Source organism: Notamacropus eugenii, chromosome 3, assembly GCF_028372415.1.
Source record: "Notamacropus eugenii isolate mMacEug1 chromosome 3, mMacEug1.pri_v2, whole genome shotgun sequence".
In the NCBI taxonomy this organism is placed as follows: Eukaryota; Metazoa; Chordata; class Mammalia; order Diprotodontia; family Macropodidae; genus Notamacropus; species Notamacropus eugenii.
The window spans coordinates 29793720-29865808 of record NC_092874.1 but is presented as its reverse complement, the minus strand read 5'-3'; the positions used below and the strand labels follow the sequence as shown (position 1 = coordinate 29865808).

The 72089-nt window shown below is 39.6% G+C and overlaps 1 long non-coding RNA gene across 2 annotated transcripts; it reads left to right on the top strand.

The window, feature by feature from the left end:
- Positions 1-30534: 30534 nt before the first annotated feature.
- On the top strand, positions 30535-58707 carry LOC140531104 (uncharacterized). 2 transcript variants are annotated; one of them, XR_011976279.1, is made up of 5 exons: positions 30535-30698; positions 48068-48181; positions 49036-49086; positions 52749-52847; positions 58573-58707. It is a non-coding gene; the product is annotated as an uncharacterized lncRNA (long non-coding RNA). The 2 variants fall into 2 exon arrangements; XR_011976278.1 differs by having other exon boundaries at positions 30653-30746.
- The last annotated feature ends 13382 nt before the right edge of the window (positions 58708-72089 follow it).

Below are 72089 nucleotides of genomic sequence, written 5' to 3'. Positions count from 1 at the left end.
CGTATATGTATGTATATATATATATATATATATATGTATACCTATGAACTTATGGATGAGGAAGCTCTTTGATGGGTCAAAGGGCCCCCTCACTGGATTTTTGCTAGTTTAGAATCTATAGACCAAGAGTAGCTATTGTAGATGGGGCATCCCCTTTCCCCCATTCCCTTGGGGGAGAACAAGCACATACACACATATGTAACACACATATATACACACATTACACACCCAAAGAGAGGGAGAGGGAAGGAGAGAGAGAGAGAGAGAGAGAGAGAGAGACAGACAGACAGACAGACAGACAGAGAGACAGAGACAGAGACAGAGAGACAGAGAAAGAGTCTGAAACAGCTCTGCCCTGAGAGCTAGAACCTGGTTCTAGATACTGCTCTAATATGAATTCTGAGTCTATCTCAGTGACTCTGTAAAATAATGGAATGGGACAAGGCCCTTCTAGCTCCAAAAGTCAAGATGGATACAACTAGACTCTAGTTTAAGTCAATATCAATTTCAGTAATGGTTGAGTCATTCTTCTGTGACTTTGGACAAATAATTTCTCTGGTGTCTTAATTTCTTCCTCTATAAAATCAAGTATCCAGTCCCTTCCATCTCTAATACGACACTTTAAAGACTGAGAAAATGTTAGCTTCCAGCCCTTTTCCAGTTCTCTCATCTATACATTGTTACCTATAAGGATTAACACTTCAGGGTCTAGTAATTAGGTTTCTAGAATGTCTATATTGAAGAACACTTAGTTCCTAAGAATCATTAGCTTGAATAGGAAGTTACCAAGGATACAACATTATAAATTACCCATGTCAACTCTCTCATTCTATTCACTAAAGGCTTGTGATGGAGATACCCTCTCTATTTCCTTAGCACATCATATATTGAGAAAAAGAGTATAAAAATGGTGGTTCCACTCTCATTGATGACAATATAGTAGATCATTATAGACTTGCTGGAAAATCTGTTCCATTGTCCATCTATTTGTTGTTCTCCTTCCCTATTTATCTATAAATGTTCTGGGGATGTTGAGTTAATTGGATTCAAGTAAAATGTGCAACAGACTAGTTTTCTTTTCTACTCATTTTTACCATTCTAAAAAAGTGACATTGCTAGTAATTGTGTGTTACCATTGCAGATACTGGGTAGGTGGATTTTTCTCAAAAGCCAGTGTTACCCTCTATAATATTAATGGGATATAAGATCTTTTTGGCCCATTAATAGGCCTCAGTGGAGTCCACTGAAGGAAGCTTGTTTAGGAGAGGTTTGTTTGTAGGAAGGCTTTCACATCCTTTGCTAATTTCTAATTAGGCACTGAGTCACGCGGGTGTGGCACCTTCTGGCTCTGAGAAGTGTATATATACTCTGAATTGGTATTTTACTTTGGGGGTCCACTTATGAGAAGGACCTTGTGATTCCCTGGTCAAAACTCTGAGTAGTTGTATATTCAGAACCCCTGATTGCTCAGATGTAAAGGCTCTCTCCATCCAGGGATGTATGTAAAGTGTGTAGCAATATTGCTTTGATTCAAGCAGTAAAGACCTATCTGTTGGTCTTTATTTCTTAGCTTATATTTTCTCTGAAGTTCAGGGAGCTGACTTTTCCCCTGAACTAGTGAATGCAATTAAAAAAGATTGTTGACCCCTTAAACAGCTATCTTTGCTAGTAAATCAGATCTAAGAATCTGTGCTAGCAGGTGATCCTGGGTGTGCTAGGGTGCTTGCTATTATACCCTCAGATGTTCTTTCTTGACCAGAAGAATGAGTGTTTGTTGGCCAAAGCTTTTATATGGTTCTTGGCCGTTTCACCTTGCTCTTTTTTTTACATAGCTATTACACTTCTGTAGGGAATTGTGATCATCAGCCAATTCAATTCAAACTTTAAAAAAATTATATAGTCTCTAAAATATGTAAAGAGCTTTATATACATCATCATGATTACAGAGGCAGAGACATTAAGATATCTTTTCTAGGGGCATGCAACTAATAAATGGGAAAAGTAGGATTTGAATCCAGGTATTTTTAGAGTCAAGAAGCTAGATGAGCTACCTCAAGGAAGCAGGAAGGATCTAGTTTTAGAAAGTATGACGATCTTTCATGGACAGAAAGGCAGGTCAAGGGATACTGATTGCCTGTGTTCACCCTATGATGTCAGTTTCTGGATGTGTCCTGGACTATATGAAAGAACGTTGGATCCTAACACTGAGATCTGGTTTCCATTCCTGGTTCTGATACTCTGATGGTTATATGATACTTTCTGATTTTCAGTTTGCTGATCTATACAATGGAAATTTAACCTACCCCTCACTACTGTGGTCAGGAAAGGATTTGGTGGATGGAATACTAAGGCTTAAAGTATTAGAAATATGAGTTAACTATTGCTAGCTGATATGATATTTTGCTGGTACCCATTAGGTGACCAAAGCTTTCCCACAGGAAAGACTGGCAGACCTGTCTAAGTCAGCCTTAGAGTAGAGAGAGGGCAAAGGATGTGATGTCAATGATCGGAGAACTAGCCTTGCTGAGGGCAGAGAGATTCATTGTGGGTTTGGCTATAGGGTGATGAGTGTTTTAACTACAGCAACTCTTAAAGATCACAGAGAGGTGGCAATCTGCATCATTAGTGGAATGACCCACACTAACAAAATCAAAGCTATATCAACCAATGAAGTATAAGTATCATAGGGGTTGGGTATGGAGTAGATTGCAAAAATGACCAGTCTTGGCTCTAACATTAATATTTGTTGTTGTTCAGTCATGACTAATTCTTTGTGACTCCATTTGAAATTTTCTGGGCAGAGATAGTAGAGTGGTTTGCTATTTCCTTCTCTAGTTCATTTTATAGATGAGGAATCTGAAGTAAACAGGTTTAAGTGACTTGCCCACGATCACACAGCTAGTAAGTATCTGAGGCTGGATTTGAACTCAGGAAGATGAGTGTTCTGATTCTAGCGCAGCACTTCATGCACTATAGCACCATCTAGCTGTCTGTCAATATTCCTACCTTATTGTAATATAGAAACTCCTAACCATTTTTGTGTCATGGATTTCTTCTGCCATCTGGTGAAGCCTATGGACCCCTGCTCAGAAGAACGTTTTTTTTTTTTTTTTAAATGCATAAAATTAAATATAGCATTTTAAGTCTTGGTGCAGTTGTAAGAGTTAATAGCTTACAACTGCACTAAGACTTCTGGGACAACCTGTACACAGAATTACAAAGGAAAACAATTATATTGAAATAGCAAAATAATTAATAATAATAATTAATGGATTCCAGGGTAAGAACCCTTATTACAGGGAGAAAAAGGATTTGGTTATGCCTACAGATATAGAACAAATGTCACCTGTTCTATCCATTCTTTATATTCTTATGAAGTGAAGCTTCAGGGTAATTTGCACAGACCTGTCACTACCAGGCAGAGTCATCACAGAAACTGGAAGGGATGGACTCACCCCCACCCCAAAATCAGGGTAGCCCAAGGGAATTGCTCCTAAGAAATGAAGGCAGTTCCAAAGGGAAGGGGTGGGGAGGGAGGGAGGTAAAGAAGTTGGAACTCAAAGTGTTAGGATCAACTGTCGAGTAATGTTCTTGCCACTAGGAAATAAGAAATACAGGTAAAGGGGTATAGAAAGTTATCTGGCCCTACAGGACAAAAGAGAAGATGGAGACAAGGGCAGAGAGGGATGATAGAAGAGAGAGCAGATTGGTCATAGGGGCAATTAGAATGCTTGGGGTTTGGGGGGGAGGGGATAAAAGGGAGAAAATTTGGAACCCAAAATTTTGTTAAAATGAATGTCAAATAAATAAATAAATAAATGTTTGTAAAAAAAAAAAAAAGAAAGAAAGAAAGAAAGAAAAGAAAGGAAAAAAAAGAATGAAGGCAGTTAAGAATGCAGACTTGATCCAGAGCTTTTGCTCTGCAGGCTAGGCATAGCTTGGGATTTAACAAAGACCCACCGGGGCTCTAAGTTAACCCACAAGAGAGCTGAAGTCACTTCCCTGGGGGGAAGAGGCCTCATGGTAGCTATCATATCCCAGGAAGAAGAGGCAGCTCAGTGGAGAACTTTCAGGGAGCTGTACATTACAGAAAGAAACTCATCCAACGACATCAGTCATTTTGTAGGTAAGTTAGAAGCAATGGCTTCCCAGGTAGGAGGGATTGCCAGTTGGGATGCAACCCAAGTCTATAAATTGTCCAGGCCATGCTTTTTCCTTCTCCCTCTGGTGTTGTGATGATCAAACTCGTGAGAAAGTTCAAATTCCCCCCACTGCCCATACCCCCAACACATGCATGTAGGTGGAATATTTTCCTTTTTATTTACTTACCTCATACGTTTAACCAAACATCTTTGTGTGAATGTTTCTTCTGATTTGGTTATCAAAGAATAAAGACATTTCACTGGTGGGGGCTTGTGAGCAATGATCTTGAATAGTTGTTAACCTAAAGTATGCCTTTGGACTAGGTGATATTTTCCAGGTCCCAAATTTGGACTGGACTTTGGTTATATTACATGAATATACCTATTTTTGTTACACGAATATACCTATTAACACATCTATCTTCAAGATGTTTTTGTCCACATGATCTTATTTGATTGACTAACAAAGTGGGTAGGGCAGGTATTTCTTGCAGATGAGGAAACTGATTCTGAGAAAGGTTAATTGACCTGCCCAAGACTGCATAATTAATGACGACAATAGGATCAAAATCTCTTAACCACAATCAAGCTCTCCAGTATATAATGTGGACCCGGTAAAATGAGTTGAGTTGTTGTTTAGTCATTTTCAATTGTATCTAACTCTTTGTGATCCCATTTCAGGTTTTCTTGGCAGAGATGCTGGTGTGGTTTGCCATTTCCTTCTCCAGCTCATTTTACAGATGAGGAAACTGAGGCAAATAGGATTAAATGACTTTCCCAGAGTCACACTGAGTAAGTCTCTGAGGCCAGATCTGACATCACGAAGATGAGACTCCAGGCCTGTACCCGCTGAGTCACCTAGATGCCCCTAAATGGCTAAACAGGAAGTCGATCAGTTGTTCAGCTATTGGGCACTGAGACAGTCCAAAGGTACGTATAAATGTCTTTTTCATACATTTGGTAGAGGATAGTTAAGATTCTGCCTTTCTTTAAGGGGAGTATTTTTAGTTCCTGTCCTTTCTGAAGGATATAAACTGATCTATTTTACTTTTTCCTAAATCTGCAGCTAGACTTGAAAAAAAAGTACTGGGAGGTATGAACTTTATTCATTTACATTAATGGAGTGTGAATTCTGAAGCTTAATTATCAGTAACACTGTCCCTTTGCATTTAAAGAATCCAATCAGAAATAAGGAACCCAATTAGTAGGATGTAATTTTCATTCTATGCTTCTGTGAATATGGACTGTATGCCTAGGGGAGGGAAAACAGAACTGAGGACTACTTCTGAGGTTCTTCAGCTTCCTTAGGTGAGTAAGCGTGTTGTCTGATGCCTCCTCAAACCTAAGAGCTAATTAATGATCAATTCATTGTCCTCTGCCCTTCCTGTCTTCTAGACATGTAAGAGTAATATTCAAGTCTCTTGACAGCAGGCTCTTAAGATTTAGGAATTAGTTTCTCTTCAATATAAATTATGGAATTTATTACCATTTGCAGTAGCCTCTGAATTGTCCTCCCTGCTTCCCTTCTCTGCCCTCTTCAATCTATCCTTCATCCAGCTGCCAAAGTGATAGTCTGTTTCTAAAACACACCACCATGCTCAATCCTAGCCAGCATCTAGGTTTAGAGAATGGTGAGGGGGAAGGGAAATGGAGGGGTGGGGTGAATGTATCTCTAAAGAGCCCTGTGAAATACCCACCTTCAAAGGGGAGCACAGACTTGGGGGAGAGGGTAGTTCAGTCTCAGACTCACCGAGGCAGGAGCAGTCCAGTGCCTGCTTCACTGGTTTTCTTAAGTTTCAGTGGTTTTTTGTTTCTTTTTTAAGATTGGACTAAAAGGTTCTGGCTCTCCAGATTAAAGGACAAACTCTCTGCCAGAAACCAGAGCAAATACTGACTTGTACAAATCAGAATACACCTGGTGCTCACAAATGGAAGAGGCACCACTCAACCAAAATGGGGCCGCCTAAAAGCATCTAACTGCAAGGCTCTATTTTTATCATTTGTCTGTTAGGCTGAAATGGAGAGTGTCCACTTTGTCAGAGTTTTATTTCTGCCACAAAAGGAATAAATGGCAAAGAGGGATATTTTAGTGACATAGCCTGGTAATAATTAGATAATTTAACTAGTTTCTATCACTTTGGGTATATATATATATAACATATGTCATGTAATATAATAGACATTCTACATAATGTTTTATAGAAATGCATATTTCTAAGTAACATTTTATATAAATACGTTACTTAAATATATTTTATGTAAGTATATATTATATAAATAAATTTACCTCATAATTCTATAAATATAATTATATGACCATAAATGAATTATATGAATATATATTTATATAAAGTATATTTGTATAAATATATTCATATCAATATATCCCTAGAATGTAAGATTCTTGAAGGCAAAGGCTGCTACACATGCCTGGCACATGGTACATATTTCATAAATGGTTATCAGTCAACATAGGATTGATCTGAACATGAATTTGCTTTTACTAACTTGAGAATCTGTGGATTCTAGTAATTGGGACCCTAGAAACCATGAAGCCCAATCCACATCCTCATTATCCCCTTTGCTAATATACAGGACAAGTGGTCCTCAAGTGCAGCCAACCTCACCACCCTCAGGGCAGGACACCTCCACTTTTGGACAGCTCCTGGGGTTAAGAACTCATTCTTTAGGACAAGCTTAAATTTGCCCTTTTCACAACTTTCATCCTTTGCTCCTAGTGCTGCTCTCTTGGATCAAACAGAATGTGTAACATTTCTTCAAGGTGACTGTCATTCAGTTACTGAAGAATGTTATGAGAATCCCCCTACATCTTCTTTTCTATCTTAACTGATTCTCATGTGACATTATAGAAGTGTCCTTTACCATCTTGGATGCCCGCCTTTGGACACTCTCTAGTTCATCAATATCTGTCTGTAAATTTGACACCTAGAATGGAATCTGATCAAGACAGAGTATAGTGGCTCCATCATGGGAATTATTTGCCTTTCTTAGACCTCAGTTTTCTTAGGAACCATATCACTGTTGTCTCACAATGTTCTTGCAGTCCATGGAATCACTCAAATCTCTCTCTCCTCTCTCTCCCTCCTCTCTTTCCTCTCACTCCCCTCTCACTCTCCGTTTTCTCTCTTCCTCTCTCTCTCTTTCTCTCTCTCTCTCTCACACACACACATCTCACACACACACACACACACACACACACACATTTTTCAGTAACCTACTGTTTAGCCATGGTTGTTTTATTTTGAACTTGTGAAGTGGGTTTGTTTAAAAATAAAAGTATAAGATCTGATGTTGATCCCTACCCTGAGTTCCATTTCATCTTCTTCTTGGCTGGGCCATCTCCAGTCATCCTGGTCTATATCTTACTACTGGACCCATATGGCTCCAGAGGAGAAAGTGAGGCTGGTGCCCTTGCACACCCCTCTCTCACTTAAATCCAATTCACTTGAAAGTCATGGCATCATCTTCCTGATGTCAGGATCCTCTTTGAGAATGAAGGACAAACAACAATTCTTCTTGGACCAATGTTTTGATTTGTATTTTTTTTAATCTTCCAAGATCTTTTTGAATTCTGATTATTCCAATGAAATTCCTGTCTTCTTTGGGTCACCCTTAAATTTAACATGCATATATACTCTCTCTACCTCTAATATTTCAACCAGTGATTTGGATGACGATAGTAATAGCTAGCATTTATATAGCACTGTAGCATTTGCAAGGCAGATAGGACAAGGATAAACAGCACAGAAACAAACTTAGATCCCTGAGGCACTCTACTGGAGACTTTCATACTGCCGTAAACATATTGACCTTTTGGGTCTGGCCATTCAACCACTTCCAAATCCACCTAACTATACTATTGTCCAGTCTCAAAATTTTCCAAAAGAATTTCATTATAGACTTTGTCAATTACTTGGCTAAAAATCTAAATAAATGATATCTATGCCATTCTCCTGATTGACCATTTTAATAGCCCCATCAGAAAGGAAATGAACTTAGCCTGACATGACCTATTCACAAGAAGCCAATGGCATTTCATCAAGACCATTGCTTTTTTTCCCCTAGAAGACAATTCACCAATTCTTTCATTATCTGTTCCAGAAAATACCAGGAACTTAAATCAAACTCATTGGCCATAGATTTCAGGTTCTGACATCTTTCCTATTTTTATAAATCAGAGAAATATTTGTACCTTTCCCAACCTTCGTAATATCTCTCCTGTTCTCCACACTATTTTGAAAATTAGAGACAATGATTCAGCTACCATATCTGCAAATTCTTTTAACACCCAAGGGAATACCTCATTTCTTATAGATATTATTATCCTCTGACCTGTCTACTACATGCATTGGTGATGTCTCTTCTTGTCTATTCCAATGTGAAGTCTGGTTAAGATTCTTAATTCTCTCATTAGGAAAGATACAAATGAATAGAGATAATTTAGGAGTAAGAAATAGAATGTTGCCAGTCACCAGCATGGAGAACAGAATGGAGTTTCTGAGCAAGGATCCAGAGATATTAGAAGGCTTTTCAGTTATTCTCCAATTAGGTCTTGCCAGTATGGTTCTACTATTTTGTGGGAAGTGTTATGGATTTCCAGGATTTCAGAAATCATTTACTGTAACATGTTCATCTATATTCTGAAGGTAAGTACAAATGAATAAATGAAAAAGCATTTGTTAAGTGCCTAATAACATTTTTTCCTGTTTCTGCTCATTTTCTTTCTAGCTTATCCACATCATTGGATCATAGATCCAGGAATGGAACCTAAGAGATTTGCCTTCAAGTTCAAACCCCTTATTTTACAAATGAGGAAACTGAGACCCAGATTAGTAAAATGACACACAGTTAGTAAGTGACAGTGGCAAGATTTGAACTCAGGCAAATCTGATTCAAACTCCAGGATTTTTTTCTGTACTTATATTGTTTCTCATATCCCTCATTTAAAGCAATCATCAAGGATTGCCTTCCATCAGCAACCCCCTGCAAGAAACCGAACCATCTTCTAACAGTGGCCAGGCTAAAGTGATCCAATGGTCTGTTATTTCTCAGAAACTCAAAGAAATCACTTTAGTAACAGCTTGTTTGAGCAGTGTAGCATAGTAGAGAGAAGGCTGGCCTTGAAGCCAGGAAGTTCTCCATCTAACACGTTAGCTCTGTGAGTCTGGGCAGGTCATCTGATATCTCCATGCTCTAGTCAACTCTCAAAGGCAAAGGTCATTAAACTGGGGTCTATTAACATCTGTTTCTTTTTTTAAAAAATAACTGTAGAATTAGTTTGCTTTGTAATCCTAGTATTTTGTTTTGTGCATCTAAAAATATTATTGTAAAAAGGGGTTTTGACAGATTACCAAAGGGGCCCAAGACACACAGAAAAAAATAGGAACCCTTGCCCTTGAACCCATTTGTCACAGAGATGAAGATGTCTTGCATTAGTAGAGAAGGTTTCCTTCTTCTTAACCCTGTATAAAGAAAACTACAAGTCCAGTGACGAACTTTTGCTTGGGACCTACATCTTTATGTATATCATTTTTCGAAGAAAAATCAATAGGTTTTGTAAACAATTGCTTTTTAAGAAAAAAATAAAGTTGTGAGATAAGAATGATATGTTATTTAAATCTTTAGTTGCTGCAAGAATAAGCAAAAAACCCTGTAGTAGCCTTCCTGCCTGAACTTTGCTTTCTTATAAATCCCTGGTTCTAGATCAGGGATGACCCTTCAAGGATGAAACTGCCTCATTCGCCCTTTGGCATTTCCAAGTTGCTGCTTTGGACCAAGTCATCTCACACGTTTCCATGGATACTCACCTCCCAGGCCAGGGCATCTCCTCTCTTGTCTACCTGCTGTTGCTCATTGGGTCAAACTCACGCTGACCCAAGTTATTTCCCTGAAGGCGAGAAGCCTGGTTTGCTATTTATCAAGGCTGCAGCTTCGCTCTTCCTCCCATTCTCTCCTTTTTGTGAGAGTTGTCAGTTCTGGATACAACAGGGTGGCCAGAGGCAGATGTCCAACACTTCATCTCCCCTTTCCTGGGTCCTCTGTATCCTCAGGCCTTGCTGCCAAATATACTCTGGCCTTGTGCTCTCAGGAGCCTCAGACATGAATGTGTGTTTGTTTCCTCACCTCCACCTGCCAATCAGGAAGGGCAAAAGAGCATGCTTGATTAGCTAGCTCGCTGCTGAAGCTGGCTTTTGCAGCTAGGCATAAACAAACACATTCCTTTTTGCAGACTGAGCCTACCCCCCTCCTAGTCTGCACCCTGACTGACATAAGAAAATCCCCTCGTGGCTAATAGGTTTAGATGGATGTCAAAGACATTATGGGTGTTACACGTATAGCTATAAAGCAGTTTGCGCAGACCCTAGTGTATTGGGGGTGGGGGGTCTCTCACTTGCCACATTTTCCCTAGCTTATTGTATCCATCTGAATGCTCATGGGGCTAACTGATTATGTAAAATAAAATGACATCTTCATGGGTGAGTCTAATTTTCCCAGTTTACTGACAGCAGAAGTCAGCTTTTGCATGGTCATAAGCTTCAGTGGATACTCTTCTAAAAATTGGCTGGTATAGAATAAACTCAAGAGATTACAGTTTAGTGAAATCATATGAGAATACTCAGGATTTGGCATTTAGGATGAAATTGGACCCAGACCAGAAAATAGATTGTCACATCTCTGTACCATGAAGCGTATGACTTGTATTTTTCACTTCAAGAACTGTTGCGTAGCCTTGGGTGCTATAAAAAAAATCTTTATGGTTTTTGCTTATTAGGGGCATAGAATTTAGGGCTAGAACAGATCTTAATGAATTCTCTTTTCTTACACAGAAGGAAGCAGACCTAGACAGGGTGAGAATGGCCTTTTCCAAGATCATCACATATCACTCTTGGAATTTCAACCCAAATCCTCTAACCGAAGTCCAGTGATTATGATACTACATTATAATGGATTCCTGGTTTACTGGTTTTTCTGGATTATAATAGTATATTACCTTGTCATTAAAAGACACTAATTAATCTAGCATGATATCATATTGCTTAGAACATGAACCACACCCATAAAATGAAATATTTTTGAGAGAATAGCCTTTATAGATCTATACTCAAGGATAACATTGAGTGCAGGTCATACATTCGGAAGATAAGTGTGACATTCAGATCAATATGACATTTTTGCTTGGCTACCCTACTGAGACCAGACCTGTCTATTGGGTGATAATTGAATCTTAATTCCTAAATGCAGGTAAACTAGATTCTAGAACTTCTTTAAAAACTGAACCAAGATTATAGGCAATGGTGCCATTGTGAGTTCATTCTTTTGCACTCAAGTGTCTGCACTGAGAAAATGAAAAATCTTAAGAGAACTTTATGAGGAACACATCTGGACTCCTTTCTACCACCGTCATTTAAAGTCCATGAGTCTATCACAAATAACTCTAAATGATTGCTGTTGTCTTCTACTGCTTTGTCCTTTCCACTCTGATCCATTTCCATCTTCCTAATGGCTTCAGCATCTCAATTTCTTCCTTATCCTCAATGATTTCTCCTTGCTTAGTACTAAGTTACCTTTCAGTTGTTCATTCTCCTTGACTTCATCCACTTTGATCTCCACTCTGCTCTAGTTACACATCTGTAGGATGTCACCCTAACTTTCATCATTGCATTTTCCCTGTTCTGAAAGCTCCCTCTCCTTCACTCAATTCAATAACTCTTTTTAAAAATAATTTTATTTTCCCCAACTACATGTTAAAACAATTTTTAACTTTTTAAAGAGTTTTGAGCTTGAAATTCTCTCCCTCCCCTCAATGTCTTAAATTGTCAAAGAATTATATGGAAAGCATGAGCCCTATCATACACTGTAATGGCCCCGGGGTCACTTTTGGAGACACTAGGTACTATTCCAGTCATGTAAAACACATATGTTAAGGGCTCACAATGTTCCAGGTGATATTATACTGGAGCTACAAAGAAAAGCAAAGACTATAGTCCCTGCCCTGAAAGAACCCATAGTCTAATGAGAAAGACAACATGTACATACATGCACATACATGTACATACAAAGTATATACATGATAAACAGGAGGTAATCTCAGATGGAAGAGATGTGAGAGAGAAGGGAAAACCAGGAATGTCTGACTGCAGAAAATGGGCAAAGGCTGAGAGATGGCTTGTCCCCTGTAAGGAGCAGCATGAAGGCCCGTGTAGCTGGATCAAAGAGTATGGACAGGGGAATGAAGAATAAGAAGGCTGGTTAGGTAGGAGGGGCCAAGTTGGGATTGTCTTTCAAAGCCAAGCAGCACATTTTCTGCTCTACGTGCAGCATTTCAACATACTGTTACCATCCAGAAAAAGAACACTAGAATGGCAAAGCCAGGTTCTCCCTGATGCTAGTATCTAGCATGGCAGATGAAAAGGCTTGGATGGTCTGGTTTCATCCCCACCCAGTCAGTTCTCTGCCTTTTCTGCCCAAGGTTCCAGCGGTTCCTCAGTGTAGCCCAGCACACAGGACTCTCAGGGATTACCCGACAAGCATGCCTACCCAACCAGAGACACGTAGGGATTAAGAAGCTAGGTTGCTTGGCCATGATAAGGTCTTACCTGGCACTTCCTTCTCCCTCACTGCACTAGAAAGCTCCAGTCCCACAGTATTAAAGACTAGTTTCAAACATCGGCAATGAACATGCCTCATTTTATGTGTGTTCTGGTTGTGGAAGACCTCAGGGGAGAGGAGAAAGGGGATAGAGAGGAAGAGGAGGTAGGGAAGAGGGAGGACAGGCAACCTCAGGGGAGGGGGAATGGAGGTGGAGGAAAAGAGAGAGCGATGGGGAGAGGAAAAGGAAGGGAGAGGAGGGGGAGGGGGAGAGGGAGAATAGGCAATCCTGAAGGAGGAGGAATGGATGAAGAGGAAAAGGGAGAGAGAGGGGGAAAGAAAAAAGAGGGAAAGGGGAGGGAGAGGAAAAGAGAGGAGAAGAGGAAGGGTAAGGGGAAAGGGAGAACAGCAAACCTCTCAGGAGGGGGAATGGAGGGAGAGGGAAAGGGGAGGGGAGTTGGAGGTTTATTCCTCAAGGCTATTGATTACAGCTGCTGCTCTCATGCTTCAATAATCCTGCTTCTTTTACTATGTTAACAGGTGAGGAAATGACACCATTTCAGGTGAGGTTCATTTGAAAGAACTGTGGATGGCTAGCCTGGAGAAAGGAGAAGAGACAGTGGCAGAGTATAGGATGCTGGTGGTGGAGGATGACTTTGATAATTGCAGATATTTCAAAGAAAAACATGGGGAGGAGGGATTCAGTTTGTGCTTAGCTCCCGAGGAGAGAACTAGATGGCAGAAACCAGAAGAAAAGTCTTTAACATTATATTTGTCCTTTAAAGTCAATATTTTTCCAATCAATAAATAAAAAGTGGATCGTATATCTTCTATACCTCTCAGTCCATCATGTGTCTATCAAGTTGTGGTCTACTGTAGAAAATTGTCAAAACATGTCTTTTCTCCACTTATTTTCATCAACGATGTCCTCAAAACAAGCTTAGGCCCTTCTTTAAAGGTTTTATAGAATTGAGAATTTAGGTACATTGTTCAGTAGTTATTGATGTCACCTTTTTTTTAATGTAACAATACCATCTGTGGTTCTCACCCCACCTCTGTCCCAATTCATTTGGCATCTTCCTCTCTTTGAAGTATCTAAGTTGAAAACAATGCCCTTATGAAACTGTTTCAATTCCAGAACATACTTCTGTGTGTATGTCTGATTTGGCTCAGTTGCCATTACCATCTTCGCCCTCTTAAATGCCACATTGAGTTCCTCATATAGCACATTAGGTACTTTGGGAATATAGTGTCACTGTCACCAGTGACAAGAATGCTGTGGAAACAGTAGTCAATCTTTTTGCATTTTCCATCTATTTATTGTCTCCCTTCTATTTTCACTTATAAGTGCTTTGGGAGTATTTGACTTAATTTGCTCTAATGCCAAGCTTTCTTGTTTTTCCCTATATGAATGTATTTTAGTTCACTATTACTCTTGGCTATCCTGTCTATCTGTGAGGTGATATGTGTTTGCTCCATGAGGCAGCTTTGGGGCTCTGTTGACCTCCTCATTGTGGTAACTGTTTTGCATCTGTTAATTATCTCTAAGTAATGATGATAATAAGACTCTTATGTTTTTACGATTTCCAGTTTTTCAGCATCAACATCTTGTTCAAATTATTCAGATGATCATTTCATATATTTCACCTTTATCTTTGCTTCTAATTTTTTTCTTAATTTTGGCCCATGCTCTACTTCATCAACTTTAAGATTATGTATACCTATTTAGCTCTTCTCTTATTGTGATAGCTCACAAATGCAAATACCTTGGCAATACTTATGTTGGATCTGTGATTTCATCAACATGTGTACTCCCTCTAAAGAGGAAGTTCACAACCCATCCATGCCTTCTCATCTTATGTGACTCTAGTATGTGTTGCTCCATGTGTCTTACATGGTGTCCACACAACACAGGAATTAGTTTCTTCTAATTCTTTTCACAATATGTAGATATCAATAGAGCTCACAGTCTGTCCACTAGCTATCCCCATCTCTTGATGTACAAATGGACCATTTCATTGTCTGTTCCAGCATCTCGTGCATGATTACTTGTTGGTAATGTCTCAGCCTATTTACATTCATCATGTGCCTGTCCATTACCCTTTGAGTTGTGCTCAATTTTGCCTCTTTGGAGATTATGTATGGCTTACAGACACACAGTATCATTGGGACCATATCGATACTAAAATGATATCCCTTTATTAGAGAAATGCAGTTTCCTTCCAAACAATCCAGTCTGCTTTCTTCCTCCTGTTGAATTCTTGACTCATATCATTGTCCCCTCCTAATGTCTATCCAAGATATATTTCTCAATAGTCAGGCTCTATGGGAAGCCTATCCAACTGGATAGCCTAGTCTGGATAGCAAGCACACCACAAGATTTATTTTTAAAAATTTGAATTTTTATTTTGAAATAGATCTCTAAGTTGCTTAACCAAATTATTGTCAGCTTCTTTTAACTATTTCTCTAACCTCCAGCTCTTTGAACAGCTATAGTGGTTTATAAGTAGATTCTACAAATGGGAGGTGCCAGGATTGCCTTAGGTCCAGTATACTTCAGGCCATGTGAATCTTCCCTTCTTCCTCAAAGGGATAGTATTTAGGAAGATTATATTCCATTATACCCAGGGCAAGACAACAAACCTGCCCAGGCACCCTCAGGAACAAACTAAGAACACAAATTAAAATGGACTTTTACACGTGATAACAAATGATAGTAATAACCAAGATGCTATATTTCATTGGCATAAAATCTGTGAATTAAGTTGAACCTTCCACCTATGGTCCCTGAAGCCCTTTTACAGAATAAAGAAATTCTCATTGCATCCCTACGGAATAGACATTATTTTTCTCATTAGAGATGATAAGTTTGAATGAAAAAAATTGAGGAATTACCTGGGGCTTCATTGTATATCATTGTCAGAAGAGGATTAGAACTCAAAGCTTATGGATTCCAGGCTTCGATTTAGACTAGACTAGTTCTGGCTAGAATCTGCTTGTCCCACTTCCTTGACATTTCCTTTCATTCTAATTTCTTTCTTCCCCAAAGAAAACCTTTCATTTCTCCGTGTCTGATCACCCCAAAACTTTCTCCCCTTGAAGCCTGCTGGGCTGGCTCCTTGGGGTGCTTTTAATGCCAGAGCCCAGAATGAACTCAGACTCTGACGCTAGCAATGAGAAAGCTATGATTTTCATATTGTATCTCCTCGCCAATTGTAAATCAGTCATTTTAAGGACGCTTTTCATTCTCGTTTTCCTTCAGGCATCTCTTATTCTCTCTCCGGAAAAAGAAAAGATTTGGTTTATAGCTAACTGCGAGACTGAAATGACATATCAAATAGCAACAGCAGGGAACAAATGTGTCCCTAAAGTGGCAATATGGTGCCTTTTTTGTGTGTTTTAAGGCTTTGGAGCGAGAGGCAATTTTTCTTTCCCAGCTTCCATTTGAATAGAGGCTGGAAATTTAGAAAACAACATTAGGTGAGTTCAGTAATGGGGGCTGACCTGGGCTGCTCCGATGCTCGATGAACTGGAGGGGATACATCGTCCTAGCATCAATACATCGTTCTCCAGCTATTAGGCAGCATTCTAATGCCAGATGCTTGAAGAGTGTGTGTGCGTGCGTGCGTGCGTGCGCGTGTTGAAAACAAAACTACCTTGCTAATAATAAAAAGTGTGAAATTCCATTTTTTTGTTATATAATATTTCCTCACTATCAGCGATGATATTTTATGTCATTAATGAGGAACTGGAGGAGAAAGACACACACTCCTTCCCTCCTTTTCCTCTAAATTTCCAAAGAAAAGCCAGGCTTACTGTCAAGTGTATTTTCTTTCTTTTCTTTCTTTTTTATCAAATAGGACAATTCAAACATTTCTTTTGAGTCACAGCCCCAAAGCTAGGGCAATGTCTGTGTGCTCCCAACTCACTACAATATTCGCAAATCTGCAGGGCTGACAGCAGAAAGAAGGAAGGAAGGGGAAATAAACCCCAACAAGTTCTCTGCTGAGAGACAGAGCACATTGAGTCAAGCATGCCTCTCATTATCCTCCATACTAGAAAATGATGCTGCTGAGATGAGGTTATTTCCTGAGAAGGTGGGTGAAGCTAAAAGGACCCTTCTTTGACCTTCAGTTCCGACACCACTGATGGGGGGGTGTCTAGCCTACAGCTATTTTATTATTACCAGGTACCGTTAAGAGATGACCTTTACTTCTCTTTCTCTTTTCTGATAGTCAAATGCAAAACCTTATACCACCTTTGGAAATTCATTCATTCAATTAGTTGATCAACAGATGTTTATTAAGTGAATATTATTTATTAAATGTCAGGAATTCTACTAAGCACTGGGGATACAAAGGGAAAGAATAAAGATGCCTTGCCCTAAGGGAACTTATGCTCTAACAGGGGAGACCACATGCCCAGAAAGATTCAAAATACAAACATGTAGTAGGAACCCTACCCTCTTTCTCTTTCCTCCTCCCCAAATGGATGTGCTCAGTCACCATTCCTAGTTTCTGAGATAACGAACTTGCAAAGTAGTAGTACAAGCATCATTATCTCCATTTTACAGATGGGGAAACTGAGACTCAGAGTTGAACTGACTCCCCCAACATTTCTTGGCTAGCAGATGTCAGAGATGGGATTCACATGTAGGTCTTCTGACTATGAGTTTTCTGCTCTTTGTATTTTGCCTCTAAAAGGGAAACTGAATGATGGCATGAGCATCCGGAATCTACTTCTGCTTCTCCTACTAAACCCCCACATGAAACTTGGACCTCCTTCCTTGGCCCAGAGAGTCTTCATTCAATTGGAGTGAATTAAAAAATTTTTTCTAAATAAATAATGTGTATCAAGCACATACTATATCCAAGACACTGAAGAAGGTCCTAAGCTAATAATAACGATAATTAATAATGAGCATTTATGAAGTGCTTTCAGGTGTTCAATGCGCTTTATTAATATGAATTCATTCTATACTCACCATGACCACAGAAGGTAGACATTATTATTGCGCTTATTTTACAGATGGGGAAACTGAGGTAGGCAGAGTGACTTGCCCAAGATAAAACAGCTAATGAATATCTGAGGTGGGATTTGAAGTCTCAGGACTTCCTCCAGGTACTGAATTCTTTCTGCCACCTAGCTGCCTTGATAATCTTCAAGAATAGATTGCAACATGACCAACGTGAAAATATGTTTAATATGAATATATATGTAGAGCCTATATCAGATTGCATGCTGTCCTGGGGCAGGGGAGGGGAAAGAGGGGGAGAAAATTTGGAACTCAAAAGCTTGTGGAACTGAATGCTGTAAACTAAAAATAAATAAGGAAATTTTTTTTACAAAAAGGCCTTGGTAGTTGCAACATAACCTAGTTCTAAATAAAAGAATGGGATCAGAGATTTAGAGCCAAAGAGATGAAGGAGAACATCAGCCCAATCCCCTCAAGTTACAGATGAGGAAACTGAGGCCAACGAGATTAAACGACTTGCCTAAACTTGTGCAAGTCCTAGGTATGAGAGACAGGATTTTAATTCAGTTTCTTAGATCCCCTTTAAAAACCACACACACTGGAAGTAACTTCCAGCATCTGGACTCTGAGGTTGTGGCATTCCCATTGCTTTGGGGGATGGATTTGGAGTAGGGCAAAAGTAGGACCTCATGAAGTAATCCTCTATAAGACTGAAATACTATATAGAAAGGTGTTAGCTGTAGACAGCATGTGGGTCAGTTAGTCAGGGTCCAGAAGAATTCTGGAGAAGTCCTGAGAATGGTAGAAAGTGAAAGTGTGTGTGATGAGCTCAGAACTCCAGATTCCAAGGGCACATGGAAGGTGAAGACTGAGCCACATTTTCTACCCTATTGTTCCTAAAATCAGATACAGTGAGATAAAGATAGTGCTCCATCTGGAGTCCTGAGTTCAAATCTACCCTCAGACACTTGTTAGATGTGTGACCCTGGGCAAGTCATTTAATTTCTGTTTGTCTCAGTTCCTTATTTGTAAAATGTGGGTAATAAGAGCACCTACCTCCCAGGCTTACTGTGAAGATAAATGAGATAATAATTGTGAAGTGCTTAGAATAATGCCTGGTACCTATTAAGTACTACATAAGTGCTAGGTATTATCAAAGGTCTTACATTCCATTTGTAGGAAACACCATATGCACATAAGTATATACAAAATACATTCAAAGTAATTTCACTAAAAAGCCATCTCTTGCCCCTTGCCCCTTTATTCTGAATCTTCCCAGCCAGGGTACCTTATAACTGGGGCTTCCCACGCCTCTCTAGCTGCAGAGTCATGTCAGTGGGTTAGCTGCTTTCCACACTGACCTGGGCTTTTTTGTGGCTCCATCCTCTCTGCCATTCTGCTACATGATGCCCAGATTCTCCTTGTTACTTCTGTAATTCTTATGGAGTAGCTAGATGGAAAAGTGGATAGAGTGTTGGGCTTGGAGTTAGGAAGACTCATTTTCCTGAGTTCAAATCCTACCTTAGACACTTACTAGTTGTGTGACCCTGGGCAAGTCACTTCACCCTGTTTGCCTCAGTTTCCTCACCTATAAAACGAACTGGAGAAGAAAATGGAGAATCAGTTCACTATCTTTGCAAGAAAACCCCAAACGTGGTCACCAAGAGTCAGACAGGACTGAACAATGACTCAACAACAGCAAAACTGTTATTCTTGGCTGGGTTTCTCCTCCCTTACTGATACTCCTGTCTGCTAGATTTCAGCATGTGGACATGTGGACATTCTCTTCTAGGAAAAGGGCACTTGCAGCTGCTGAGTATCATGCAGACCCCGCCCTGCTCTGCAGGCTAGCTGGAGAAGCCTTAGGCATCTCGAACTCTGTCTTTTAAACTGACTCCCTGCTGCTGTTCCTTCAAATTCTCTCAGTTCAATGCCTTTCTGAATTATGGTCAGACAGTTCCTTTCCATTCCCATTATATGTCAGGTCAGAGCACATCATTTTCCTGGACTCCACTTTGCAAAAACTGCAAAGTGACTGACCAATACACCTCCCAGGAAAGTAAGCAGGTGTTTGCAGGGTGCTGTGGGTGAGGGGTGAAGGGGGTGCTCTTGGTGGGCCCTGCCATACGATACCTCAGGTCCTTCTGACTTCCCATCTCTGCTGCCTGGGTGATCTCTCTGTCCCTTTCTCTCTGTGGTTCTCCAAACACTGTGTTGTAGAAAGAATGCCATACTTGAAGTCAGGGGTCCTGGGTTCAGTTCAGAATCTTCCACTTTACTGTTTGGCCTTGGAAGATTCCCTTCCCATCTGCAAACCTCAGTTTTCTCATTTGTTCAATAAAAGGGTTGAACAAAATTATCTTTAGGATCTTTTCTAGTGTTAGTATTCTGAGCTCTGTAAATGCTCTAATGACCATCAGTATGCTAATTATCATCTAGTTATTATCATTCTGATAACTCCCAGGTCTATATTTTTAGCACTTATATCCCCACCACATCCAAGGTCAATCTTACATCATGCACTTCCTGTTGTACATTACAGTCCAAACTGGAGATGCCCAGTAGGGCATCTCAACCTCAGTGAGGCTAAAATAGAACTTGCCTTCCCTCAAACCCAGCCCTGTACTAACTCCCCAATTTCTATGTAGGACACCAGCATCCTTCCAGCACCCAGATTCATAACCTTGGTTTAATCATTGGGTCTTTGCTTTCAATCACCCTACACGTACAACCCAATGAGTTGCCAAATCTTGTCATTTCTACTCCAATGTCCCCTTATCCCCACTAATTCAACTACCATCTTGGTGCAGATCCCCATGATTCTCTGCCCGCCCCTCATCATGGACTGTCTTTATAATTTCCTAAGGGATCTTCCTTCCTGAAATGTCACCCCTCTCCAATTCATCTTCAAAATATCTTCCAGAATGATTTCCCTAAAGCAATGGCCGTATCATTCCCCTATTCAATAACCTTAATGGTTCCCTATTATTTTAGAATCAAATTCAAAGCCCTTTATTTGACATTTAAAGCCCTTCACAAATTGACCCCAAAAGACTTTCCCAGTTTTATTGTACCTTATTCCCCTTTGCACACATGGTAGTATAGCCAAATGGCCTTATTGCTGTGATTCATACAAAGCAGTCCATCTCCCCTTTCATATCTGTGCATTGGCTGCCACCCATGCCTGGCACAAGCCCCTTTATCACATCCTCCTCTTTTGTTGTTCTGTAATTTCAATCATGACCCCAGGTCTTTGTGACCCCATTCTAGGTTTTCTTGGCAGAGATACTAGAGTGGTTTGCCATTTTCTTCTCCAACTCATTTTACAGAAGAGGAAACTGAAGCAAGCAGGGCTAAATGACTTGCCCAGGGTCACACAGCCAGTAAGTGTCTGAAGCCAGATTTGAACTCAAGAAGATGAGTCCCTGATGCCAGGTCCAGTGCTCTATCGCACCACCTAGCTGCCCTCCTCCTCCTCTTAGAATTCCAAGTTCCCTTCAAAACTCAGTTCAAATACTGCTTTGTACATGAAGTCTTTCTGGATCCTTCACAGTTGTGAGTGACTTCCCCTTAAAAAAAATCTATCTACTTTGCACACCTATTTCTGCATATGTTTCTCTGGCACAAGCTTTTTGAGAGAATGGAATGCTTCCCTTTTGTCTTTGTATCTCTAGTATAGTGTGTGGCATATAGTAGGTACTTAATAAATGCTTATTGATTGATTAAACCCAGGTCCTCTGATTCTAAATTCAGTTGTTTTCTCACTGTATTAGCTTGCCTTCATTCATTCATTCAATAAGAATTCATTAAGCACTCATGATGTGCCATGAACCATGCTAGGTACTGTCAATGTACAAAGATAAAAGTGAGACACAGCCCTACCCTCAAGGACCATGCGTCCTGGGGAGGTGGGGGTGCTAGGTGGAAACGAGACAAACACAGATACGAAAATATCAAATTGCAGAATTATGGCAGAAGGACACTATAGCCAGAGGGTGGGGGAGGAGTCAAAATAGGTCTCCTGTAAGAGATAGCAATAGGTAAACAATAATCCAAGAGAAGCCATTGGGGAGTGCTTGCTAATTAATGATCATCTTTGAGATAGCTAACATTTCTATAATGCTTTAATATTTGCAAAGCACTCTACAAGTATCATTTCATTTGATCCTCACAATAGGATTCCTGTTCTATGGGTGAAGAAATTGTAGCTAAGAAAGGTTGAGTAACTAATCCAGGGTCACACAGCTATTGAGTATCTAAGGTTGGATTTGAACTTAGGTCTTTTGATTCCACACCAAGAGGGATCACTCAGTCAATTAATAAAATGAAAAGAGGATGTGGGTGACAGGAGAATCAGGGAAGATTTTGGGGAGAAGGGGGACTTGAGATGGACCATGAAGAACAGATAGGATTCAGGTAGGTGGAAATGCACCTAAGACAGGGATGGTGAAAGTTGGGGAAGCCCTGACAGGAATGAGCATTAAATATTAAGGACCACAGACAGAGCCTGAAGGGACCTTCCCAGTCACTTAATACAATTCTTTCAATTTACAGATGAGGAAACTGGCTCAGAAAGAAGTGTTTTGATCAGGAATTGTGTTAATTCACTTGAACTCAATACTTTTAGTGAGGAAATTCCCAGAGGTGATTTTCTCATTAGTCTTTTGCCAACCAAGATTGTACATCCATCCTCCCAGGCCAGCTAGACCTCAAGAAAGAGATAGAGCCTGAAATTTGTATAAAATAACTCAATGGGGGAAACTCCCCCAAAATAGAGTTGTTGCCTTAGAAGCAAAATAAATGAGTTTTCAAATATAGCTTCAAGGGAGTCAGTGTTTTCAAAAGGAAAGGGGCAGGTCTTTTACAACTTAAATCTGAGGGTGCCTCTGATGACCAGGGATGGAGTAGAGCTACTTTCATTGAGGAGTTAATGTCTACTACATCATAGAGTTCAGCTCCCCAGGAGCTCTCATCAGAGAAACAGGAAAAGAGAATCCTGATTTCCTTGACAGCATTTTCCCTCCTGCTGAAAAGTCCTTTGAATTCCAGGGTCACTGCTGAGCATTTAGTGGAGAACTCTGCCCCAGTGCTACAAGTCCTGTGTTCTGTTTCTAATGCAGACCTCAGCAGGTCAGATGTTAAGCCAGAGGCAGGTTGTAACATCATAAAAAGTTTATCGTGAATCTCTTTCTCCCCATGGTATCTTTCACATCCGCCTTCTCTTCTCTGCTCACCACTGCCCTTGCATGGACCCTGATCAGCACTTGCTACTTGCTTGAATACTCTTCTCTTCTAGTCTCTTTATTTCACCCTTCTTCATTCCATACTCACTCACTCACTCATCCAGTAATTCAGCAAGTGTTTATTAAGTCTCCACTATGTATTAGGGTCTGTGAATACAAAAAACCACTTCCCTTCCCCCCCAAATTCTCTGCCTTCATGATGCCTAGATTATTTCAAGGCAGATAATATTTATATGTGTAAAGTTACTTACTTATAGGTTTTTGTAAATATTTTTTGTAAAACTGACCTAATTATTATAAACACAAAAATAAATTTCTGAGATGTATATTATATATATAATACAAATGATATAAAATTAATTTGTATATAGTTTATATAACTGTATATCATGTATATAATATAATTCTATATAATAGAATATAATCATTTGTATCAAATAGTAACTGAGGGGATCTAGAAAGGTGGTATATAGGAGTGAAATTGGAGCTGAGCTTTAAAGAGAGATGGGAAAATCTAAGAGGCAGAAGGGAGAAGAGAGAGTATTTCAGGCCCAGGGTACAACCTGGGCAAAGACACATGTTGCACCTAGGTCAGGCAGGAGGGCCAGTCTCATTAGAATGCTGAGAGTGCAAAAAGGGAGTGATGTACAAAGAGCCTAAAAAGCAGGCTGGAGGCAGATAGTGAACGTTAGGAAATAAGGAGCAGAAGAATTTGTGTTTTATTCAAATTGTAATTGGTAACTACTGAAGTTTTTGGAGCAGAGAAAAGAAATGGGCTGGACTGTGCTTTTGGAGCACACCTGGGTAGCTGGGTGGAGGATGGATTGGAGAGGGGAAACATACATCAGTCAAGGGCCAGTTAGGAAGCAGTTGTCAAATAGCCAGGATGAGAGGTGATAAAGGCCTGAGCTAAGGTGGTTGTGGTTTGAGTGGTGAGAAGTATATGAGTGCAGGAGCTCTACTGAAGGCAGGATTGGTGAGTCTTGGTATTTTAAGAGTGAGGGAAAAAGAAGAGTCAAAGATGATTCTGAATTTGTAAACCGGAGGGATTGTATAAAATTTGGAAGATGAAAGAATGCAGGGATTTGGGGTGGGAGAAGTAATGAATGCTTCTAGACACATTGAGTGTGAGATGACTGTGCAACTGTTGTCTAACCATGCTCCCCCACTACCGCCATCTTGTACTTTCACAGTTGGGGTTTTTGAACCCAAGTCCAAGTTGTTTTTTTGTGCCCAAGAGTAAGAATTTACTTTTATACCCAGTGAATTTAATCTTATTCAGTTCACTCCTACGTCCTAGTCTGAATATATATATATATATGTATGTACTAGATCTTGACTTTGTCACTCTTCTAGCTTGAATAGAGCTAAAAAAAATTTAGAGTATGTTTTTGTTTAAGCAGATGATAAAAATCTTTAAAAAGCTTATGGTCAAGCAGAGATCAGCCTTGTAGGAAGGCAATGAACCATTAACGACCACTCTTAGGCTCCAACCACAGCCCATGTCTTTCTATTCTTTCCAGAAGAACAGTATGAGACATATTATGAAGAAATGTGGCAAAAAAACTATAAGTAAAAATTTATCTATAGTATTCTCCTTATCTGCCAGTTTAGTAATCCTGTGAAAATAGGAAATACGTTCAGACTGGTGTGATATTTTCGTTCTGAAGCCATATTGATGCTCTATGATCATTGCTTCATTGCGATGTGCTCACTGACCATCTCTTTAATAAAATACCCTGGAATTTTGTCAGGAATCAAAACCAAATTCAGTAGGTGATAAAAATCAAGGTTCCTTTTTTTCTATTGTTGGACCAGATGGCCAGGGAGATCTCTTCTAGTTCTCAAATTTGGTGATAGTCCTAGATGCATCATTGCGTCTCGTTAGTAAAATGGAAGTTCTTTTAGAGCAGGAACTGGTTTGCCTTTGTACGTCTATCCCCAGTGCTTAGCACAGGGCTTGGAACATATGTTTTTATAATTAACGTCAAAAATACATGTGCACATATATACATGTATATATGTATATATAGACACACATGTATATATGTGTATACACACACGTATGCAATACATATGTTTAGAGGTGCAATGTGGGAAAATGAAGTAGTTTTGGAGTCATAAAGACCAAGTTTCAAGCCCTACCTTTAAAATTTACTGTCTTTATGACCTTGGGCATGTTATTTAGTGTTCTAGAGTCTTGACAACTCTATGAGGCTAAGTTAAAGAGAGAGTGCAGCCCAGCATTGGGAGAGAGAGTTAGCTTGTCCAGGAATTCCTTGTCCCAGAGGAATCATTGCAGATCTAGCCTGGCATTGTGGATAGAGAAACAGACCAGGAAGATCTAGTTTTTAAGTCTAACCTCTGATATGGGCTATGTGACCCTGATCAGTCCATTTAGCTCTCATAGTGCCAAGAAACTCTCAGGTGCACGTTGCAGAATATTTTCCAGGCTCCATCAAAAGAAAGAATTTTCTGATGAAACTACAGGTCCAACCCTGCCCCACCCCACCCCCAACATCCACATTTGAAATGAAACCACTAGGGAGGCTGAGACGGAGCATGTTCAAATGATTTGCCCCATGGCTCATATGTGAGAAAGGAACAAAATCCTTGCTCTAGCTCCTAATGGAGCCCACTGGAATAAATAAATACTTATCTTGAAGGATGTGAATATAGCGCGGCTATCATTTCTATTCAAAAGGTTGCAATGAATGATCCAACACACGTGCGCCTCCCCACCCCCCACGACTTCATGGTAGCCCACTTTAATGCTTCCTGCTACATAAGAGATCATAGAAACATGAATGTAAACTAGCCATCTGCCTATTAGTGAATCATCACCACATTAGAAAGCTTTCAACAACCCATCTTTCTGCTGTTCTTTGACAACCTTGACCTTCCTTCAGTTTCTTGCCACTTGAATAATATTGCATCATATCTAAAAAGAACAATGCAATCATCTTTTCTATTTGCAGCCCTAAGACAGTCAACAGTATTTGATACAATCAGCATGTGTCTTGATACGGAAGGCACATGGTGACAAGTGTAACTGAATGTAGTTATTCGGCTGTCATGAAATGCACCTTATGGTGATAAACTTCAGCCATAAAATTGGAAGACTATCACATAAACATGTTTCAGGAAGAAATACACTAACAGAATTCACTGCTAGGTTATTGTTGGAAACCCACATTCTATTTATCGAGGGGGCAATTTTTACAGTACGAGGCAGGGTTGGGATGCTCATTACGTTTTACAATGAAGTAATTACTGGGTGGTAATTTCTTTATTTCAGCCAACAATTCTATCTAATTAGCCGACAATAAATGGAAGAAGTGAAATTAGGAAAATCTAGATGGACAAACCGGAACAGCGTGATGTTTCGTCAACACATGTATCAAATTCTTTCAATTTCAGTCCAGCTGTCAAAAAAAATATGAATCTATTTTTTATTTCCCCAGTTAAAATTTTCCCTCTCTTTCCTTGCTCCTCTCACTCAATTCTCACTAAAACCATGGCATCATTGATTAGTAAAAAGACATATTAATTATGTTGATGGGGCATCTGAGATACATTGAAGGGCTGGTTTATAATGATCAGATGCCGTACTTCCATAGCTTCTAAACTGAAGATATAAAACTTCTTTATCAGTTTGTTTCTATAACCTTCATTAAGCACTGAGAATGAGGCACATATTCAAATTCTTGGTCTACAGGATTAGAAAAGAGGGACATGGGGGTATACAGTTGGGATGGATGCCATAGGAAGTCAACCTCTCTTGGGCTCTGAATGCTATATTTCTGCATCAAACTGTGTCCTGGTCAGTGTTTAGCAGAAAGTCTTACATAGGAGGGACTGGGGATCATGTCAATGTGGGCATGTATTCCTTCTGTCACCTAAGTCTATCTGTCTTGTACAACAACAATTTCTATCTCCTGTTATAACTTTATTACAGAGGGACCACCCTATGTCTTGGGGTCCATCCTCTAATTTTTTTGGTCTCATAAGGATATAAATGGACTGACCATTGGTCAGTCATGTCACGCCAATAGCCCACATCATTTTTTTTGCTGATAAACATCCCCAATGATGTCTTTTACATTGGTTTGTTTTAATAATTCTTTGTAATATTTAGAATGAGTTATAATCGGTAGGCTGCGTAGGTTGCAAATTGAATGTCCTCAATAAATGTTTGTTGAATGAATGGATGAGGGAGTGAATGAATAAATGAATTCAATTACACTTGATCTAGAACCACAAGAAACCTCTGAGGCCATTTGTAGCTGGAGAAACTGAAGCCTAGGAAGGTTGGAACTCACCCAAGATCACACAGTAAGCTAACATCAGAATCAGGATGGCAGTAATTCCTACCTTCAGGGTAGACAGTGGGGATAATGAGTATTTGAATATGTTCTGCTAGTGCCTAGTGTGTGTGTGTGTGTGTGTGTGTGTGTGTGTGTGTGTGTGTTCATCCTTTGTTGCCGAAGAAGACCATGCCATCAGAGAAATGATGACCTGACTTACACTTGACTTTGTTTTTGAGTGAGGGAGTGCTGTGCAGGTCATCAGCCTCACTTCTCCTCCAGAGCCATCTGAATCCAGTGACCAGATATTCATCAGGATAACTGGAGATGACCCAGGATGAGGCAATTGGGGTTAAGTGACTTGCCCAAGGTCACACAGCTAGTGAGTGTCAAGCGTCTAAGGTGAGATTTGAACTCAGGTCCTCCTGACTCCTGCACTGGTACTCTATCTACCACCTAGCTGCCCCCAAATGTGTCTAGTGATGTGAAGGAAAAAGGAATGTTTCACTTCATCACAAAGGGCAAAGCTCCTACCTGGAATGGTCTCCTTTTAGCTCAGGAATCCTTGTCCTTGAAGGACTTTAAAAACATTGACTCTTCTTACAAGCCTTTCCAGTTGACTGAAAGTGAGATCTAATTGACCTGTAGGTTAATTTTCAATTGCTGCACTTCCAAATAAAAGGACTGCTGATGCATTTCTCACTACATAAAAGGTATGTGAACTAATGCTTGTACTTCTTGGAAACATTTCATTTGTCACATGATGCTCTGACTCTGTACGGACAGTTATATGAAGATGCCTCTGTCCTTTGATCTGTCACTCTTAATAGCCAATCACAGAGCAGACCTATTGGCTGGCTATATTTCTACCACTCCATTCCTCTCTGGCTGAGCTCCTACTCTACTGACATCTTTCTCAGCTGTCTTCTTACCCTTCCTATGGCTCCTTCCTCTGATTGGTTGGTTCCCCTTCTTCCCAAACTCCATTCAAAGGAGAGTGCCCAGACCAGTGGTATTCACTTCTTCATTACTCTCTGGCTCTGCTCCTGATCATTAGGACTGTTTTTTCCACCAAGCCCCAAGTGAAGACATTCTTCACCTGCTCTGTGTTTTTCATCTCCCTTTTAGATCTTATCTTCCCCTATGAGAATGTAAGTTCCCTGAGGGCAAGACTTTCTTTTGGATGGTACTTGTATCCCCAGAGCAGCAGAAAATGACCCCTGAGATTTAATAGTAACTTTCCTTTATGCTCTCTATTGAACAAACACGCATGTAAATGAATACACAGCCCAGTGGTGGATTAGGTGTCTTTTAGTTTTAGTTCAGATATAAAAAATGAAAAAAAATCAATTTTTTAGTTCTCTGGTTAAATTGTTTGAGAGAAGAAACCAAAGGTCAGAATGGTAATTTGCCCAAGCTCCCATGGCTAGTTAAGTGTCAGAGTCAGACTTAAACCCAGATCTTCTGACTCATGATAATAAGAAGGTAAAGCTAGACCCGGAAGGAGTCTCAGAGACAGTCTTGTCCAGGGGTCCCTAACCTTTTTTGTGTCATGGACCTCTGGCAGTCTGGGGACCCCCAACCCAGAATAATCTTTGACTAAATGCATCAAAGAAAATGCATAGGATTCAAAAGGAAAACAATCCTATTGAAACACAATGATCAATTTAAAAATACTCTAATCCAACCTCCTCCTTTAACAGATGAGAAGCCTGAGATGCACCAAGGTGAAGTGACTTACCCAGTGTCAAACATTTAGTTTGTGGGAGAACTAGGATGTGAACCCATGTTCAGTTCAGTTTCAATTCAATGACATTTATTAAGTGCCTGCTATATGTCTAGGGCACTGTGCTAAGTGCTGGGGGTACAGAAAGAGGCAAAAAAACCAGCCCCTGTCCTCAAGAGTTTTCAGTCTAATGGGGGGGAAGCATGCAAACAAATACCTGCAAAACAAACTATATTTAGGATAAACAGTAAATAGTTAAAAGAGGGGAGGCCCTGGAATTAAAAAGGGTTGGGGACAGCTCTTTACTTCCATAGTCTTGTTGTTTTCCGGTATTCTATTTCATCACTCTCAACTGTTGCCAGTGCCAGAAAACTGAGAAACAAGCCCCTTGTGAAATTACAATGCTCCAGACTGAGCTTTTCCTACAATTTCTTAATTGCAGGTTTTATAGTTGGAACATATGTAGGTTCCACTGATTTCCCCAGCACTTCACAATACTACTCACAAACTCAGTTTTACAATTAAATGAAAAATCAGAGGGGAATATAATAAACTCTAGAAAGGAGGCTCTTATTTTCAGATAATTTAGTTGAGCATAGGAGTAAAACCTAGAGAGCTTAAAAATGGTTTCTATTCTCCTCTCCCTCTTCTTCCTCTGCTCCTTTCCTCCCCACTTCCCCCTCTCCTTCCCTATATGTATGTGTATGTATGTCTATATGTCCAGTTTTGCTATGACAGTAGTGATATTATGACGGTATAAGTCAGCAGACTTGGATTTAAGTCCATACCCTCACATTTAAGTAGACATGTGACCTTGGACTTTATCATTCTGATCTTTGGTTATTTTGTCTGTTAAATAATTTACCTGGGGTACTAAAAAGTCAACCCTTTTTCATTTTTATATTTTGATTTTTTTCATTTTCAGATGAAACTGAAAGAAATCAAATCTACCAGTAATAGACCACTTCATTTATAAACATATTTCTGTATAATTTATATTATATAATATAGCTTTATATAATATAGTCTTGTATTATATAATTATATATAATATAAATTTGTATTATATATATTTAATATGAATCTCTTCTTCTTTTTTCTTCTCTGTGCCCTTCCCCTTTTCCCTGCTCCCTTCTCTTCTTTTTTTTTCCATTCCCCCTTTCCCTGCTCACATTCCTGCCCTCACTCCTTCCTCATTCCTTTCTTTCATCCTTGAAACTTTGGTTAGGATTGAATTAAATAAATTGCTAAAAGAGTCATGTCCTTTCCTCCTAGGCAGAGAATTCAAATTCTGGTTTGTCGTGGTGAATGAAATCAAGAGCTCATGGAGGCAACAAAGACAGAGAAGAAAGACTTCAAGCAGCAGACTATCTAAAGCATGTCAGGAAGGCAAGGGAAAATCCAACCTGAATTGTCTACCCCTCCCAGGAGATGACTGTTTCAGCACACACCACTGAGGCACACCTCTCTCGCGACCTTCTGGGACAAATCTGGATCTCGACAACCTCCCCTGCCCCACTGGAAGGCAGGTGCAATCAGCATGGGGAAGTGAGCAGCAAGGGTCTTTGAGTTATTAGTCAGAGGCAAAAAGTCCTGCCACCAGGTGGAAGCCAATTAAGGCTTAATGACCAGGAATCAAGATCTGAAATAATAAACAGCTGAGATTCTGAACTGGAAGCAGGGGCAAAGAGGAAGGTAAGAGCAACATTAAAGCCCAGTCCAAACCTTTGGTCAGCTAAAGAGGTAAGACAATGCCAATGCTGGTGGAAGTGGGTATAAGAGCTGGTGTTATACAGGAGACTGAGGAGATTTTAGAGTCAGATGAACAAGATTCCAATCCTGACCAAACTCCTAACTACTGATGGAAATTGAAAGAAGTCATTCAACCTCATCACAACTAATATTTCCTCATCTGTAAAATGTGGAGGCTTGGCCAAGTGATCTCTAAAGTACCCTATAGTTCTGAAATCTATAATCCTTTGATAGGAGGAATCAAATATTATCTAGATTTAAAAAATGCCAGGGGAATGATGGGGGTGACATTCAATGTCATGCCTCCTTTACTGGAGTACAGAGTGTGGAAATGGGAGTTGCATAAACCTGGACTCCAATCCAAACTCATATCCAGACCCTCAGCAAGTCATTAAATTTCTTCTAGCCTCAGTTTCCTCATGTGAAAAAAGAGGAAAGTAACGATGCCTACCTCACAATGCTCTTGTGAAGGTAATACTTTGAAAATCTCATTGTAAACTTCAGTGTGCCATAGCAATGTGATTTGTTATTATTAGCAGCATTGTTATCAGAGGAGAAAGACTCTCAAAGCCCCTTATTTTACAAACGTGAAACAGACCAGAGGTGGAGGGATTTGCCCATGGCCATGAGTAGCCCAGAAGGCTGAGAAGGGGTAGTTCTTGACTCTTGGCCAGGAGGCTCTGCCCTTGCCTTTGGGACCACTCAGAGAATCAGAAGCTGGGGCATCACCTCTTACCATGATGCTTGTGTTCCTCTGGAGTGACTATCATAAGCTGAGAAGGAGAACTTCATTGATTTTTTGTGTGAGGATGTTTGTGCAGCTTTATTGGACTGCTCTGTTGGGCTGGACAGAATAATTCTTGTGATCCGAAAAGGAACCTGATATTAAAATCCATTACTCAGCTGCACAAATGGCCAAAACACGAAAGGTCCCAAAAAGGGCAATGAAAAAGCATTGGGTCATAACTGAAGCATTTGGAATAATGAGTTTAATTTCCCAAATTTTCCATTTTTTTATTAGGCCTAAACCACACTCCTTTTTTTTCCTGCAGTCACAACCTCCATGTTGCCTTACTCTCACAGTTCATAGAATCAGAATCAGGTGAAATATCTCTTAATATCTCTGAGTCAGGGATTCATTAAGATGCCAGCCTTCATTTGTACATTCTTGTACAAATTTGGCAAGAGACAGAACTGCTTTTAGAATCCAGTGCCTAGGATTCTGATGGGAAACACTACTGGATTTGTAGTGTAAGGACATCTGCATTTGAATCCTGGCTCTGTCTATACTACGTGTCCTCAGACAAGACAATTAATTTATCTGGGACTTGATTGACTTCTTGGTAAAAATGGGGGAAGGACTGGACTCAATGATCTTGAAGACACTTTCAGTGGTCCTATCACCAGTGTTCTTTGTTATTTTGTCAGGTTCTATAGCTCCTACAGCTTAGCACAGTGCCTGACACGTAGTAGACACTTAATAAACATTATTTGGATTGAATTATTGAATCATGAAAAAAATTGCAATTATATGCCATGTCTCACAAGTCTTTAGTACAATGTTAAAACTTTAAACTTCACTAAAGCTTGTAGGACATGCTGTATAATGATTTAAGATATTAAGGTATTTTTCTTATGTTTAACATGATTGTACATCAGATTGCTTGTCTCCTGGGGGAGGGAGAAAAATTTGGAACCTCAAATCTTATGAAAATGAATGTTGTAAATTATCTTTGAATGTAATTGGAAAAAATAAAATGCTATGCGCACAAAAAGTGTTTTCTGATAACGCTGGTAGGATGGAGTGACTTCTCATCCCCATGATTACAGATGAGAGTACTACGGCTCTGAACCCAGCTTTCCTGAGGTCTCTTAAACAAATGATGTAATAGCTGTAAAAGCATTCAACAGGGTGATTGGCACATAACAGGTGCTTAATAAGTGCTTATTTTCTTCCTTCTCCCCTTCCTGAATTAGGACTCAGAGACTTGGGACTCAATTTGGGACAGAGATTGGGACTGAAATCTTGCCTCTTTCACTCACTACCTGTATGACTGTGTGCAAGTCACTTAGCCATTCTGGCCTACAGGTATTTTCTTTGTGAATAAGGAAGCTGGATTCAGTGACTTGGTAGGATCTCTCTTAGCTCTATCTTTAGAGGACCCTGGGTAACCTAAGGCTACACCAGCAGAGTTAGCCAAAAAGGTTTGAGGTGGGTTGTCCATCGATTAGCCAAGGAGCAGCCACTCATGATCCATAGATCTTCAGCTTGGACACATGGTGGTTAATTCGTTGGCTACAGTCCCCCGTGTAGATCAGGAGTGAAAGTAAAAAGGTTTATGGATGGTATTGGGGTTTGGAAGATCAATTGGGCACAAATCATGACCTCTTGAAGTGTTGGAGTTTCCACATATGCTTTACTCAACCTGGTTTTCCCAGATCTGATCCCAGACTTATTCTTGCCTGAATAATAAAATACAGGGTTAAGGGAAGTAGAATCTTGGAATTTTCGACGTAGCAGTGACCTTCAGGAACATCTATCCAACACCCTTATTGTAGAGTGGAATAAAACGAGACTGGGAGAGGTCAGTTGACATGTCAACAATCATATCCAGGTCCTGCGGCTCTTAATTAAGTGCTGTTTCCAGTATTTCATGCTACTTCACCCTGATGAGAGTCTCAAAAAATTGTGATCAAGGCAAATAGGGGAATGAATCAAAGAAGCAGAGATTTAAATGTCATGTATATAGTTCAATTCCTTTATTTTGTAGATGAGGAACCTGAAGCAATAGATATGAAGGAAATTACCCAAGATCATACCTTATTCTGGACCAGGCCTAAGGAACCTCCAGGTTGGACAGTTAAACTCCATGAAGTACTCTTAGACCATAATATGTAACAACAAGACAAAAAAATCTAAAAAAATCATTTTTACTAATTAAGAGATGACATGAATTAACTTCTAAGTTAAAAAGGATACAGGATAATACTTACTCAGGAAATCATTATCCACAGATAGCAGGAGCATGTAGGAGTATTCTCTGACCAGTCCCTCTCCACCACCCTAGACTGGATCCCTCATGAACAAATGAAAAGGCATTTATTGAGTTCTTACTTTCTTCCAGGCACCCTACTAAATAAACTGAGGATAACAAATTCAAGGAAGCAAGACAGTCCCTACCCACAAAGAGCTTATATTTTAATGAGGGAAACCAACACATAAAGTGAAACTGGCAGACGGATAAAGGATAGGCTCAGTATTATGGTCTGGAAATGGCCAAGAAGTGACATGGATGATCTAATTCTATCAAGATAAAGCCAAAGCTCATCGATGAGCTCCCAAGGTTCCAGATATTGAGTCTAGTTGTTTCTAATGGGGGGAGGTCAAGGAGGAAGACCAGAGGGAAGACAGCATACTCTGGTGGCCTGGATGTAACATGAAGTCCTAGTTCTAGACAAGAGCAGAGACTAAAGAAGTCAAACTCCTCCCTAACTTCCTTAAAGGATGAGTCTAGTCTCCTTGCTGCTGGAGTTGCTGCCTTGAGTACAAGTGCCAGAGAAACAAAGGAAATGGGGTAGGGGTGAGGAGCAAAAGTAAAAAGAGAGAAAGGGAGGCTCCAGCTGGGAGACCACTACAGCAGTGTGAATGCTCTCTAGTACAATAAATAGATCAACCTTCCTCTCCAGCAAAGCCCCAGCTGTTTAGTCGCCTGGCAGAAAGAAGCCAGTGCAAAGTAAGTAAGTAAGGTCCAATGATGCAAAACAAATCCTGTCCTTACCACACCCAGGCAGTAAGGAAATGGAGAGAGCAGACGTCCCCCAAAGCTAGAGGAGGAAGTAGGACCATCATGGGACTTGGAGCATAATGGGATTATAGGATTTGGAGCCAGAAAGGAATTTACAGATCATCTGGCCTAACACCCCTCATTGTACAAATGAGAAAACTGAATTTCAAAAAGGTGCAGTGACTTATCCAAGGCCACAGTATAGGACCAAGATTTGAACTGTTTCCAAATCAGTGCTTCTATCACAAGAACAAGTTGCTTCTTGATTACAATTTTTAAAAAAAAATTAGATTTCTTGTGACTTCAAAGCTATTTTTTTCCATAATGACCTTGGGAGAAAGGTGAAACCAGTATTATCCCGTAAATCTCAGAGAGACTTGTCCACGAGCATTCAAGTAGTAAGTGTCAGGAGCAGAATTCGAACCTTTGTCTCCCCTGGCTTTTGGCCTGGCACTTTGCCCACCACACAGTGCATCTCCTCCTTTGCAAAAGTGTACTCAAAGCAAGAATGAAAACTCAGTCTGGACCAAGGCAAGACAAAGTGGTGAACTAAGTCAAATGTGTCATTTCGTTTCCCCCTCCTCCCCATGTTCTGTCAGTGACCCCAGGCTGCCTTGGCTGGCCACATTCACAGATGTCCAACTCAGGTCTGGCCTCCATAGACTCTGTCCTTCCAATGGATCCAGATTTACTCTAAATTACATAAAGCTGTGGCTGCAGTTCGGTGAATTACCCTTCTTAGGTTTCCAAAGAAGACTCCTGACCAGCCAAAACCTCCACAGAAGGCATGAACCCTCACTGTTACAATGTCAATCTAAAGTAATGGGAGACATTTTAGGGGTGCTTTGCTGTATTCCTCAAACCATGTTAAGAGAGGGATAGTGAGTCTGGGTTCAGATCCCATCTCTATCACATACTAACTTAGACAAATCACTTCTGTGCTCGGTTTCCTCCTCTGTAAAATAAAGGAATTGCACTAGATGACCACTACAATCCATTCCAACTGTAGAGTTATCCTCCTCTGATGTTTCCAGAGATTTACTCTTGGCCACCATAATCATAACCACTTACCTTTTAGATGGTGAAAGCTAGATCTGGTGGCAACTAGGTGACAGTGTATAGAGAGCTGGACCTAGAGTCAAGAAGACCTGAGTTCAGATTTTACCTCAGATACTTATTAGCTGTGTGACCCTGGACATGTCACTGAATTGCTGTCTGCCTCAGTTTCCCCATCTGTAAAAGGGATAATAATAACTATCTTGCAGTGTTGTGAGTATCAAATGAGATAAGAGTTGTAAAATGCTTAGCAGAGTACTAAGCACGTAGTAAACCCTACATAAACATTAGCCATAATTATTATTATTTTTATCTTAGTATCCTAGGATTTTCCCAAGAGCTATGTAGAGGGACATGAAATACGAAGGCCATTGGTAGATCTGCAGGAAAATGTTCATCCTATTTGCATAGGCAGATCTAAACTGTGCTATCTATTTTCAGGCAATTTCTAGCTTTAAAAGTTTATGACGCCTTTCCGCCAGCTTGTGGATGTAGGGTTTTTTTGTTTTTCCTTCTCATTTTCCTTTCCTTGGTATGCTATCACTGACCCAGATTTCTTAAAGCAAAGAGAATGGAGGCAGGCACAGCCAGAATTCGTATGTGGGTCAGAGAATATGGCTTTATCACACTATAGGTTCAGCAAAAGTGACAGCACTTTGGAAAGCAAAAGTAGATGGTCTCAGGGTCAACATCACTCAGTCAGTCAGCAAACATTTTGGGAGCCCTATGTGCCCAGTACTGCGCTAAGTCCTGGCATTACAAAAAAAAAAAAAAAAGACCAAAACAGTCACTTTAACAAGAGGAAGGAAATTCAATTCCAAGGATTTTTTGGGGGGGCGAGGGGGAACTGTTACATCCACATTTTAGTTTTTCATTTAGCTCTTCAACTTTGCTGTCTGGGTAAGAATGGGACAGAATTTCCCAGGGAAATTTCTCTTTTCTGCATGACCTTTTTCCTTCTGCCTGTCTTGAAAACACCCACGTTCAGATCTCTAGACCAAATTAAATAATTATTGCTATTTCAGGACAGTGTCGCTGTCATCTTTTTTAAAAAAGTGCTATCACTAGAAAAGCTTTCAGCTAAACCCAGGTCCAGGGTGAGAGACAGGACTTCCAGAAAGGTGGGACAAATGCCCGAGGTTGTCAAGCTGCGATAATCTGAATGGACCGGGATTTTGAAAAAAAAAAAAAAAAGCATCCATACGAAAGAGAGACTTTGAAATGGCTCATTTCAGGGCACTCAACCCTTTCATCACCAGAAGCAGAGATTCTAAATACAGCCTTACAATTAATCCAGAATGAGAACCTCTCTCACCAAAAAGAGAAGGAAGATGCCTTGCCTAGTCTAAATGAGCTTGCTCTAATGCATAAGTCCAAATGTTATTGCAGAAGGAACTTGGGTCTCATTTCTTAAATTTACAGCTATATCAACCACAGTTTCATGAGATGTGACATCGATTATTTTTTTAAAGGCCCAAACCCATATGAGGCTATTCAAATAACTGTCAAGCCACTTTCCCCTGAAATAGGAGTGAGTGCCAAAAGGGGCAGGCCATAAATTAGAGAGAGTGTTGTCTCAAGGAGAAGGCATAAATACCAAACAAACTGTTTGATGAACCTGTTGACTGAGAGTCAATTTTTGCCATCCAGGCTAATGGAGAGGAGCAGGAAACAGATCATCCAGAACCAGAGAAAATACAGGAATCACTTTGATTTGCCTTTTGCATCCTGCTGGAGACATGCACTCCATCAAGTCCATGCACAGAAACATGCTTTGACATAAACATACACCCTATTACTTACCTACTTCCTTGATACCTAATTGCAATTTCTTTTCTAGGCAATGTGGCTTAGTGGGTGGAATACTGGAGGTGGAGTTAGGAAGGACTGGATTTGCATTCTGCTCAGATACCAGTTTTCTGATCCTGGGCAAGTCATGTAATATCTTCCAGCCTCACTTTCCTCATTTGTAAAATGAGAAAATAGTATGAGACTTTCAAGATCCTTTCCAGTGCTCAATCTATGATCTATTGACTAAATCCTACTTCAGTTAAATTCTATAACCATTCAGTAAATGCCCATTAACTATGTGGCACTATTTGTGGCCTAGAGATGGCAGGGAGTCATCTTCATGGTAAGGGACCTCCCTAGTCATCTAGTTCAATCAATGGAATCCCCACAGTAACAATAATAAGTGACCATCCAAGACTACCTGAAGACCTCCAAGGAGGAGGCTCTCTACTAGTTCCTGAGGCAGCCCATTCCACCCTAGACAGCTCCACTTTTGTGGAAATGTTTCCCCGATGTCTAGTCTGAATTGGCCACTTACCTGGTTCTGCTCTCTGAGTCCAAGCAGAAGAAATTCTAATCTTCTCTCACATGGTAGCCTTCCAAATATATGAAGACAACTATCCCCCTCCAGTTTTCTCTTCTCCAGGCTAAACACCTCTAGCTCCTTCATCTGATTTTCCTATGCCATGGACTCAAGGCCTATCACCATCCTCAAAGCCTTCCAGCTTGTGTATGTCTTTCTAAAGCAGCGTTCAGAATGAACCATAATACTCCAGATCCAAAGTAATGACTCTAACTTCCACCCACCATTCTGAATTCTGTTCTCTGGGGTCAAATAAAACAAATCGTATCCTCTTTCCCCAGGACAGCCCTCTAAATATGTAAAAATATTTATTATATTACGGAAGTGCTTTGCATTGTTACACATGTATGACCTATATTGAATTGCTTGAAGGTAGGTAGGTAGGGAGGGAGAGAATATGGAACTCAAAGCTTTAAGAATTAATGTTAAAAATTGTTTTAGCATGCAACTGGAAATTAAGCTATATGGGCAATGGAGTATAGAAATCTATTTTGCCCTACAGGAAAATAGAGGGGTAGAGGGTTGGATGAAGGGTAGGTAATAGAAGGGAGGACAGACTGGAGGAACGGGGGGAAGGGTGTGCATGCTGTTCTGGGGTGAGGGGTGGGGAGAGATGGGGAGAAAATTTTGAATTCAAATTCTTGTGGAAGTGAATGTTAAGAACTGAAAAATAAATAAATTATATATCAAAAACATTTATTAATTTGCCTCTAAATTGTGTTTTTTTTCCAGAATAATCTCCCCCATGTCAGGCCTAGAGGCCTGTGTGGGCTACCTGAGTCTTCTTACCTCACCTCCGAGGTCTTCGGCTGGCCATGCCGGATGCACATATGAGAGAAAGGACGTTCCAGAGTCGAACAAGGGTTGAGCTTTATTTCAGGGTCTAGTTACAAGTGCAGGGGGGTCTTCCTTAGGAGGAAGAGGGGGAGATTTCCTAAGGAGGCTAAGATCTTAAGGGATTGGAAGTAGAAGTACAAGCGGGGAGAGAGGGGGAGGGGAGAGAGGAAAGAAGAGAAGCGGAGCCTACTGTCCTCTTGGTTCCTCACGTGCTAAGAGAGCTTTCAGGCTTCCTCAATCCTACTTAACCTTCAGCTGCACAGTTTGCATCTAAATACCGTGCTGTTAGATAACAATAGTGTGCCCAGATCCGGGACGACCTCGAGGGCAGGGAGACTCCACCCATCACGTATCTCCCGGGGAGAGGCGGAAATACCCAAGCTAGCTGAGCTAGCTCAGTCTGACCTTCTCGAATCCCCGCTGTTCATGGAGGGCCTCGTAAGACTCTAAGATTTAGAAGTCCCACTTTTACCCGCCCGAGACCATCCACACGGATTTGAACTTCCAATCCCAACACCCCCAGTTCCTCCAAGGCATCCTTCTATGGCACAGCCACAAGGCCCTTCCTCATTCTGCTTGCTCTTCTTAGCATCCACTTTAGCTTGTCAAAGTATTTTCTAAAATGCCATGTGGAAAACTAGTGGTGAGATGTGGTCTGAGCAGGGCAAGGAACAGTGGGACTTGCACTACTTTCATTTTAGACACAAACGCTGCCTAAAGTCATGGTGTTTTTGGCTGCCAGGTCATTCTCTCACCTTTGCAGTCAAATCAAAGCCTACTTTGTTTCTCACGTGAACTGTTATTGAGCCACCTTTCCTCCATCTTGTACTTTTGCAGTTATTTTTTAAACCTCAGCATAGGACTTTCCATTTATCTCTATTCAATGTAATCTTGCTAGATTTGAGCCTATCAAAATAATGTTTTAGATTTTGATTCTGATATCTCCAGTGGTGTAGCTATTTCTCCCAACTTTGGGTCATTCGCATTTTTTTCTTCTTCTGTTATTGGCAAGATAGTTGAATAGAACAGGGGCAAAGACAGATAGGTAAGTGATAGCTGCAACCAATATGAGGTGAATGGGGCTTTGCCTCTGGGCACCGACATCTAGGGCACACTTGCTCTCCATGAAGATGAAAGTCCCTGGTCTTTGTCTTAAGGTCTCCTTGTTGTTGGTTATCATTATTCCATCTGGCCTGAGCAACAGTCCCATCTAGTTTTTGACCTCCTTATTACCAAAATAGCTCAAATACACTCCCACATATACACCCCCAACAGCATGGCACTGTTTTATTGTTTTTAGCATTAATTGCCAGCCTCAGATCCTTCTACAATATGTCTTTTTTTTACATCATTCTTAAATCTCCACGCTATGCTTTGCTTTTCCCCCCACTATCAGTTACCTACCCTTTCTTCCATCTTCTATATGCATTTTTTTACAATTTGATTTGGTCAATGAGTTCTCTGTGCAGGCATATTGATCTTTTTAGATAGCTCTACTTTTAATAACTCATTAGAAAAACTGGTGTTAGTTTTATCAGAATTTTGTCCTTGAGAAAAATCTCTTCTCTATTGAGCTGACTTTCCCTATAGAATTTTAGACCATAGAATTCCTGCTGTCATTTCTCTGAACTCTTAGAAATCTACTATCACAAGATCCAGGGATCTTGTCTCTAAACTTTTTGATTGTTCACCCCCAACATTATTTTTGACCATACGCTCAATATAGGTATATTTATTTAATGGAAATTATTACATATGTTATTATTGAATCAGTAATGGTGTACATCACAAAACTTATACAAAAGCATGAATTTAAAAGAGGATGAGATAAAGAAATTATTTTTCATCCCAGTGGCAAAAGTGAGCTGCTAGAGTTTATGGAGATGGGAAATGATGTGGCTAGACCTGCACTTTAGGGAAATCACTTGGCAGCTGTGTGGAGGATATGTGGAATGGGGACAGATGAGGCAAGAAAACCAATTAAGAACCTGTTATAATCATTCAGGTTATGATGGTTTAAACCAGAATGGGGGGCATGTGAGTAAAGAAAAGGGAACAAGTTCAAGATATATTGTGGAGACAGAAAAAACTACAGGGATGAGTGAGAGTGAAGAGTTGAGGATGACATGGGTTGATAGACTGGGTGGCTGGAAGGAGAGGGGTACTCAAAGGTAACAGGGAAGTTTGGAAGAGGAGTTGGTCTGGAGGAAGATGATGTAATGAAATCTACCATATGTCTTATAATCCATCTATGTCTACACGTTCTGTGCTATGTATTCTGCCCACCAAAAATGAAAGGGGAACCTTGTGGTGGGAACAGGCAGGACTGTTATTAACTAGCTCAGTGTACAGAGCTAGCCAAAATGTACCTGATGTTTCACAAGGTAATCTATGACCAGGATATATATACTTTTTGGGTGGTAGGCTAAAGATGGCAAGGGAGATGGGTAGTCCTGCACAGCTACTTATGTGGGTGGTTGGGTTGAGATCACTTATAACCATCATGAGAGAACCATGCCAGGGCAAAAAGAGAGTTGGGGATCTTGCATAGTTCTAGGAGGGGGCAGAATGGGATGATGTGATTGTTGGAGACAAACCCCATGATCAAAGGGAGAATGAGATAGCATCAATCTTCTCACTTTCAATTAGTTGATAATACAGCTCTTTGGATTATGCCACAGTTTCAAGAAGGAGATCTGGGTTAGGATTTGGAGATGACTGAGTTGAGGTTCAAGTAAAACTGTGAGGCTTTCCCCTTCTTACCTATCATAAGTTCTAAGATTGAATAGCTACTTATTCCCATAGGTACCTTTATTGACAATGCATTTTTTGCTTATTGTTAATGTAATTTTGCTTCTTAATGGGAAGATCTTTCTCATCCATTAATAGGTTCATGTGACCTGCTTAAGTCACATAGAAACCTGACTCATATGAATCTTAGTCACATGGAACAGGAAGGGATGGAGCAAGGGGGTAGAGCAGGAAGAGGCAGAGCTGGAGCAGAGCTGAGAGGAAATTAGTCTGAGTAGTTGGAATTGAGGGGAAGAGAGAAAGCAGGCAGCTGGCTAGAGTGAGAGAGAGAATTTGTGATTTTGTTTAAGGGAGCCTGTTTGTGATTTGTCTCAGGGAGCTGGCTTGTGGGAAACCTAACAGAGGGAAGACTTGGGGATAGTATTGCCCTCTGCATTGTTATTGTGTATAGATTTCTTTGTTACTATGATGGATTTGGCTTTCTGGTGTCTGAATAAATGTTTTGGTTCTGTCTTTTATGTGGAGAGTCTGCTGTATTTCATAATTCAAAACTATGCTGGTATATTCATGGCTGCCATAGGCTCTGTGAATATCATTTTGGTGCTACAGTATCATTATTTCAACTTGAAAAAATGATTCTTTCTTGTTCATCAGGATAATTCCACCAATAACAGTAGCCTTTGTTACTTTTCCTACCTTTTGAAAAATGAAATTATCATCAAGAATGTATTAGGTGGTATGATTTTATGTATGTGAGAGATTTCCAGTGAATATCTGGGGAATAAAAAGCTACTATTACTACTAAATTATGCCTTTGGGCTACTTTTAGAATCTGCTCCTGAAATCTATCATCTATTTCCTCTTCACTAGGTGATCTATAGTACGCTTCTACTGTAACATCATTTTTGTTTAATCTCTTGATTTAGATTCATTTAAGTACTTTCTTTCAGGAGTCTTCCAGGGTATCTGTCTAGGCCTAGAAGGTCAAGGGGGCTCCTGAATACAATGGCTTGAGATGAACAGAGGTTTTAGTAACATAGTAAGCTCCAAGTTTTGGACAAGATTCCTTAGAATGGTTCCAAGAATGGGTAAGAATCCCTAGGAAACTGACCTCAAGCAGCAAGGCCTCAGGCCCAGGGCAGATGCCTAAAAGTTACTTTCCACATAGAATCTCCAAGTTGGAAAGAAGTTGGCCAACAAGCATTTATTAAGCACTTACTATGTGCCAGACACTGTGGTAGGTGCTGTGGATTAAAAGGGAAGGTATATGCAAAAACTTGGTTCACCCCCTCAAGGATCTTACATTGTAATGGGGCAAGGGAACTTAAAGGTCATTTACTCTGACTTATACAATATCAGAACAAAAATCTCTCCTGCATAATCCTCAATAAACAGGCATCTCGAATTTGTTTGAAGATATCTAGTGAGGGAAAACTCCTCAAATCAATTAACAAGTATTTATTAAGCAGAAACTATAGGTAAGGTAGAGGATTAAGCCCTTGGAAATGCAAGTACAAAGAATGAAACATTCTCTTCTTGCAAAAAGCTTATATTCTAATGGGGGGAAACAGTAAATACGTGTAATACACACACAGGCATACACACACACATATATATACACATACATATACACACACATTTATTAAGAAAGAGAAGATGGAAATCAATAGAGAGTACATTACAGGCAGGTGGACTAGCCAGCAGAAAGGCAGAGAAAGCAGATGGAGTGTTATGTATGAGGAATAAAGAGAAGGCCAATTTGAGTGGACCACATCTTTTGGAAGGGAGATTCAAGAGGCTGGAAAGACAGATTGGGATCACATTGTATGGGGCTTTAAAAGCCAAGCAGAGCTTTGGTCCTAGAGGTGATAGAAAGCCAGTGATGGTTGACTGAATAGATGGTCATATCTACTTGTGAGGAAAATTATTTTGGCAGCATCTTGTAGGAAGAGACTTGAGGTAGAGACACCATTCAGAAGGAAGATGCAATAATCTACTCATGAGATAATGAACTAAGATGGCAGCTGTATGAGTGGAGAGGAGTAATATGTTAGAGATGTTGTGAAGGTACGAATGGTAAGATTTGGCAACTGACTAGATATGTGGGGTGAGTAAGAGTAGGAGCAAAGAGACAGGGATAATGTCAAAGTCCCTAATCTAGGAGAAGGATAGAACTGAGAGAAATAAAAACTTTTGGAAGGGGATTCCCTACAATAATGAGTTCAGATTTGGACATGTTTATCTTAAAATATTTTCAAGATATCCAGTTTGAAATGGTCAATAGGTAATTATCTCTAGGGAGAGAAAGAAATCTCATTGTCTTGCAAAACTGAATCTGCCTCAGGTTTCTCACCTCATCAATACCTTCTATCCTTCTGATTGGACCTTCTGAGTGGTGTATAGGGTTATGGGCTCCAGGGCTTCTATTTAAGTCTCCTTACCATTATTCACCACCATCTATACTGCTGTGGGACTTTTTTTTTTAACTTCTCCATCATACTCTTGTATTGGGTAGCTTCTTCTTTCTTTCTCCCTCCTGCTTTTCTGCTTCCTTTTGTGTGTTGCCTTCCCCTATTAGACTGGAAGGTCCTTGAAGGCAAGGATTGTCTTTGATTTTATTTGTATCTGTGTTCCCAGGACTTAGCACAGAACAGGTTATTACTAAATGTTTATTGACTGACTGGGGCTGGTTTTGTAGATCTGGGAGGTATTTACATAATTGTTGCTGTTCAATTATTTTTCAGTTGCGCCTGATTCTGTGATCCCATTTGGGGTTTTCTGGACAAAGATACTAGAGTGGTTCTTTATTTCCTTCTCCCGCTCATTTTATAGATTGAAGAAACTTGAACAAACAGGGTTAAATAAATTGCCAAGGTCACACTGCCAGTAATTGTCTGAAGCTAGATTTGAACCCAGAGAGATGAGTCTTCCTGACTCTGTCCACTGTGCCACCCTTATTTACACAGAGATTAATTCTTAAACTCATGAGAACTGGTGAGGTTACCAGGAAAAATAATGTAGTGAGAGAAAAAAGTCCAGGACAGAACCTTGGAGAGCACTCACAGTTAGGGGCATGATGGGGCTGATAAGTCATTAAATTAAACTGAGGAAGGGTGGTCAGACAGGAGAGAGAACCAGTAGAAGGCAGGGTCACAATAACCCAATGAGGAGAGAGGTCCTGAAGGGGGGAGGGGAAGGAGAAAATGATCAGCAGTGTGAAATAAAACATCCATAAAGCAGGATTAAAATTGAGAAAAGATCCTCAGATTTGACAAAAAAAGATGTTGACCTTAGAGAGGGCAGTCTTAGTTGAGTAGACAGGTTGGACGCTGGATTACAGAAGGTTGAGAGGTAAGTGAGAAGAGAGGAAGTGGAGGCAGTGAGTGCACACAACTTCTCTTCGCTGTCCCCCCCCAAGGAGTTTGGCTTACAAAGGGAGGAGAGATATAAACTGATAACTTGAAAGAAGATAGGATCTAGTTAAGCATTTTTAAAAGATGTAGGAAACTTGGTCATACTGGAATACACTAGAAAAAGAACCAATTGATTAAGAACAGGTTGGAGATTCAAAAGAGAGGATTGAACATGTAGAGAAATTGGCTTCCCCAAGGAGAGCAGCCATCTCTTTGTCAGAGACTGGGTGCAGGGAGGGAGGAGAAAGTGGAAGATGATGCCAAAGGGGTATTTAAAAAGAGAATAGAAGAGGGAGCCAATTCATTCTGTCTTGGGGATAGTTCTGATTGAAAGTTTTATCAGGTATCAAGCATAAAGTTGGTGTATAAAACTAAGAACATATTTTATCACAGATATTCTATTACAAATGATGTTTAAGATTCTAGGACAGCCTGCAAAGGTTTATTTAATTAAAATATCACTAAACTGTAGGGCTCACACCCTTAGTCTCTTTGAGACCTACAACTAGAGCCTTATGAAAAAAGTCATCAAAAACAGTTCAAAATTTTATCCTGAGAACCCCAGAAGAGTGTCCTGTGTTGGGGAGACAAACCTGCTAGGCCATTACTAGACGTCAAAGGAAAAGTAAGGTGGATTTAGCCTAGGAAGGAGCCCATGGTTATATCTCTGACTCTGAGGCTAAAGCTGTATAGCCTCTGATACATATAGAGTTGAGTGTCCAGGTAGGCTAGTTGAATGGTAATAGATGAAGGTACCAGCAGTAGCAAGAATTCTCATGGTGATGGTGGGATGTGTTCTAGGACTTGATGTGGCAACAACTTTTTGCGTTAATCATTTGCATAGGACTGCACATGGGATATGCCAGCTGAGCCTAAGGACAACCTCTTTTCTTTCCTTTCTTTTCCTTCCTTCCTTTCCTATTCCTTTCTTTTTTCCTTACTTTTCCCCTTCTTTTCTTCCTTCCTTTTTCTTCCTTTTTCTTCCTTTTTTCCCTTCCTTCCTTCCTCTCTTCCTCCCTCCCTCTCTCTATCTTACCCAAGCTAGAAGTGCAGTGTCCATCAGTGACTCAGTCCCCTTATTAATCAGACTTGGGACTTTATCCTGTTCCTTTTCTTACTTTAGGTTAGTTTACCCTTCCAAAGGAAGCTTTATCTCATTTAGTAAATATTATCAGTTTTGTGACAGAAGACACAGACTCAAAATTAAACAGCAAAACTCCCTGAGAGTCAAACTTATAACAATGGCCAAAAAAAAAAAAATCACAAAAATATATAAATTAAAATCTCGCACAAAATAAATAGGAGTTATTTGAAATGTTGGATATGACCTGTCTATTGCATTTGAATGTTATCTACAAAGGTCACTCTCAGTTTGTGGGGAGAAGCAGAGATAGGATAATTCCAGTGCGTAATTCAGGCCCAGGAATAAAGCACACAAAGGAGGTGAGGTCAGGTTGTGGGAAGTTGGAAAATTCCTCCTTCCTCCACTGGAAGGAGAAAGTTTTTGGACCAGAAACATTTGGGAATGCTGCCTGACCATCAGCAGGAATATATTGTCCAGAAGTTAGGAAAAAGGAGCATCTACTGGCAGTAGCTATATGTTTAAAAAGAGATGTGTGGAAGTGTGTTTGATCTGCCTTGTTTTATTCAACACACATCCATTTGGTTCAGACCAATGAATTTTGCTTACCCTGGCTATACCGCTGGATTCCCTTGCACTCTAACAGGTCTCGAAAGAATTCCAGCCTTGACACTTCCTGACTGAGGACAGTCACAGATGCCCTGGAGAATTAAGGTGGAATTTCCCCACAAAAGGCCTCATGACTGACATTTCATGGAGGTTAGGACTCTAGCAGGAGAGGAATGAACAATGCAAACTATGGAAAACCATGCGCCCTTTGTTTTCAGATGCCCAACAAAGGGACAGGAATCCGTGACACAAGGTATTTCTTGGTCCCAAGAGATGGATTCTTTGCGCATCTGGAGAACAGAGTACCTGAGGGCAGGACTCTGTCGGTTGGGAGAAAGAACAAACAAATAAACAAACAGATAGATAGATAGATAGATAACACCTCAAAGAAGTTATTTGTGCTCTCCACTTGGGTCTTGGGCCCCAGCTCTTCTGCCCTCCTGAACCATAGGCAATGAGCAAATTGGTCCCAACACATCCCAATAAGGAGATCTAAAATTCTAGGATTGGGCCAAAAAGAAGAGACCTGCAGAGAGAGTCCAGTCCCAGGGACTCACCATATTGGTGCCAGACTTCCGGGGCACAGTTAAACCCAGTCTCAGACTCCCCTGCAGCTGAGATTACAGGCATGCACAACCACCGTAATGTCTTAACAAAGCACCTTCATCCTTTAACTTGGTCATATGATACACTCTCTGTCAGTAAGGGCTGAATCACATACTCTAATTGTAGAAATATAGAGAAGGTCCATGTTCACTGGAAAACTGTGTCCCCATTATTGCTGCCCTGATACATTGCTCCTTCCCTTCTCCTTCCTTCTCATCTGATTGGTGCTAGTTCACTATCTGTTTAAAAATTATCTCTCTTTTTTATAAGATAACAGTCTAGTGTCTTTTCTATTGAACTGGTTATGTATATGGGCACGTGAATGTGTACATATGTGCGTATTCTAATTCTGTACTACACCTATCATTTCATCAATGTGGATTTTTTCTCCAATAATACTAATTCAAACTCTTCCAAATTTGCCTGTTTTGTTCATATCCTTCCTTGGATTTGCCACAGGGTGCAGAGGTCCAGCTTATGGGGTGCCCTCCTTAAGTCCCTTGATATCATTGGAATGATATCAGACTGTATGCCCATGCTTATCTATTGAACTCTGCATAAGACAAGTACATCTTTTTTTTCTGTTGCATTTCTTTGATACCTGTGTATGTGTTCTTCTTCATTTTTTTTTTACTTTTTTTACTGTGATTGGAAGATGCAAAATAAAGGGTTCAAAATGTGAATTTTTTGCAAAAATCCCAGACACATTCCCAATTCAGGAAGTGATCAGCATTATGAAGAAAAAAGAACATTTCTTTTAACTTAAACCTTTGATATACCTTTTTTTTTCTTTTTTGCAGAAGCTATTGTCTTTGAAAACTGCAGCAACATGTCAGAAGTGTGCAACTGTCCTCAGTTCACTACCCTGTAAAAGATGTGTGGCAAAAAAGGGAAAAAAATCTAGGAATGCCTGCGTAAGTAATTTTGTTTTTTATGATTCAAGCCCCCAAAAGGTCTTGAACTGTCAGATTTATTGTCTATCCAATTTTATGACTTTTCGTTGTATTTATTCTTTGATGTTTACCATCAACTGTGTCGACGTGAGCTCTGGGGTCTGTGGGCTCTCATATTGCTAAATCATTTTTTAAGCTTTAGCTGTAGCTTCTATTCAACATCAATCCCCAGAGACATGCCATTAACATGAATCATTTTTGAAAGTATTTGGTGCAATATGAACCTGTTGTTGAGTCGATCACTCATGGTGATGGAAAGAAGTGATGACCTTCACAGAAGTGCCCTATCCCAGGGAAATATCCGAGGACACAGCTCCCCTCCACTGGCAGCGGCTTCAGTATGGCAGACTCATTCAGACTTAATCACAAGTCCCTGTGGAGTCAAAGGATGCTGCCTTTAATAGTAGGCGAGGTCAACTTTAGAAAACACGGTGACCTGAAACCACAACTGGGCTCTTATTTCTTACCTCCACAAAAGTTATTTTTACAACTGGATGGTTGAGGGCTTTGATCAGCCATATTGTGTGTGTGTGTGTGTGTGTGTGTATACATATATATGTATATGCCACAAACACACATATTATATATGTATGTGTACTTTTTGAATTGGCATGTACTGCATGTCAATTATTTCAATTTATGTGACTATTTCTGAAAGAGTAGAGGTGTTGGGTTGGTGGTGGAGGGAGAAGAAAATAAGTATTTATATAACACCTACTATGAACCAGGCACTATGATAAGTGTTTTACAAATATCTCATTTGATCCTTACAACACCTTTTTGAAGGAGAGCTATTATTTATCTACATTTTACAGGTGAGGAAACTGAGGCAGAGGTTGAATGACTTCTTCAGAGTCACATAGCTGGTAAGTGTCTGAGGTCCCATTTCAACTCAGTTCTTCCTCACTCCAGGCCCAAAGCTCTATCCACTGGACCAACTAAATGCCTGTAGTTATACAAGGTGTCCCCAAAGTCTTAGTGCAGTTTTAAGCTTTAATAAATGAATAAGTTTAAGACTGTAGTAAGGCTTGTGGCAGACCCTATATGATTTGGAGATCATACATAGATTTTGAGCTGAAAGATACCATAAAGATCAACTGGTCCAACTTCATTTGACAGGAGAAGGAATTGAATCTCAGAGAAGAAAAGTGGCCTCCTCAAGGGCACACCAGTAGTAAGAAACCCAAATTGTTTCACTCCAAATCTGATGATTTTTCATGACACCAAGCCTGGCTATAATCTGTGTTGTGTCCCTTTCCAGCATGAAGGTCCCAGTCAGGTACTGATGTTCCTCAAATTAGCTTGAGGGGTTTGAGAAGAATTCCTGAGACAGGAGGAAACACAGAAGCAAAAAAGTCAGAAAAGAGAGTTCTACTAAGGGGATAGTGATGATTACCCAGTTTGGATTCCTTGCGTGACCACTTCAATGCTTGCAAATGTATCTTGTAACCACACTAAGGAGCTCAAAATGACTTAGAACACTTGCATCATCCTGAGCTATTTCCTTGATCCAACATGCCTTAAAGTTCCTGCTATTGTTATTTGACTTGATGCCATAAGTAAATGAGATACTTACTACCAGGAATGATAGATACATCTGAGTAAAAAGAAAGCACTCCGTTAAATGGTAATTGACTTATGAAGATCCATGGCTTGTCAGTTTCAGCAGCAGTATCTATTCTCAAGGAGTCTGGGACTAAAATTCCCTCATATGCCCATGACATTGCTTCATTTATATATGAGTATATGAGTACATATGCTCACCTACAAGTTAAGGCTCTTCTGAGTTAAAAACCTGGGCTGAATAAACTGATGACAAATTGTTGATTACGTTTATTAATAATTGAGAAAGCAGCACCGAAAGCAAGAAATGAGGTAGTGCCTTCCTCTGCTTTAGGTTTTAGCACTAAAAAAGAAGGCTATTGTACAAGAGGGAAGCATAATGTAGTGGCCAAAGGGTGGGAACTAGACTCACGAGATACGGGTTCAAATCCTGACTCTTCCACTTACTAATTGCATAACTGTAGGCAAGTTATTTAGCCTGCATGGGAATTTGTTTCTTTATCTGTGAGATGAAGGGTCAGAGTAGCAGATGATGCCTAAGGTTGCTCCAACCCCAAACCTGTGATCCTAAAAAATTGCTTTCCTCCCTCCCCTTTTTGTAGAGGTGGAAGACTGTGGGTATAAAGTATTCCATATACTATCATACACAATTGATGCATTGGTTGGTTTTGCTAAGCAGATTTATTTTTTCTCTTTCTTTTTTAGAACCTTTGTTACAAGGGATGGCTTGCTTGGAAGGGCAGGGGTGAGGGATGTGTTCAGAAAAGAAGTTGATGTAAAACCAAAAGATTAGATAAAAATACAACTTTAAAGAAAAGGTTATTTGTTTGCAATGTTCCCTACTGTGGAGGTTGAAAGAAAACTAGAAATCTTCCCATTTTATTCTGTCTTGTGATATGAAAAAAACCCACAGAAAAGGAATTCTCCATTTTTAATTTCCGTGGTAACAATATGTAGAACATTTCACAGACAACCCAGTCAAGGGATAGTCTGTTGGATTTAGAGAGGTGTGGGTGTAAATCCTGCTTTTGACACTTACTAGCTGTGTGACTGTGGGTAAGTCACATGAGTCAATCGATCAATCAATCAATAAGTCAAATAATAAGCATTTCATGAACTTCTACTGTATGCCAGGCTTTGTACTAGGTGCTGAGGTTATAATGATAGTTAGCAATCTCTACTCGTAAGGAATTTACCTTTCAACAAGGAGACAATGATGCATCAGTAAATATATAGAGAAGACACATAAAGAGAATAAATACAGATATATTCAAAGTACTTAATTACAAGTAGGTGAACACTAGCAAAGGGGGAAACTGGGGAAAGACTTCATGACAAAGAGGTGTCTGAACTCTATATTAAAGGAAGCTAGGAATTTTACCAAGGTGATGAGGAGGGAGTGCATTCCAGGCATGGCAAATAACCCTTACAAAAATGGAGACAGAAAATTGAGTGTAGTCTATAAGCAACAAGATGAAGGGCAGCTAGATGGGTCAGTGGATACAATTATTGACCTAGAGTCAGGAATACTTGAGTCCACCTGGCCTCAGATGCTTACTAGCTGTGTGACCCTGGGCAAGTCACTTAATTTCTGTTTGCCTCAGTTTCCTTAACTGTAAATTGGGGATAATAGCAGCATCTACATCCCTGGGTTATTATGAGGATCAAATGAAATATTTGTAAAGTGCTTAGTATAGTACCTGTCATATATAGTAGTAGTAGCAGTAGTAGTAATAGTAGTAGTAGTAGTGGTGGTAGTAGTAGTAGACATCATATAAATGCTAGATATTATTATTTTTCTGGATCATAGCATATGGGAATGAGAGTCATAATCCTGGAAAGATAGTCTGGGACAAGGTTATATAGCTAAGTGAAGGAGTTTATATTTGATTGTGAGGCAAGAGAAAGTCACTGGATTTTATTGAGCAGGGAAGTGATCTTGTTAGAGTCATGCTTTAGGAAAAAATCATTTTGACAGCTAAGTTGGGAGAAAGGAAGGAAGTACTTGTCATGTGCCAGGCATTGTGCTAAGTTCTGGGGGTACAAATACAAGCAAAAGGAAAGGCCATACCTGAAGTCAAGGAGTTTACATCCGTTACAGGGAAAGCAACAGAGAAAAAGGGAGCTGAAAAGGGGAGGAGGGAGGCTGGAGGGGGTGGATGGTTTTGAAGTCCAGAAACCAGGAACAGCTGCAGGGATAAGGGATGGGCATCAGGAAAAATTTGGGGTAGACTGCAGCAATAAAAGAGGTGAGAAGAGGTAAAGGGCTGGACTAAGGAGAGAAGAGATCACACGATGGACCCTTCATGACTTCTCGCCTAGATTATCATGATGATCTCCTTAGTCTTTCCCTTTGCCTATTAGATTGTGATCTCCTTGAGGGCAGGGACTATCTTTTGTCCCTTTTTCTAAATCCCCAGCACTTAGTATAGTTCCTGGCACATAGCAAGTATTTCACATTTATTTATTGACTGAAGGATAATCAATCCACTGTACAAAAGTCATTTTCCTAAGACAAGCATATAATCCCCTAATACCATTGTGGAACTTGGTTTTAAATACTGGCCCTGTTACTTCCTACCCATGTGAACATGTTTAGGCAAATCTCTCACAATTTCTGAACCTCAGTTTCTTTTTATGTAAAAGCAAGGGAGTTGGGATAGATGACCTCTAAGGTCCCTTCCAGATCTAAATATATTGCCCTATTGAATTTAGAATGGAATAGTCAGTCACCAAGCATTTATTAATCATTTACTCTGTGTCAGACACTTTGCTAAGAACTGACAATAAAAAGGAAAACAAATATATAGTCTCTGGCCTCAAGGAGCTTAAAGCAGTCTATTGTTTGTCTTTCCTCCACTAAGAAGACTGTGACTCAGGAAGGTGATCCCATTATTTGCAAGTGAATTAGATTTAAATGAGGGAGGGCTGTGCAAAGTCACCAACCTCACTTTCTCCTCCAAAGCCATCAGGATCCAGTAGCAAGATATACATCAAGATGACTGAAGATGGCCCCACTTACAGTCCAATGGAGAAGACATGATGCATGCAATGACTGCTCAAGGTAAATATCATAAAAAAAAAAAATGTAGTCCCAGAGAGAAGGAACCAGAGGGAAGGAGAGTAGAGGAGGAGAAGACTAGGAAAGGCCTGCTGCCAGAAGTGGGATTTGAGCTGAGTCTTAGTCAAAAAGTGGAGGTAAACAGGAACAACATTATAGGCGTAGGGCATGGCCAATGAAAAGACCTGTGTGAGGAACAAGAAAAAGACCATATGTAGAGGGGGCAGGAGAGTCAAACACGAGACTGAAATGGTAGGAAAAGGCCAAGTGGTGAAGGGATTAAGAGACCCAACAGGATTTTATATTTGAAGGCCATAGGGAATCGCAGGAGTTCATTCAATAGGAAGATGAAGTAGTCAGACCTAGAATTTAGGAAAATTGAAGCTGAGTGGGAAATTGGTTGTAGGGGGAAGAGAGTGGAGACCAGGAAGCCAGTCAGAAGGCCACAAAAGATAGCCCACACCAATGGGGGTGGGTGTATGAGTAGATATAAAGGGATATACATGAGAGATGCTGTGAAGGTAGAAATGACAGGACTTGCCAATACTTCAATTATGTGGAGTGTATAAGAGTGAGGAGTCGAGAATGACAAAGAGGAGGGCAGCCTGGGTATCTGGAAAAATGGTGGAGCCCAGTATTCTAAGAGGGAAGTTGGAAAGGGGGGCTATGTGGGAAGAAAATTTTGAGTTCCTTCTCAGGACATGTAGAGATGTGTATAGAACATCCAAACAACAGCTGAGAATGCAGGAATGGAAGGGCAGCTGAGTGGTACAGTGGATAGGCACTGGACTTGGAATCAGGAAGACTGATGTTCATAAGTTCAAATTTTTATTAGCTGTGTCACAGGGCAAGTCACTTAACCCTGTTTCTCTAAGTTTCCTCATCTGTAAAATGAGGTGGTGAAGGAAGTGGGAAACCACTCTGGTATCTTTGCCAAGAAAACCCCAAATGGGGTCATGAAGAGTCAGGCATGACTGAAGAACAAAGAAACAATAGGGGCAACAATATTGGACTGTAGCTCAGGAGAGAGACTAGGGTGAGATATAAAGCTTAAGTGCTGCCTGCTTTGTCCTGCACTCTGGACATTATTCTCATCCTCCTCATCCCCTTTTGGTTAGGACCTTGAACCCTGTCCTGGGCTCTTGTAGGTGAGCTTTCACTTTGTTTCTCCAGAAAGCATGAATTCAAGCCTCCACAAAGGGGTGTACTCAGACCTGCAGGAGAGTAGATTGTCAAATTTTCAGTGTGAACTGAAAAGAATTACTTTTATTCAATCAATTGATTGTTAATCTCAACAATCAGCAAATATTCCAAATCAAGGCTTTATTTATTCTTTTGTTGATTGTTTTGGCTTAAAAAAGTGAGGGAGAAAATGTTAGAAGATCAGGTTAAACTTAAGTGTGTCATGTTCATTTTTAGTTGTTAAACATTGGTCAGCATACTCTTGCCTCTGGGTCACTTCCAAGTCACTATTTTCAAACCATGCAGCTATGCGTATCATGTGCCTCACCTCCTTTCCAACTCTCCTTTTGTTTTGTTTTGTTTTTTCACCATAAAAATCTCAACATCTTGAGGGCAGGACTTACCTTTCAAAAAAATATCCTGGGAGGAGCCAAGATAACAGAATAGAAAGACTCATCTACTCCAGCTGTTCCCCCACAGCCCATAAAATACCTATAAAAATGACTCTAAACAAATTCTAGGGAAGCAGAAGTCACAAAATAACAGAATGAAAAAAAGAGATTTCCAGCCCTAGGTAGCCTGGAAGGCCAACAAGAAAGCTCTATCACACAGGGCATGGAGTGGAGTACAGATGATGGAGCCCAGTCCAGCCTTGGCTGCATGGCACTAACAAGAACAGGACTGGAACAGGCCATGGGGGCAGAATCTCTGGTAGCAGCTGCAGTTCCCAGATCCCTCAACCCACAAATGCCAAAGACAACTTCAAAGATCAGTGAGAAAGCTTTTTCACCTGGGTGAGAAGGGAGTAGGGTCCTCCCCTAACCCTGGCCCCAGGCAGTGCCAGCAGCAGCAGTATCCATTTTTGGAGCCCTTGACCTAAAGACCCTGGGGGAATTGAGTTGCTGACCGGGGTCTCAGCCCTGAGTGGTGGCCCTGGGGGGAGGAAGAGTGCTGGCATGGTGGAGCTGGTGGAGGCTCTGAAAAGGGAATTCTACTTGCATATCCTGGGCAGAAAAGCTTTGGTAGCTATCAGATCAGAGCTTAGGCCAGGAGAGGAGTAAACTTCTCCCCCTTGATTCTGCCACATTGGAGAAACTGAAAACTTACAGGGCCCCAGAGCATATCCTTCTCTTGACAGAGGACTCAAAAGTCAAGTAACTGGCTGGGAAAATGCCCAAAAAAGGGGAAAAAAATAAGACTATAGAAAGTTACTTTCTTGGTAAGGAGGTATTTTCTTCCATTCTTTTTGATGAGGAAGAACAATGCTTACCATCAGAGGAAGACATAAAAGTCAAGGCTTCTGCATCCAAAACCTCCAAAATAAATATGCAATGATCTCAGGCCATGGAAGAGCTCAAAAAGGATTTTGAAAATCAAGGAAGAGAAGTGGAGGCAAAATTAGGAAGAGAAATGAGAGTAATGCAAGAAAATCATGAAAAGTGAATCAAAAGCTTGGTAGAAGAGACCCAAAAATGACGAAAATAACACCTTTAAAAATAGATTAACTCAAATGGCAAAAGAGGCCCAAAAAGCCAATGAGGAGAAGAATGCTTTAAAAAACAAAATTAGTTAAATGGAAAAGGAGATTCAAAAGTTCACTGAAAAAAATAGTTCTTTAAAAATTAGAATGGAGCAGAAGGAAGCTAATGACTTTATGAGAAACCAAGAAATTACAAAACAAAACCAAAAGAATGAAAAAATAGAAGACAATGTGAAATATCTCAGTGGAAGAACAACTGACCTGGAAAATAGATCCAGGAGAGACCATTTAAAAATTATGGGACTACCTGAAAGCCAAGATCGAAAAAAGAACCTAGACATAATCTTTCATGAAATTATCAAGGAAAACTGCCCTGAAATTCTAGAACCAGAGGGAAAAATAAGTATTCAAGGAATCCACTGATCACCGCCTGAAAGAGATCCAAAAAGAGAAACTCCTAGGAACATTGTGGCCAAATTCCAGAGTTCCCTGGTCAAGGAGAAAATATTGGAAGCAGCTAGAAAGAAACAATTCAAGTATTGTGGAAATACAATCAGGATAACACAAAATCTAGCAGCTTCTATATTAAGGGATCGAAGGGCATTGAATAGGATATTCCAGAAGTCAAAGGAACTAGGACAAAACCAAGAATCACCTACCCAGCAAAACTGAGTATAATACTTCAGGGGAAAAAATTGTCTTTCAACGAGAGGACTTTCAAACATTCTTAATGACAAGACCAGAGCTGAATAGGAAATTTGACCTTCAAACACAAGAATCAAGAGAAGCATGAAAAGATAAACAGCAAAGAGAAATCATAAGGGACTTACTAAAGTTGAACTGTTTACATTCCTACATGGAAAGATAATATTTGTAACTCTTGAGGCTTTTCTCAGGGATTACACATATATACATACATACATACATACATACACACACACACACACACACACACACACACACACACACACACACACACACACACACACACATATATATATATATATATATATATATATATATATATATATAGACAGAGGGGATAAGGTGAGTTGAATAGGAAGGCATGATATCTAAAAATATAAAATTCAGGTGTAAGAGAGGAATATATTGTTAGGAGAAAGGGATAAATGGAATGGGGCAAGTTATCTCTCATAAAATAGCCAAGAAAAACTTTTGCAATGGAGGAGAAAAGGGGAAGGTAAGAGGGAAAAAGTGAAGTTTACTCTCATCACATTTGGATTACGGAGGGAATAACATGCACATTCAATTTGATAAGAAAATCTATTTAGCACTACAGGAAAGTAGGGAAGAAGGGGATAAGTGGGGTGGGGGAGGATAGAAGGGAGGGCAAATGGGAGGAGGGAGTGATAAGAAATAATCACTTTAGGGGAGAGACAAGGTCTAAAGAGAGAGTCGAATAAATGGGGGACAGGATGGAGGGAAATATAATTAGTCTTTCACAATATGACTATTATGGAAGTCTTTAGCAAAGCTACACATATATACCCTATATTGAATTGCTTGCCTTCTCAGTGGGGATGTGTGGGGAGGGAGGGAGGGAGAGAAGTTGGAACTCCAAATTTAAGGAATGAATGTTGAGAATTGTTTTTGCATGCAACTGGGAAATAAGAAATACAGATAATGGGGTATAGAAATCTATTTTGCCCTACAAGAAAAGAGAGAAGATGGGGATAAGGGAAGGAAGGGGTGTGATAGAAGGAACAGCAGATTTGGGGAAGGGGTAATCAGAATGCACAGTGTTTTGGGGTGGAGGAGGGGGGAGATGGGGAGAAAATTTGCAACTCAAAATCTTGTGGAAATGAATGTTGAAAACTAAAAATAAATAAATAAAAAAAATTTTTATAAAAGGAAAAAGCAAAATAATATATATATATGTATATATATATATATATATCCCCAGGACTTAGCACAGTGCTTAGCATGTAGTAAGCCTGTAATAAATCCTTTGGATCTCAAGCTTTCAAAAAACCTGAATGTTAAAAATTTTTACATGTACTTGAGGGGAAAATGAAATATAATTTAAAAAAATAATCCTTGCTTCTAAGAAGCTTCCATAAACACCATACCATAAATGTATGGTAACTTTGCCTGATTAGGGAATAATGATTAACATTCAAATTCTAACAACCCTTACTTCTACTTTAATAAAATTGCTTCAAATCTAGCTAAAGATCTAATCATACAACACACTTCTCAATACTCAAAGCACTTTAATTATTCCAAGAAGATCCCTGTAGGAGAGATTCATTCTGTCCAATTTTTTGGGATTGTGCCATTTAAAGGTCTCACAAAAAAGCATTTTCCTGACACATGCTAAGAGCATTGATCTCTTGGTGCATTCACCGATAACCCATTGTTAAAAAATCTTTTCTGATAAATGGAAGTCAAAATGTTTGCCATCCAATATTTTCTGCTCCTTGTATAATTTTTTTAAAAAGATGTCACAAAATTTATTCTCCCATCTGTTATTGTATGTGAACATTCCTATCAGAGTTTAATCTCTCTATAGAAATCAGGTCTTTATAGATATTATAACCTTGAGTGGAGTTTTTAGCTATTAGGGCTTTAAATGGTTGTGTCTACTGCCAATATCACTGATGATACTAAGTGTCCCTCTGGTAGTGGAGTAACTAAGAGAACTTTGAGGGGGAACCTGCATGTTTTAAAATAAAAGCTACATTTTCTCCTAGACAATTATGTCAGCCTCTGGATAGATGTATTTACACGAGCATGTGCAATAACTGTCGTTATGAAACAGACAGATGAATGGTGGGAGCTTTAATGTAAACCCTAAACTTGGATCTGTAAAGACTGGGGATATTTCAAAGTGGCAGAAATGGTAGGGAACTGAAGGAGAGGGCCAAAAACAAAGTCATTGTGAGCCTCCTGATGGGGAATTGTGAAGCAATGGAAATCCCACTTGCCGATGAAGAGTCAATTTTCCTTGCCAATGCAATTGAGCATGACTGGAGATGAGAGGTGAAGATCTGAAGAAAAAAATGAAGCATTTTGTAATAATTACACAATATTTTCTCTCTGCAGGGATCATCTAAGGGTCCATTCAATGAAGGCTGTGTGTATATTTCGAAGGGCATGTGCTGATATATGTTTAACAGTTCTGGGGAAAAACAAACAAAAAAATAAATAAAAGTATCCAGGACATACTTTCAAGTTTAATCTGTATTCTTAGCATTTTTTTCTCCAGCATTTTCTTAAGTCTAGACAATTAACAAAACAATAAATTAATCTCTCATTTTGACATTTCCAAGGTGTAAATAAATGGTCACACTGAAAATTCAACCATCTGTTCTTGAGAGACAGTTAAACACTACTGTCATGATACTCAAGTTACATTGAGTGAGTCCCTTAGCCACCCTGTGCCTCAGTTTCCTCTTTTGTAAAGTGGTTGGACTAGATGGTCCTTTTCACAGTGCCTGACACTTAAGAGGCTCTCAAGAAATCTTGACTGGATGATTTTCAGCTTTAGGGTCCCTTTCAGCTGTAACACTGTATGATTTCGTTATCAAGTGAGAGCTTTAAAATGCTGGGACTTTTAATATCATATGACAGTTTTCTGAGACACTTTCCTATTTTTTTCTAGCTTTTAGTTATTATTTTCCTTCTCATAGATAATGAGATTGATTTTTCTGGTTAAATAAAAGCACATCTTTTTAAAAATTGTATACTCAACATGTGTGAATATATGTACATATTTAGAAATCCTGCCTAATTTCTGAATAGAAAACCAATGGAAATTCAGAAATAAACTTTTAATAAAATAAATGTATTTTGATCATTTTTTGTGATCTAGGAACTATGGGGAATGAAATGTAGAAAAAGGCTTAGTCCCTATTTCTATTCAGATTTCTGTTAACTCAGTAATTTAATCTATGGTTTATGTTTGGATTACAGTTAGAAAATGGAAAAATATAGAAGGTATTCACTCTTGCTTCTTCAAGATGTGTGAAATAACACCATATCATTTACTGATAATCACAATCAATCAATTAACAAATGTTTACATGTACCTATAGAAATAGGGGAGATGGAGACCAGACCTGAGATTTCATTGATAAAGGGAACTCCTGGATGAGGATAACCCCTCTCCCAAAGCATGTAGGCACCATCCTTACAACATATAGTCTTAGAAGACTTACATAGGTGAGAGGTGTCCAGCTTAAAAAGAAATAGGGGCCACTAATCCCACATATGAATTCTTGAAGGTCAATATTGATTTAATTTTAAAATGTAATATTATCTATATTTTCTTGTATTTTTATTTAGTTTGTTAAATATTTCCAATTATATTTTAATCTGGTCCAGCTGGCACTCTCCAGCATGTGACATGGGGGATACGTATTTGACACCTTTTGCCTTGGTCACTGAAACTTACTACATGTCACAACAAATATTTGAACTCAGGTCTTTCTGACTTCAAGCTGACTCTATCTGCTGCAACATGCTGCCTCTATATGCATTTAAATATATATATGCAAATAAATATTAGGTAGTTTAGAGAGGGAGGGCTTTAGCAGCTGGTTAGATCAATTAATAATCAATTGTACAATAGCAATGCTTTTTACAGTGCTTTAGGGTTTACAAAGTGCCTTACAAATCTTATTTTATCCTTACAACAACCCTGGGAGATGGATCCTAGTATTTCCCCATCTAGTTTCAGTGTGTTCCCCTGCTAATTATCTCCAGTTTATCCTGTCTATAGCTTGTTTATATATGATTGATTGTGTGTTGTCTCCCCCATTAGAGTGAGTTCGTTGAGAGCAGGGAATATATTTTGCTTTTCTTTTCTTTCTTTTTTCTTTTTGATCTTCTGAGCTTAGTACAGGCACATTATTAATGTTTACTGACTATTTTATAGACAAGGAAACTGAGGCAGACAGAACATGTCCATTGTTACCAAGCTAGTAAGAATCTTCTCTTGGATTGAACTCATGGAATTTTAAAGTGCCTACTATGTGTTTGACATTTGGGATAAAGAAACAAAAGTGAAACAGTCCCAGTCCTGGCAAGGTTCCATCTACAAGAGCTCAGTCTTCATGAAAGTAAGGGATTCTATGAAGGAAAGAAGAAAAATGGTTCATTGATAACTACAGAGCTTAATATTTTTTAAAATGTACACGTAGTTCATAAATTCAATGAATTTAGTCATTTTTCTTCCATGCTACTATGGACAATAGCCAGAGTTTAGTTATTCACTAAGATTTACATAGTCATTCACCTGTGTCAATGGTAAAGGTTCTTGTATAAGTAGAGGCTGAATTAGATGGTTTCTGAGATCCCTTCCAAATCCTAGATTCTATGACTTTGATAGTATTAAAATGCTGAAAAATAATCACTAAAACAACATAGGAAAGCTGTATTCCTAGACATTTGCTACTTTACATTTCAGTGAAATATTCCCCATTCATTCTTAGTAGCCATTGGCTTTCCACTGGCATGAGAATTTCCTATACCTCTCCAATTTCTCCATCTGTTATCAAATTAAGAATAAATCAAAACTAAATACTAATTTCTTGAAAGGCCAATCAGATAAGAGTCCTAGATCATGCCGGTCTTCCATCAAAGAACATCGCTCTTTCTAGATTCTCACCATAAGTGACTATCACATAAATGTTACGCTTCCCCTCTCCCCCAAGATTTGCAGCCCATCATCACATTGATCCATGTGTCGTGTCAGCAACAGCAGTGAAATTCATAGCATTTTTTATGTGAAATACACTGTTTTATTGCATTAATTCACATTTAATGTGTACACAGTAATAACCATAAAGTATGATAACCAAAGTTGTATATTTTCCTCAGAACCTTCATTTAGAGAGCTTTCAAAAGAGTCCTAGGAAATTAAAATATCAGTCAGTTTACCTGCAGGATATAGAGCTAAAGTAGAAAGTAGTATAATATCTTTTACAAGCCTCCTGTTCTCCCCCTATAATGTCCTTACTCCTGGCTGATAAAATACAGTAGTCATAACACTGTACATATTTTTTTAACTACTGTACACACAACAAAGGCTTGTGAAATAAAGGGAAATATACTTCTATCAGTAAGAATGTGTTACTCATGCGATTGCCAGAAGGAGGAAGAGGACAGAAAGTGGAAGAGGGGTGATGAAAGGGGACATGTGCAGGACTGGCTTCTCAGTAACAGACCCCAGAAAGATGACATCCATAAAGACACATAGAAGAGGCAGGGGGATCTCTGGGGATGCCAAGATAGAACACGGGAACAGATGTCGGGGGGGGGGGGGATGTCCCATGGGATAGGGCCATCTTGATCCTACCTAGTTCAGAGAAGTAAAGAGTAGCTCTCATAGGTAGAATTTTGTTCTAAAGTCTGTACAAAAAAAGAAAGCAAAAAATATCCTTTAAAATCGAATTCCTACCAAAAATGGTTCTAGGGATTATGGAAAGCAATTCGTGGAATTAAAAATAGGAGGGGCTAGGGAATATTTTTTTCTATTATTGTCTTTTAGCTTCCTTTTACTTCCAATTAAGTCTAGGTAAATCCTGGTTAATTGCCTGTTCAAAGCCCACTTACTGTCTCTAAGAGGCAGTGTAGTGTGATTCATAGATTGCTGAACTTGAAGTCAGGAACACCTAATTGTAAAAACATCTGCCAGCTGAGTAAGCTTGGGCAAGTCTCTGTACCTCTCCGGAATCTCAGTTTCCTCATCAATAAAATGGGGGTAATAACACCTTTGGTACATAACTCAGAGTGACTATGAGGATATAATGAAATAAGATGTTCTGTCTCTGTCTCTGTCTGTCTCTCTTTACACACACATACATGCACACCCACATATATATGTCTTATACACACACATATATATATATATATATACACACATAAATACACACATATAATGATTATTATTAAGGCCTACCCAACTCCCACCTTCTGAATAAAAAGGGTTCTCACCACCTGCAGCACACATTGATTCCACTTATTCCCCCAATCTTTGAATTCCTATGGCCTTTATCATCATTTAGAATCATAAGATTTAGAACTGGAAAGGACCTTTCAGATCATTTAGCTCCACGCTCTCATTTTACAGATGAAGAAGATGAGGCACAGAGAAGGGAATACACCAGACATTGTGACATCAAACTTTTTATAATGTATAGAAGACTTACCTGACCAGTCATACTCAAAGACACTTGAGGAAATGGACCACCATGGCTTATGTTTCTGAGGACAGTACTTGGAGTCAGAAGGTCTAGGCTTGAATAGTGATGAGGCAATTTCTGAAAAGTTCTGTTTGCCTTGGACAAACCACCAACCTCTCTAAGCCTCAGTTTCCTTATCTATAAAATGGAGACTGCAATACATGTATTACCTAATTAATAGCAGGGGGGAAGATCTTTATGAACTTTTAAGTGCTACAAAAATGCAAGTCATTCTTTATATTCTCTATCTCCAAACGCAGTAGCTAACACTACTCCCAACAAATACTTGTCAAATGGAATTAAGATACCATGTCTTATGTTGTGCCAGTTGCTACAAACCCATGTCATTATCGTTATTAGACAGCATTTATTGAGGGTTCCCATGAATCTGATGCTATATTTGAATTGGTCCAATGGCACGTACTAGTCCTTGACCTGGACAATGTGCAAAGGTAAAAAACTCTTTATGCTATGAGCCAAATGGAAACACCAACACAAATAATCCTATAAAATGAAAAGCCTTTAGCACAATGCCTGGCACAATGTAGACACTTAATTAATGGTAGGTGACTCACTGATCTGCCTACTCCATTTCCCCATTCAGAGGCAGGGATGATGATTATAGTCTCCCTTTTCCAATTCCCAATTCAAGATATTATGAAGGAGTTTAGTGAGTTCTGTGTTGGTCATTTGTATATCCCTTTGAAAAGAGCAAAAGGGAGAAGATATAGGATCTAAATAATCCCACCTCATCCATTCAGTCAATCAATAAACATATATTGAGCTCCTTTGTGTGGACTGTTCTTAGCACTTGGGATACAAAGGAGCATAACTGCAAAGAAGTGTGTGCAAAGAAGATATTCACAGAATAAATTGGAAATAATCAATCAAAAAAAGGCCTCCAAATCAAGAGGAAACGTGAAAGCCTTCCTCTGGAAGGCTAGATTTTAGCTAGGACATGAAGGAAGGCAGGAGATGGAGATGAAAAGGGAAAGAATTCCTAAGACCTTAGTTAAGTCTTGTGCCCATTCTGGGTTTCCTCATCTTTCAGATGACAAGGTTAGACTAGGTCATCTTGGCATCCCCTATAGCTCTAGCTCTCTATAATTAGCAATTTGATAGTGGATAGAGCCTCAGGACTCACCTTCCTGAGTTCAAATCTAGGCTAAGAGATTAAATGTGCGATCCTGGGCAAGTCACTTAACCCTGTTTGCCTCAGTTTTCTCATCTGTAAAATGAGGTGGAGAAGAAAATGGCAAACCACTCTGGCATCTTTGCCAAGAAAACTCCAAAATGAGGTCATGAGTGAGACGTGACTGAAATGATTGAACAACCCAATCAACATTAAAAGTAGAATGTCCCTTGAATAATTGATGCAGCTCTATTTACCAAAGGAGTTCTCCATTTAGAAGCAAGATGTATGAGAAAAAAAATTCACGATTAATGGAGCTGGAATTTGGGTAATAGGTCTGAAGAGCTGCTTGCCAAGTCAATAGGAAAAAGAACCCAAAACATTTTTATTATGTGAGTAAAATTATATAAGAAAAGCACCTACTGTGAAATTGTCAGTTTGCCCATTTCCACAAAGAGGGAAAGATCTCAAATCAGGATTAACTTCTGATTATGATATTAAGGAATCTAATAAGGAATGATTATTGGCAGAAAATAGGATGTAAAGATCTTGAGGACAGGACTCTTTCATTTTAGTCTTTGTGTTCCAAATATTTAGCGTAAATGAATTCTGTGTGGGTTATGCATATATCCCTATAAAATGAACAAAAGGGAGAAGATGTAGGATCTAAATAATCCCACCTCTGCCATTCGGTCAGTCCATAAACATGTATTAAGCTCTGGATGTAGAATGGAGCCTACAGTTGCATTTTTTGAGAGGATCTGGGAGAAAGCAGATCTCCAAGAATAAAGAACTTAACAAAGTCAAAATTTCATTGTCATGTTTTCTAGCTGTTTATTTATGTATGACTATTATGAGAACTTTGAAGTTAATAGTCAGGAAACCTTGATAAAACTAGAACATTTTGTTAAAAATTATATATTACCTGTTTGTCCATATAAGTAACATGTCTAACACAAATATAAATTACTGAATGAAAAGATATTTACTAAGTGGCTATTATACACACACTGGGCTAAGTGTTGGAGATCCAAATACAAGCAAATAAGATAGTCCTGCCCTGAAGGTGCTTACATTCTAGGGGGAAGGAAGACAACAACTCACATCCTAGGAAAAATAATTCCAGACAGGGAAAGTCTTGCCTGCTGTGTGGCCTTTACTCATACCTAGGGCTTAATTGGATGTTGTGGGGGAGCTCAAAAAATTGTTTTGCCTTGCCTTTTTATGCCACATATGACAAGAGTAGAAAATTCCTCAGATCCGAGCAGACCCCAAGAGAACAGTCCTGAATAACTCTGCAGATCCCAGACTTAGGGAAACTGCTTTCTGCTAATGAGCATAATATTGGTCTAGAGCCCAGCCAAGAAGTGAGTCAAGTAGAAAAGCCAGCAGAGAAGAAGCTTTGACTAACAGATGGTTTTTATTTTAGATTTACACACACACACACACACACACACACACACACACACAACAAGTATCCAAGGACATTAAGACATGCAGTCCAGAGTCACAAATTTCCTCAGACACATGGGTTTCCCTACTCATGTGCCTCACTGATAGATTTTTCTATGTTTGTGCCCAGTCTCCCATGTGGGCACTGTGCCTTAGTAGAAGAGTGTAACCAAGGTTTAGCCCTGGGTTGCTACTTTATATATTATCTTTGCTTTGCTGTGTCTTCTGTTTTAGTATATGTTTCGTGATTAAAAATAACTGGTATCGTCTTGTTTAATTGGGAACCACACCAGTGGGGGCTCCGCAGGTACATCTGTGAATAGTACACATGTAGCTCCACCATACCAGAGTTATCTCCAGAACTCTGAGGGAATTAGTTGTAACATCATGAAATTCTCCTTTAGAAATCTGTCAGCACGATTGCAGGTTGAGACAGACTTAGTGGGTGTTGAAGGGAGAGGGGGAAGAAGAAAGGCAGACAGAGAGCCAGCCTAGAGAGAAATGATGCCTTGCTATGCCCATGCTACATTAACACAAAGTCTGGCACATAGTTTTTATGTTTGACAAATTCTTTTTGATTGATTGAAGTTCCAATTTCTAGATAACTTTGTACACAATTTAGGATTTCTAAACACAATACTCAATGGAGCCTGTAAAGTCTGTAATTCTGGACTGGAAAGTATAAAGGAGCTTCTATAGTATTTTGAAATGATTACTATAAAGGCAAAAGTAAATGCTAAATTAGAAGGAAACATAAAGATAGGACAATAGTGAAAGTGGCTACAAACAAATTGTCAATTGCAGTAAGTATGAAACCAACAAAAAAGTAAAGGCATTAACTCTGTTGCCATTTCAAAGGGATGCTCAACCAGAGCAAGATGGTTGCCAAAATAAGGCCAAAAGGTCTCAGAAACTAACGAATGTTGAATGCTCTTTTTTAATATTTGTATTTTCTTTTTTTAAAAAAATTATAAACTTGACAAACATTAATGAACAAGCTAAGTCTCACCAATCTTAGATAAGCTGACCCTTGACAACAGATAGTAGGACCAAACTTAAAAACTCCCAGCTTGATAGGATTTACCAAGTTTATATTCCATAGGCATGATTGTGATAATTTAGGGTCTGTGGTGAGCATAGGAGTAGGGCTATTAGTCCAGGACACATGCACTATGCACATACATATAGTATTTCTGTCTGTTTACTTACCTATCTACTTTTCTTATTCTTCCTTCCTCCCTTCTTTCTTCCTCCCTCCTTCCCTCCCTCCCTCTCTCTCTCCTTCCTTCCTTCCTGTCTATCTTTCTACTTATGTATCTCAGTCAACAAAAATAAGCATATGCTATATGTCAGACACTATACCAGGTGCTGGGGATGCAAAGACCAAAATGCAAATAGTTCCTGTCCTCAAGAAGCTTGCATTTTGGCAGACAGAGGAAGACACAATCTGACAGACCAATCAACCTACAGATAGATAGATAGATAGATAGATAGATAGATAGATAGATAGATAGATAGACAGATAATGGATGAATGGATGGTAATATGGATGGATAGATAGATGCAAAGATAGATGGATGGATGGATGGGTATTTGGGTATATGTCGTAAAAGTTGTCCAAATGCATGATTGGAAAAGGAGATGTGTTAGTCTGATTAATGCAGAGACAGGGGAAAAAAGCAGTTGCTTTTGTATCCATATAAATTAAATTACCAGGACATTGAGTAGATATACTCTGTGAAGGATTTATTAAAGAATATGGACAAAAAATGGACAGAGAATGAGAAGGCATAGCTGTAAAGCAGAACATATGGAGATTTCCCCCAGAGCACCAAATTTAAAAGGTACTAAGAGTGTTTTCACTCTTCCTCTGTAGAGCTCAACCCACTTTCTTGTCCTACCATGGTTACACCCTAGCCAACCATAGGTGAGTATCTACACAGACTAACCCCACAAGCTTAGTTTCTACCTTCCCACCTTGTTATTTTCACTGTCCTAAGGTTTCCCAGGGATCTTGCAAAGGGACAGGAGACAAGGAAGTACCACATGAGTGTATGTTGTCAGTCCTAGAGTGATCAGGGGTTAGTGAAAAGTTGGGGTATCAAGATATGATAGAAAAAAGGAGAGGAATAGTGCCTTTCCTCACACCACTATTATCCTTATTTTATAGAAGGGGAACAAGGTGGTGTGACATTGTTGAGTGTGGCACAGCAGAAAGCAAGGAGGATGACTTTCCATGTGAGAAAACCTACTTAATTGGTTCATAGCCACAATTGTCATTTGTTGAAAGTAACTGAATATTCTTTGGCACTGTGATCCTCACTATCTGATGGGGCTGAGGGGCTGAGAAAGGCACATTTCCCAAGAAGGTCAAACACAATCAGAAAGGTACCATATTTTAACAGCATTTTTGGTGGTAACAAACAAATTCACAAAACAGGTAACATGGTAGGGAATCACTGGGGAACAATGACTGGGAAAAACCTGAACAAATTGTGGTACTGTATGGATAAAGGAGAATACTATTGCACCCTAAGAAATGCTGATTATGTAGATTTTAGAGGAATGGAGAGATCTGCAAGAACTGACATAGAATGAAATGAGCAGACCTAGAATTATACAAAATGGCTATAATACTATACATAAAAGCAAGGGCTGAATTCAGATTAATTGCAGTATCCAAGACTAATTTTAAAGGATAGATGGTCAAACACATTTCCCCCATCTCAGTAGAGAGGCGAGGGACTACAGGAATAGAATGGTACGTTACACTGTAAGATGTAATATTTTGGGGGGGGGGGTCCATTTTGCTTATTTGATTTTCTTTGTTTAAGAAGGAATTTCCATGGGGGAAGGTGTTCTGGGGAAATGACTATCATATTCAAAATAGGGAATCACTAAAAACTTTTTTTAAGTTTAAAGGATGGATTCCCAACATTCTGATTTCTTCTTGCTCTTCTGCTTTTTAATTTTCTGGTATTTATAGAATTTTTTCCCCTATAATTGTTGGTATTTTATTTCCCCTGATAGAATGTGAACTTACTGATGACAAGAAGGTACTCTTCCTCTGTAGAGTTCAACATACTTTCTTGTCCTACCATGGTCACGCCCTAGACAACCATAGGTGAGTATCTCCCCAGACTAATCTCACAAGCTTAGTCTCTATCTTTCCACCTTGTTATTTTCACTATCCTAAGGTTTAACATAAAATGTCTAACAGTGCCTGCCATATTGTAGGCACTCAATACATGATTATTGATTATTTAATTGATTGGTGTCCATTTTGTGGTTAATATTTTTGTGTCCTTTCCTCTAAAGATTGTATTCTATCTTTCCCATGGATAGCGACAAAAAGACCCTCCACTGGTGGTTAATCATGACTTAGTTTCTGCACACTGGTTAATTCGCTCCTCACGCTCCCCCACCAGCCAATCTGCTGACCAGGGCAAAATTTAAGGCCAACGGAAGATGCATTTCCAAGAGATATGTTTTCCTTGACTACTTGAGTCACATCTAAATTCTCTTTGAAGTTTTAGTTGCCCCAGCTTTCAGTTGATTGCACAGCTTTACTGTTCCTTTTAAGTTTATATTGACAGATATTCATTCCTGCTTACACATTTAATGGCAAACATTTAAAGTGTGAGAGTTGCTATGATATGGCAAATGGAAAAATGAAATGTACTTCAGTGTATAAGCCTGATTTATCTTCTTTCCTCTCCTCCCCACCCCCTTATTTTAAAATTTATTTTTAGTCCCAATGAGAAGTCAAATGGCTAGGGTGATGTGTGGTTTCAGTAAGAGAACTGAATTGCTTGTGATTTGTGGCCACATAACTTGTACATAACCAGATGAGAATGAAGGGAAGGCCAACGTTACCCAGCAAGATTTGTAGAGCTACTATCTCTTAACAGTAAGTTCTTTGCGAAGTCCATTATGGATGCCATAAATTCAAAACACACATGACAGGAAAGGGGGAAAATATGGGATGAAGTCAGAGAAGAAGCAAATCTGTTTCTTGGAGAATTTTGTTATCTTCCTACTTTGGTATTTCTGATGAGATGGAGAATACATGCCCAGAGAATACGTGTATGCATGCACACATACACTTGTATATACACACATGTACATGTATATATGCACACAATGTATGCACACATGTGTATACTTATACAAAAGTATACACCTGTATACACCTATATAAACATACACTTATGTATACACATATGTGTATATGCACATATGTATGCATGTATAGAATACATGTATAATACACATATATATACATATATATAATATTAAGGAAACTGCGTGTTGACTTTCCCAGTTCTATCAGAGCTGGTGATTGTACTATGTCCTTTACTAAGGACTTATATAGTATAATTATACTAAGAGCTGTGAAAGGATGGGGAGATTCAGGGCTTGACTGAGCCTCATCTTGCAAAAGTCAAAACCTCTAGGTTCCAAGTGAATACTCTGACCCAACACAGATCTCATCTGGGTTACTTGTATTCATTTAAAAAAAATTCCTTCATGAGTACATGCTTTTTCCTTTGATAGAATATAAGCTTCTTAAGGAGAGGGATTCTTTTCATATTTGACCTAGAACCTAACACAGTACCTGTTTGCTTAACACATGCTTGTTGATTGATTACAGTAACAGCCTGTAGCTCAGAGGTATGCAATGATCTACAGATGATCCTAAAGCTAGTAAGTGCCAGATTTAGGAGCTGAACCCAGAACTTCTTGATCCCAGCTCCATCACTCTAGCTAGAATGCCAGGTTTCATCTTAACCTTCAGAAATGAAGGATGTAAATGCTTCTAGGAAAATAGAAGACATGTTTCTATTTTTTTTTTACAAACACCTAACTTATATAAGACCAATATAGATCAATGAATCTAGAGCATTGGACTGAATCCATCAAGGTGAAATTTAGTAGCTGCAAATGTGAAGTCTTACAATCAGATTAAAGCAAACCAACTCCATAAGTACAAGATGGCAGAGGCATGGTTAGACAGTTACTCTGAAAAGCTCTGAGGTTTTAGTGGACTGCACACTCAATATGAGTCCACAGTATGATGTAGTAACTAAAAAAGTTAATGGGATATTAGGCCTCATTTAAAAAGGCATGGAGCAGCTAGGTGGCTCAATGGGTAGCGCACTAGATCTGGAGTCAGGGAGACTCATATTCCTGATCAAATCTGACCTCAGACCCTTACCAGTTGTATGACCTTGGGCAAGTGAGTTAACCTTGTTCGCCTCAGTCTCCTCATTTGAAAAATAAAGTGGAGAAGGAAATAGGAAACCACTTCAGTATCTCTGGCAAGAAAATTCTGAATAGGGTTATGAAGAATCAGCTACAACCAAAACAATGAGACAGACAGACAGACAGACACACATACACACAGAAAGACAGAGACAGAGACTTAGAGAGACAGAGAGATATACTTTCTAGGCATAGGGGGGTCACAGTTACCCTACACCCCCCCCCCCAAACTGGCAAAGATAATAAACAGTAGGAAGAGTCAATGAGATAAGGGCTGTGGAAAGATGGACACACTAATATTCTATTGGTAGAGATGTGAATTACTGCAACCATTCTGGAGAACAACTTGAAACTTTGCAAATAAAATGGCTAAAGTATTGCTACCTTTTGCAGAGACTCCACTGCTGGGCATCTACCCCAAGGAAATCAAAGACACAAATAAAGGGTCCATATACACCAAAACAGTTATAGCAGCACATTGGTCGTTAAGAACCAAACACAAAGTAGATGTCCACTGAGGAATGTAATGGAATGTTATTGTGCTTTAAAAAATGGTGAACATGATGAATACAGAAAAGCAAAGAAAGACCTACATGAAGGGATGCGAAGTGAAATGAGCAGAGCTAGGAAAATAATGTACACAGTGACTACAAGGAAAGGGAAGGAACAGCTACAACAAAAATATATTGTTGTAAAATTATCGAGAGCAAAAGTAGCCTCAACGAAGGGTCAGAAGAAGACACTCCCGCCCAGCTCTCTTGCAGAAGCATCTGTAGGAGTTGGGCAAATGTGTGGAACATTGCATATGATGTCATCTTTTTGAATGTTTTGATTATTTTTGTGGATGTTTTGCCCTCTTTTTAATGAAAGAATTCTTATTGGAGATGACTCTTTGGGAGAGGAAGGGAGAAGGATACAGAGGAAAACTTAGTCCCCTTGCTACCTGTGTGACCATTGCCAAGTCACCTTCCCTCTCTGGTCTTCAGTTTTCTCATCTGTGAAATGAAGAAGTTAGACTAACTGATTTCAGAGGTCCTCTGCAGTTCTAGATCTCTGACTCAATGATAAATATTTCCAGTCTATTATTATGTTTTCTTGGGTCCATGTTCTCTTGTGGGTATCGAAAAGTCTGTAATCATTGCATCATTCTTACTGCTGTATCCAGGCTACTTCATGTATCTCAGACTAATAAGCCAGGAGCTAATTATTTCCTTTGGCTGTGATGTTCTCCCATTGGGGATTGCAGGGAGAGAAATAGAATTGGAAGATTTTTTTCAACATCATAAGAATCAGTGTTCTTGGGTACCTGAGGCTGTGAAGAAGTTCAGACCAGAAAGATTCAACCACAAGAGACAATCATCAACTGTGAGCCACAGGAGGAGGTCTCCAGATTAATTCCATCAAATTTCATTCAATTTGTATTTTGGGTAAATAGCATATGATAAGCATTGGGCTAAGTGCCCAGAGGGAGGAAGGAAGGAAGGAAGGAAGGAAGGAAGGAAGGAAGGAAGGAAGGAAGGAAGGAA